At 41.9% G+C, this 72,089-nt stretch overlaps 1 protein-coding gene across 5 annotated transcripts; it reads left to right on the top strand.

Annotated features, from left to right (window-relative positions):
- The first annotated feature begins 29,992 nt into the window (after positions 1 to 29,992).
- On the top strand, positions 29,993 to 60,885 carry LOC121823201 (uncharacterized). 5 transcript variants are annotated; one of them, XR_006064581.2, is made up of 4 exons: positions 29,995 to 30,285; positions 36,017 to 36,154; positions 53,519 to 53,604; positions 56,088 to 57,409. XR_006064581.2 is itself a non-coding variant. In XM_042262239.2 (2 exons), exon 2 carries the CDS (start codon positions 59,039 to 59,041, stop codon positions 59,498 to 59,500), a length of 462 nt encoding a protein of 153 aa, XP_042118173.2. In that variant the 5' UTR covers positions 29,993 to 30,285; positions 58,315 to 59,038; the 3' UTR covers positions 59,501 to 60,885. The 5 variants fall into 5 exon arrangements, 1 of the variants encoding a protein (XP_042118173.2); XR_006064579.2 differs by lacking the exon at positions 53,519 to 53,604 and adding an exon at positions 40,605 to 40,652 and having other exon boundaries at positions 30,000 to 30,285; XR_006064580.2 differs by lacking the exon at positions 53,519 to 53,604 and having other exon boundaries at positions 30,010 to 30,285.
- Positions 60,886 to 72,089: the final 11,204 nt, after the last annotated feature.

Genomic DNA, 72,089 nt, shown 5'->3' with positions numbered 1-72,089 from the left:
CTCACTGCTCTGTCTGTTGACGTGAGTGCAGCAATGGATTCTTTAGCTAAAGTGAGGGGCAATAATGCTTCTGGCGCCTACACTACCGCAAGTGTTGCAGCAGTATTTGCACGGGCTCATTAAAATTATGCAGCAGGAGAGAGCACATTTCAGACCTCCCCCCACCCCCCAATTTTTCAAACGCCTCTCTCTACTTCTGCCTTCCTTTTTCCCAGGCACTGCTTCCTACTAGTAATTTCACATGCAAAATTATGCTTGTGATTCTTACAACTTTTTCAAGAAGAAATGGAGTTGGCAGCAATAGAAATTAATGGAGAACCAAGGCCTGGAGCCTGGGGTTGTCAGGAGCCAGTTAGCTGGAGTTCATCTTACACATTCTTTGAGAAGACAAAGCAGAGGGGCCCATCCATCGGGAGGGCAGCCTGCTAACACAGGGGAGAGAAAACAACATTGAAAACCAAAACACCGCCATTTACAGTTAAAGGACAAGTTGCCTGGGCAACCAGAGACTTAGGACGGGGGAGGGGGGGGGGTGGGGGGGTGGGGGTGGGGGGGTGAAGAAGTGGCCTCACCTGCCATCCTCCCCTTCCTATTCTCCTGCCTCATTAGCCTAACAGAGATAGCAGGTGCCTTTATTGGCTTGGCTATTAACAGGGCAAAGAACTGGCATTAAAGTTAATGTTAAACTCAACCAACTCAATCGATTCCATAATGAGATTTGGTGTGAGCAAAACGAAGTAAGGACGGAAGAGTCCGAATTCAGGAAGTGGTGGGTGTTGACTGAGGCTGACAAATTACTCCTGGCATAATTATTCCAGGCAGATGATCTGGTGTGGTAAGGGAGCTTGATGCAAATGATTGACCCCTGAGAAGTACAGAAATGTGGGCTCCTGCCCCACCAGGAACTTAGGTCCCCCCAGAAGGAAGACCTGGAACTGAGGAAAGGTAAGTGCACTGCTCACGGGTTCCCGGCAGAGGACTCATTTATTTAAAAACAAGCTCCTTTCTTTTCTTTTTTTCTTTTTCTTTTCTTTTTTTTTTTTTTTTTTTTTTTGAGACAGGGTTTCTCTGTGTAGCTTTGCGCCTTTCCTGGAACTCACTCTGTAGCCTAGGCTGGCCTCGAACTCACAGAGATCTGCCTGGCTCTGCCTCCCAAGTGCTGGGATTAAAGGCATGCACCACCACTGCCCAGCCCAACAAGCTCCTTTTAAAACACAAAGAAGACAAGACTGGGGCGGGGTGCAAATGCCCCATTGGGCCAATCAGCTACACCTAGTCTACAGTATTGACAGTGTTGTCTAGGAGGGAATCATGAACTGACATCATCTTTCTTGACCTGAAGCTCCAATCATTTTTTTTTTCCTTTGTAAACAACTTGGGTGCCACCCTCGACACTCTCCCTGGGGGCCAGCTTTACTAGCAGCTGGCTCTATAGGCCTTCCCCCTCCCCACACACAGAAAGCAAAGGGAGATGTCTGAATTAGAGAAAGCTGCCTTCAGGGGGGTGGGAGGAGGGAGGACAGGGGAATCCGTGGCTGATATGTAAAATTAAATTAATTATAAAATAAAAATATTTATTAAAAAAAAGAAAAAAGAAAGCTGCCTTCCAGAGCTAGGCCTGCTCGGTTCTTCCAGATCTCAGTGTAAGATGAGTGATTTCAGCTCTGCCATTCCTGTTAGTCACCACTGGCCAAGGCAAAATGAGGTCCACTTCCAGTACTGCTCAGCTGACATCGCCAGCCGCCGCTCCTCAGAAGGACAGGACTGTCACATGGAGCAGCAGTTCACAGACAACATCAGTGACAGCGGTACATCCCCCTTGAGTTAGAAGACAAGCCAATGACGTTCCTTGTCTCCAGAAGAACCTCTCCCAGGACTCCAGTCTCTCAGGAGCGTGTGGGAGAGAGCCAGTGACTTAGCATTCACTTACTACACCCCACCCCTTCCCTCACAGTTTCTGCAGCCAGCAGTTGCAACCTCCTTAATAGTCTGCATCTCTCTCTTTTCCCGTCTCCCTTTACTTCTCTAGTTTGGGACCCTCCTTTTCTCATTTGAATTATGTACTGCAATAGACAAGTAAAGGTCCCTTTGCCCCTAGATTCATCACCATCTCTGTTACAGCATGCTTTTTAAAAGAATCCAAATCTGATCATGTTATTTGTTTGTTAAAAATATTTGGCTGTTCTCCAAAGCTTCGAGGCTGAAATTCAGAGTCTTTCTTTAGCTTGGCAAAGTGAAAATGTCAGCAGACTTTGTACAAATCTCTTTCTAGAACGGCGTAGAAGGCTCCAGACCACAAGTAACTGCTTTCTTTACTATCCTCTTGTGGAAGTAGAAGACCTTCTTGGACACAAGCTATGTGACTAGACATAAGGATCAGATCCTCTAAGGCTAAAGCTTGGGTTAGAAGCTTCCATCTGGGTCAGGTTGTATGATGAGCTGAAGATTTGTCCTCCAAAATTCATATATGTTCACATTGTGATGCCCGATGTGATGGAATTAAGAGGAGAGGGCTCTTTAAGAAGGAAATAGGTGTTAGATCATGGTGTAGAGACCTTGAGAGTGAGGTCAAGGCTTTTATTAAGGGGTCACAGGGAGCCTTCTAGCTTTCCTCCCATGTGAGATTATACTGAGAAGTGAGAAGAGTGCCTTCCACCCATGTAGACATCCATTCTTGAAACTTCAGCCTCATGGAACTGTGAAAAATAAAGTTGTGGTTCATAATGCAAACAGTGTATTCTGTTCAACAGCCAGGCCACAGTGAAGTTCCTAATAAAATATTGAATTTCCAGTTAACCTTGAGTTTCAGAGTAACAATAACTAACTCCTGAGATTGTGTTTCATGTAGCATTTATGGGTATGAAGTCCAACTTTTACTAGGTATCCTGTATCTTTTTATCTGCCAAATATGACAACCTTATACCAGTGTGGGGTGGAAGGTGAGGCTGAGGACAATGCCCAAGAGTGTCAGGAGGAGAAATCTGAGCTCCAGCACAAGGACTGTTGGTTAAATATGACAGATGACACAGGTCCACTCAGCTCCACCCAGAAAAATCTCCAGAATAAAAGGGAAATAACAACAATGACAAAAATATGACATGAAGAAAAGGGGACTCATGCCTGACAGTAGATAACAGATTTCAAAAGAGTTTGGACCATGGAATGTAACATATAAATGGGAACTGATCGCATAGTGGGAGGGGGTGGGGGTGTTGACCAGAGGAGACACCGATTAAGCAGCAAACCTCTGGAAAGGCAGCCTGGCATGTGGCACTTCCAGGTCAGAGGGCGCGATAAAGGGCTGTCTAAGAGGTGGTGAGCACACAGGGATCTGCTGTGTCTCATGGCACAGATTAACAGTGGATCTTCCCACTGAAAGGATCCAGATTAAAGGTTGATGTTCCCACCTCAAAGATCCAGGTTAGAAGTGGGTCTTCCCACTTCAAAGGATTTAATCAAGAAAAATAAATAAATAAATAAAAAATCCTCATAGGTGTGCTCAGCCATTGGGTTTTAATGAATTCCTTATGTCCTCAAGCTGACAACAAACACACAGGGAAAAACGAGAAATGAAAAATGGAAATGTAAATATGGTACAGAAATAACACGCCCCATAAAACAAGTGGAAGACAAAGTAAAACTTATGAAAGCAGGACAAACGTCCAAAGCGAATGATAGGAGAAAGAACACAGTTTAAAAAGGAAATGCAGATCAGATGGACAGAGTGGAAATCCCCCAGGAGAGGACAGAGAAAGCAGAAAGCAGAAAATCACTGGAGGAATGAATTAAGAATAAGTACCTCCATTTCAAAAGGGCTTATAGAGTATATAAGACTATGAATCAAAAAATAATAACAGGGTGGGGACATGCCTTCAATCACAGCACTTGGGATGCAGAAGCAGTCAGATCTCTCTGAGTTCAAGGCCAGCCTGGTCTACATAGTAAGTTCCAGGACAATGAGAGATACATAGAGAGACCTTGTCTCAACAACTCCTCCCACCAAAAACAAAAACAAAAAACGAAAACAAACAAAAATGGCTCAGCAAGATGGATCAGAAAAGAAGTAAAAGCACTTGCTGCCAAGCCTGATGGTCTGAGTTCAATCCCCAGGACCCACAAGATGGGAAGAGAGAACACACTCTTGAAATTTGTCCTTTGAAATCCACATGTGTACCATAGTGTTACTCATGCCTCCACAACACAATAAATAAATAAATAAATAAATAAATAAATAAATAAATAAATAAATAAATAAATAAATAAACATACAAACAAATAAATAAAATTTAAAAATGAAACAAAGTAACACACACAGCAGTCACACTAAGCTAACAAATGCCACTCAACTATAAACTTCAAATAGTTAAGGTTGTGAACTAGGCAGTAAATATTTTACCACAGCTAACATTGTAACAAAACCAGCTAAAGTAGATCATCATCCAAACCAGAGGCAAGGACAGAACCCTGAAACCTCCTGGGGAGGAAAGAGGGCGCAGATCAAGAATCAGACACAGCTCAGATTCAAGCCATAGGGCAACAGTTGGGAAATCCCTTCACAGTTCTGAGGGAAAACAACTTCCAGCCAAGAACTTTTTCTCACGACAAGCTATCAAGGAAACCACCTGTCAGTGCAGAATGAGAATATAAGGAAGGCAGGGCTAGAGTGTCCCAGGAGGATACCCTGAGGTACTACAAGGCCACACAAAGCTGGTGATTCAGCTTGGCTTTGCTATTGCTGCCTCTACCCTGGAGTCCCCAGTCCCAAATACATTCTCACAGATAAGGACTAGGGAAACCAGGAATGCTAACATGCAGGCCTGTCTTTTTCACAGAAGAGATTTATAACCCATTTTCTCCCAGAAGCCTGAGAATGGAGGTGGCTAATAGCCTAGGTGATCCTTGTGCTATCTGTATGACCAGGGGTTCTTCCAGGCTCCCACAAGTGGGACCAGAGACACTTAATAGTCTAGGCAACCTCTGCACTGTCTGTATGGCCAGGGACTCTCCCAAGCTCCCACAACCAGGACTGGTTGGTGACTTCTATGCTATACTGTATGACCGAGATGACACCAGATCCTCCCCCTGGGCCCTTAAGATAACACATGTAGTCCACCTTTAGAACCCATCTTTATGGAAGAAGCAACATATACTTTGAGAAGAGTTTTGATAATGTGCATAATGATGCCTCCTTGTGCACAGGGGATTATATTACACCAGCAAACTTTTTTCCAAATTGTACTGTACTTCAGTATGCCTAAAATAAACAGCCTGGTGTCAGACTCTAGAAGTTTGAACCAATATGTCAGACTCTAGAAGTTTGAACCAATATCGGCTACTGAGTTGTGTTGAACCAGATTTCCTTCTTGCCTTTCGTGGATTGTTACTCTGCTGGTGGTGGCCTTTTTGGAGGCCCCCACATTCAGGGATCCCTACCACATGACGTCACTGCTCACCAGCTGATGCCTTCCACTCAGCAAACAGAATAAGGCTCATTCATCCATTTCATCTGTCAGCATACCCCCTTTTCCCTGGTGTCTAGTGGGGAATCAAAGTCTCAGGTTTCTGTTGAGCAGAGAAGTGTTAAGGGCTTCAGGAACGAATAATATTACTGAGAATTGTAGCCATAGGAAGGGAAAGGCTTCCACATTGAGACTAGATGTGTGTATATGTGTTTGAAGGGGGGGTGTTCATCTTAAATTTTTCCCAAAAAGTAGGATGTTTTCATTCATTCATTCATTCATTCATTCAGGTAGTTGAAGTGTAATGGGTACTATGTCTACACTCTATTAGGAATTATGTGGAATATTAGGAAATGGTTTCTGCCATCTAATGCTTTTAATTGTACTTTTTAGGGGAAAATGTATGTAATAAATCAATATTAAAATAGTTTTACAATAGAACAAATTGAGCACACTTACAGGGGAAATCCAAAAATCCAAACACATGTTTAAAAGGTAATATATTATTTTAAAATTAAGTTTTAATTAAAAATTTTCATACACTATATTTTAATCATATTCTTTCCCCTCCTCCAGATTCTCTCAGATCCTCCCCACCTCCCTGTCCCCACGCCAAATTTCATGCTTTCTCTTTCTCTCAAAGAGAAAATAAGGCAAACTAAACAATAACAATAATAAAACAAGAAATACTAGAACAAAACAAAAAGCACACAAAAAACCATGAAATCCATTTTGTATTTGTAGCATAAGATGTCTAGTTGGGGCATTGTCTGCTCCATTATATGGTGACCCCATTTAAATTCCTCTTATGTATGTATGATGTAGTGGGTAGCCATTCCAGCTTTGATCTGGAAGTTCCAACCCCCATTGAGACTCTGGCAACTGTCACGCCTACAAGGTGGGGCCAAGGGAGGTGCCTAGGGACCCAAGATCTGGATGGGCCAGCGCTCTCTCTGTTCCTGGACCCTTGACGGTGGAGGTTGACTGAGCAGAGTTCCAGAGAACACCACTGGACTGCAATACACCTTCCCCAGACCCCGCAACCTACCTACCCCTTCATTTGTAAGTTACCCACTAAATAAATCTTCCTTTTAACTATGTGGAGTAGCCTTAATGATTTCACCAATAGTATATATTTTAGGAAGTTTCCCTATGATTTTTCAAATGGCCTTTAGTGTTAGTTGTCCATCCTCATATTCCCTTCTTCACCCCACTCTCCCAAACCACTCCCAATTTAACCCCCCTATTTTAGCTACCTTTTGTCTCTTTATAACATCAGACTCTATTTCCCTTTCCTTGGAAGATCTCTTCCTCCCTCTGGTTCCTCACTAGCCACCTGACCTCTGTGGTTATTTGGATTGAAATGCGTGATTGAAATATACATATCTAAAGCTTAGAAGCTAACATCCACATCTAAGAGGAAACATGCAATACAATACATCCTCACCACCCCGTGATATCACTTACTTTATTGATCTTGGTCATTCTGACTGGGATAAGATGGAATCTCAAAATAGTTTTAATTTGCATTTCCCTGATGGCTAAGGATGTTGGGTATCTTTAAAAGTGTTTCTCAGTTATTTGTGTTTCTTGTTTTGAGAACTCTCAGTTTATTCCTATTCCCATTTTTTTAATTGGGTTATTTGTTTTCTTGATGTTCAGGCTTTTTTATTGAGTTCTTTATATATTACAATTTTAGATACCAACCCTCTATCAGATGTGTAATTGGTAATGATCTTCTCCCATCCTGCAGGCTGCTGCTTTGCCCCCGTGGTGGTGTCCTTTGCTGTCCAGAACCTTTTCAGTTTCATGGGTCAGACTGTTTGCTAATTGTTGTTCTTAGTGCCTGTGCTAGCAGTGTCCTGTTCAGAAAGTCGTTTCTTGTGCCGATAAGTTCAAGACTGTTCCCTTTTTTCAATCAGGTTTCACGAATCTGGTCTTATGTTGAGGTCCTTGGTCTATTTGAAGTTGAGCTTTGTGCCAGGGGATATAGAATGGATCTATTTTCATTTGCCTACCTGCAGCTATTCAGTTGGACCTGCACCATTTGTTGAAGATGCTGCCATTTCTCCAGCAGCAGAGACTTCCTTTTTAAAAACCAGATGTCTTTAGGTATGTGAAGTTATGTCTGGGTTGTCAACTCTATTACACTGATCAAAATGTTTGTTTTTATGCCAATATCATGCTGTTTTTATTACTATAGCTCTGTAATACAACTGGAAATCTGGAATAGTGATACCTCCCGCAGTTCTTTTATTACTCAGGAATGTTTTAGCTATCCTGGTTTTTTTTTTTTTTTTTTTAATGTTAACCCTACAAATCTATGAGTGTGGGAGATTTTTTTCATTATCTGTTGTCTTCAGTTTCTTTCTTCAAATTTTTATTATGTAAGTCTTTCACTTAGTTATTTAGAGTTAGCCCAAGAAATTTTTGAGGCTATTGTAAAAGCAATCATTTCCTGATTTCTTTCTCAATATGTTTGTCATTTCCAAACACTTCTTTATTTATTCTATTGTGTGTGGGAAAAGGGGTGTGTATATATTCTGTAGTACATGTGTGGAATTTGTGGATGTCAGTTCTCTCCTTCCACTATGTGGATCTCAGGGATCAAACTTAGGTGGGCAGCCTGGGCAGCCATTACCTGTCCCAGCTGAGCCATCTCACCAGCACTCACCTTATAGCTACACCATACACCAGCTTCCACATATGACCTCATGTCATGGATCACAGTCAAATAACAGCTGCACTAAAAATACCATGCACAAGTATCTTCAGGCTCTGTGTATGAAATGAACATGAAATGGGGGGGTTTAATGTGGGTGTGAGAGATGTCACACATAGGTGATCTGCTGTAGGATATCTTTCTATGCACTATGAATATGGGCTGCTATGACTGGTAAACAAAAAAGCTGCTCTGGCCTATGGTGAGTCAGGTTATACCCATGCAGGAAATCCAAGAGAGAGACAGGAAGAAGAAAGGCAGAGGTGAGGGAGATGCCAAACGGCCATCCAAGGAACAACATGTAATGGGACGCAGGTAAAGCCACAGAACATGTGGTAATTCATAGATTAATAGTTATAAGTTGAGTTAATCTATAAGAGCTAGCTAGCAAGAAGCCTGCCACAGGCCAAACAGTTTGTAAATAATATTAAATCTCTGAGTGATTATTTTATAAGCAGCTGTGGGACTGTGGGGCTGGGCAGGACCAGAGGAGCATGGGGCAGGGCAGGACCAAAGAAAACTTTCAACTATAGCTATCAAGTGTTAAAAGTGGAATTTCAGACAATGGGCTCAGAAATAGTACTGGAGTAACCAGAAAAGACTTCATGGAGGAGGCATCATTTGATCTATCTACCATCTATCTACAATCTATCATCTATCTATCTACCATCTATCTACAATCTATCATATATCTATCATTTATCATCTTTCTATCATCTATCTGCTATCTATCTGTCTGTCTGTCTGTCTATCTATCTATCTATCTATCTATTTTTGCCCTTCAGTCTGTACTGCTCAGGTCCTGGTCATGGGCACAGTGAGGGAGGAGTCCGGATTTGGTGAGGAAACAGAGTGAAGATGGTGAGGAGGCTGAAGAAGAGAAGGACTGCAGTGTCCTCTGTGACCTCTTTCTGACTCCATCTCCTGTGGCCGCCATCTCTCTCTTCAGCACCCTAGCGATGTTTTGTGCTTCTGCCATTCAGAATCAGTCCAGAATAGAGTTCAGATGAGCCTGTAAGCCTCTGTGCTCTTACAGTGCTTGACTCTTAGACGAACACTCTGCTGTGTCCCATGTTGCTTAACTGCAAAATAGCCCAATCAACCAATCTGGCCCTTACCCATTCATTTCCTTTAGCCCCAAAGAGAAGACCCGTCTCCTAATGCATCTATAGCTCTGTCATCTACCTGTCTATCTATACCTATCATCTATCTATATATCACTATGAGTAATAACACATACACACACACACACACATACACACACACACACACACACACACACACACACACACACACACACATTCAAGATTAGGCTTCCATGGTGAATATGGAGAATTTTGCTATCAATTACACATCTGTCAATTCCCTATCACCATCAAGACCATCAAGTATTGGAAGCTATGTGTTGGCTTTATATTTACAAAAGCCATCTCTTGAGCTTCACTAGGGGCTCTGACTACTCCTGAGGGGTGACAGGAGCCATGTAGAAGTGAGCCAGGTGACAGTGAGCACCATGCTGGGAGGACAGAGCAAAAAACTCCCTATCTCTGTCTCTCATTTCTTTAATTACCATTGGTGGGATGTGGTCTACACTCAGCATTATTCCTAGAAGATATGCCTCAACATAGTTTTTTTTTTTAATTCTTAAAGATTATCGCATTACCTGTTGTTTGTTTGTTTGTTTTTTTTTTTCTGAAGCATTTACTCTCACAGCTCCTAGCAGCCACAGCTTTGTGAGCACCATACTGAAATGGTTCCACAGTCTGGGCTTTGCTTCTTCTCTGCCCCACCCCAGAATCACCCTGCTTCATTTCCTGGGAATAAAGAAACAGCTGGCACATCAGTTTATCCCTCTATTCATTTTATCTCACTCAGGGACAGCCTTACACACATAATCTTTTTTAATCTTTTTTGAATGAATAGTACTCGGGGCTCACCTTTTTTCAGTAATTCACTGAGCAGTTAGAGAAATAAAAAGCTAAAAGAAATTCTTAGAAGGGCACAGAGGGAATGGAAACAGGACATGGTGTCTGCCCTTGAGCTGCCTATGAAAGTCAGCAGGCACAGATGGGGAACCATACCATGCTGTGGAAGCGTTCATGCACTGCCTTGCTTGGGTTTATTTCTCCGTACTTCTTTCCCATTGGCACTGTCGTAAATGGAATATTTCTCCTAGTTCCTTTCTCTGCAAGTTTGTGATTAGCATATTGTGAAGGACCAGTCTCCACCTTTACCTGGGTACTCTTGAGGAGTGAGAGATAAGAGATTTAGATACAAGGATAGCGGGGAGAGAAAATACAGAAACACAGGATAGCTTTTGGGGGGGGGGCAAGATCCTTATCCACCAGCCTAGAACTTTATTCAAAAGGGTTTTTTATAACAATGCCAAAGAGTGAGGCAAAAAAAACCTTCCCCTTGCTAGATACAGCCAAGTGTACACCCTTCCAAACACCTGGTACCCAGGCCCATGGTCCAATCATCCTCTTATGCAGTCCTGCTGGTAAAGCAAGCTCAGATCTCACTAGGCAACCTCTGTGGATCCCTACAGCATATGTGAAAGCTACTGATTTTTGTACCTTAATTTTATATCTTGCAACTTGATGGAAAGTGATACAGAATCATTTGATATTTTTAGTAGTGTCAATTTTAATTGTATGACTTATTAACAATTTCTAAACTATATATAAAGCCAAAAATAGCAGAATGTATACCATATCCATTAGTAGAGCTAACATAAAAGAAAACTAACTGGGTGCATGCCTGTAATCCCAGCACTCAGAGGGCTGAGGACAGCCTGGGCTATATGGCAAGACTCAGTTTGAAACAACAAAAATAAGAACCAGAACCAAACTATCAAACCCAGGACCCTTAGAATATAATGCCTGTGGTATGAAATGAAAACCTTGGGTCTAGAGCTGGAACTCAATAGTAGAGAACTTGTCTAGCATGCCCAGCACCCTGGGGTCAATCACCAGGACTACAAAAACAAGCACGACAACAACATCAACAAAACCTTTCATGAACTATGCATGGACTTCTCATAGGAACACATGATCATGTAGCCACTAAGGAAAACAGTGAGGCAGGTCCTCACCAAAGTAATATGTACAGTAGAACACTATCCAGGTTAACAGAGGAGAGGCCTAATATACACCATAACAGGCACACATCCTAAACTCACTCGCTAAGCAAAACAAGCCAGGCAGAAAAGACAAATATCATTTGAGTCCATTTGTAAAACTCTAGATTAAGTTTAAAGAGACAGAATACAGAATAGAGCCTACTAAAGTCATGGAGGAGAGAATACTGGAGAGTTATTATTTAATGGAGAGTTTAGAATGCCAAGATGAAAGCATTCTAGAGATTGGTTGCACAGCAATAGGAATGTACTTTCTACTAAACACTAAAAAATAATTAAGATGGAAAAGACTGTATTTTGTGTATTTTATTAATATTAGTTTTTTTAAATTTCTAACAGAAAAAAACTATTCACGTATAAAATTCTCAAAGAATTAATAAAAATAGTATTTTTAAAAAGAAACAGAAAACCCTATATTGTAATCTCTTCTGTAATAATTATTGCTACCCCATAAATTGCCCTTAAGTTTAGCTGCTTAAACAGTCAAGACTTATTGTGTCCATTCCAGTTTAGAGTGAAGCTTGGAGTAGGCTGTGTCCTCTGATCTAAGATAGCTCATCTTAAGATTCACTTTGAGAAAATCTGCTTCCAATATTGTTGCAACAGAAATTAGTTCCTTGAAGACTCTTAAACTTGGGGTCTTACTTCCTTTCTTTTTCAGTTCCCTGCTACAGACACCTCTTCATACTTCCCTTTCCCACATGGCTGCTGACTTATGCCAAAATGAGAGCATAAAAGATCAGAAGTATGCAGGAAGGGTTTTCTAGATTAATCTTGGAAATGGTTCATCATTTTTGCTCTATTCCCTTTCTTAGTGCAGGTCACTAGGTCCAATTCAGTTGGGAAAAAAATCACAGTTTGGCATGGGTAACAGGCAATAGGAATTGCTGAATATCAGTAGACGCTTCCAGAAACATTTATAAATAAATGGTAGTGTGAGAAGAAAGAATTGAGGAGGAATGAAGAATAAAGCTTACCCATTTAACACATTTAACACTGGCCCAACAACTGTATGCTGCATTGTTTTTAAACATGCATGGACTATTTGCCAAAGTTAGCATCATCCTGGCCATGAAGCAAATTGTGATACATTTTAATCATTTAAATTATGTATTGTCCTAAGGTAGTGGAAGTAATATAGAAATCAATGCAAAGGATAAGCTGGATGTCTGCCAACATTTTCCAACTAAACAATGTTCTTCTAAATATTCGACAGATCAAAGAAAAGTATAATCAGTAGATGTTAGAAAATATTTTAACTGATTATAATAATAATTTAAATTGGACACATTAAAACTTACAGAGAAAATCTATTTTGACATAATTTCAAGGCAAAACATGTTTAAAACAAACCAGAGATAACGTGCAGTAATGAACCTTAAGATATTAAATATCAACATTACTTAAATCCAGTAAATAAGAAACAAGCAAAGTAACATCTGAATCTGTTTAGGGAATAAGAGTGATCCCAGGAGTCCAGAGCAATCAAAATTCCTGTAAGAAAAACAGCTACTTGGCAGCTCTGGGGTGAAAGTGAGACCGATTTCTCCTCAGAACGCAACTGGCATCTGCACTTCAGATGTGGAGAACTTACAAAACAAACAAACTAAACAATATCCTTTCAGATGAGAGGAAAAGCCATCAGGGCGACACCCAGTGGGAATGTAGGAGCTAAAGACAGAGATGCCTGGAGGGTGGTTAGGAAATCACTGAACCTCAAGTCCAATGTCCCCTTAGTATATAGATCTTCTGTCTAGATGATCTGTCCATTATCACAAGTGGTTATTGAGGTGCCCTACCGCTATGGCACTGGCAGTCTGTCACTCCCTTTGGACCATTTACTGATGGCTTTTGGTATTTAGGTGCTCTGATATTGGGTGTGCATGTTTATATGACTGTTTCCTTGTTGAGTGTTCTTTATCATTATGTAATGGCCTCTTTACCTCTGTTTATTGCTTTGGATTTAAAGCCGATTTTGTCCAATCTGAGAGTAGCTGGCCCTGCTGTCTTGGGTTTTCACTCATTTAGAACATACTTTCTATCCCTGCCCCCAACACACACACATTTTGAGTTGATGTGTGTGCCCTTACACTAAGGAAGCAAGCCTTTTACAGGCAGCATAGTTTGACCTTTTTTTTTTCTTACCTCTTTCATCACTCTTTGTCTTTCAGCTGGAATTAATTCATCTATGTCCACAGTGATCATCGAGAGGTAAGAGCTGTCATTGCTTTGTATCTTGTTTTCTGGTTGTTATAAATAGACCCCTGGCCATTCCTTATGCTGTCTTTGTGATTTGCTGATTATCTGTCACACCATACTTTGAATCATTTCCCTGACTTTATTTTTTGGTTACTGTGAGGCTTATTGTCTTTAGGGTTTCTATTGCTTCAATAAAACACCATGACCAAAAGCAAGTTAGGAGGAAAGGGTTTATTTGGCTTACACTTCCACATTATAGTCATCACTGAAGGAAGCTAGGACAGGAATTCAAACAGGGCAGGAACCTGGAGGCAGGAGCTGATGCAGAGGCCATGAAGAGGAGCTGTTTACCACCTTCCTCACAGGCTTGCTCAGTCTGCTTTCTTTATAGAACCCAGGACCACCAGGCCAGGGACAGTAGTACCACCCACAATGGACTGGGCCCTCCCACATCAACCACTAATTAAGAAAATGCTCTACAGACCTGCTTGCAGCTTGATCTTATGTAGCCATTTTCTCAGTTGAGCTTTGCTCTTCTCTGATGACTCTAGCTTGTGTCAAGTCAACATAAAAGTAGCCAGCACGCTTACATTGAATATTGCATGTGTGATTGGCTATTTCAAACTGATAGCAATTTAATTGTAATTGTATACAAACCCCATTCCTTCTTTCCTTCCCCTTCTAGATTTAAGTAATAGATTTTATATATTAGAAAATTTGTTTCCCTTAACAGTGTGTTGCTGTTACAGTTGTTCTTTATAATTTGTCTTTTGGCCTTTGTAGTTAAAATGATTTATTGTAGGGATAAACTGCTTTACATAACACACTTATGGTGTTAGAGTGTTCTGAATGTGTCGATATCACACTGTTAAGTTTTATGCATTCATATGTTTAATGTTTAATTTCTTATAAGAAAGCCCTCATGATGATTCATAGATGTTGTTTATCTAGGCAACTTTTTATTTTTTCTACATTTCCGGCAGACTCCGCCAGGTTTGGTATTAACTGGGAGCTTTTCCTTGGCACCTAAAATATATTACTTCCCTCTCTTCTAGTTTGTAGGTTTCAGCAGAGAAATCCATGGATGGCCATTTTGAGACAATTTTGAGTGTGAACGTTCTTTGTAAAAAAGCTGCATTACATTTTTATTTATTTGGTGTCTGTGTGTGTGTGAGAGAGAGAGACACAGAGACATGCAGAGACAGAGACAGAGACACAGAGACATGCAGAGAGAGAGAGAACAACTTCCCAGAGTCGTCCTCTCCTTCCACCGTGTGGGTTCAAGGTATTAAACCAGGTTGTCAGATTGGCCTATGAGCACCCTCACCTGTTGAGTGATCTCCCTGGAAATGATGTGTCTTATCTCCTTTGGCTCCCAGAATTCCTTCTCTGTCTTGGGTGTTTAATAATTTGCTAATAATGTGTCCTGGTTCATCTTTGCAGCTGAGTTTGACTGGCAGCCCCATCCATCTGGAATTTTGTGCTCTCTTTCAGTGATTGCCTTCTTCCATATATTCTGGGCATGGTTTTTTCTCTCTGTTCTTACTGAACTGACTGTCAGGTGAAGATTGGCTGCCTTGATGGTATTCAGCCACTCCTGGAAACATTACATTATTCCCCCCCCCACTTTTGTCATAGAAAATCTTCAGAGCTGGGCGTGGTGACTCGGGACTGTAACCCCAGCATGGAAGACAAGGAAGCCTGAAGTCAAGGCCAGAAGTCAGGCATGAATTCAATGACCGGAGTGAATTCGAGGCCAACCTGGGCCACGTACTAAGTACTGAGTGAAATGACCAGAGCAGGCACAGGACACACCAAGACCCAGTTCTCAGCACAAAGGGGATTTATTTGCCCCACAGGGACAAAGGACAGGGACAAAGGACAAGATAAAGATGGGAAAGAGGACAAGGAGAAGGGAAGAGGGAGGGGGGCCGGGTGGGGAGGGGAGGATGGACATTTGCCCTGGAGGGACAAAGGACAGCCTCTGGATAGAGAGGAGACAGACATGACCTATAGGGGGAAACCCCCATGTTAGGATAGAGTGTTTAATTTTGATTAGACAGATTAATTAGGGTAACCATTTGGGGAATTTTGATTGTTGGACTTCAATACTTTGGTTGAAGTTGGACCTTGGTAGTTAGCCAGAGGAGGAGGGAGTGGCCAAATAAGGGACTAGAGCTTGGTGGCTAGCTTTAGGGGTATAATCTAAAAAAAATGGTTAGCAAGAGGGGGAAAGGTAAAAGGTAAAACCTGTCTGCACGGTGTTTGCAATGCTCAGCCCTGCCAGAGCCCTTCTTCGGTGAGTCTCAGCCCACCGTAGGCTACAGAGTGAAACCCTGTTCAGTTTTTTTTCTTTTGTCAATGTTCTTTCTAAGCTCACTAATTCTTCTGCTTGCTTCACCCTGCCGATTAGGCTTTCTGTTGACATTGTCAGTTTGGTTACTCTATTTTCATAATATTTATAATTCTGTTTGGTTCTTTTAGCTTGTGTTTCATTGGTCAAACTTCTAAATTTGTTGATGAAAGTTTTCTGAAATTTTGTTAGTTAGTTTATTATTATTATTATTATTATTATTATTATTATTATTATTATATTGATTTGGGGAGGAATGCATGCCACAGCTCATGCCTGAAGGCCTACAGATGACCCGTAGAGACTCGGCTCTCTCCGGAGGTTGAACTCATGTTCCCAGACTCAGTAGCAAAAATCTCTACCTGCTGAGCCATCCACCGGCTCTGATTTTTATTTTTCATTTTTTCACATGAAGGAAACATTTAATAAGTATTTTCTAGGTGTGTTATATCAAATCCTGATTAGATAGCTTGTTTCACCCCTTTCCCAACTAACATTTTCATCAAAATAGCATAGTTCAAAGAAAGTAATGTGAGCCTCATGTATAATTTTTATCCTTTGAGGAGAAAAATCAACTGAAAATAAATGAAACTTATTCTTTTACTTAAATCATCATAACAAAAGTGTTTTGTTTTCACTATGCTAGAGAGAAGTCTCAGTGGAGTAGAGCACTTGTTGCTCTTACAGATTTGATTCCCAGAATCCATATGGCGGTTCACAAGAATCCTTAACTCCATTTCCAAGCAATCTGTATATACACAGCCAAAACATTCACAAATATTAAATAAATAAATGAAATTAAAAATTAATTAATTAACTAGTGAAATCTTGTGTTTTAAACTGACAATGCATCTTAGACTAGTCACAGTTTAGAGACCCAAAAGCCATACCTACATTTCAACTGTCGTGAAAGGTGTTTGCTCCCAGCTTCCCACTCTTGGGTGTGTCTACCTGCAGATGCTCAACTGCTAATGTGCTTCTGACTCTAAAGGTTAAATCAAGTCACGCCATTGGCAAAGATTAACTCCTGATCGATCTAACATTGAACTGATGCTCACACCATGCCTAACTCTCAGTAAATGACTACAGAAATGACTGACTGACATAAGACCTCACCTCTTCCATTGTCTATTTGCAGACCCTAAGACGTCAGCGGTGCTTGTCTTCATGGTATTCACCACACTAACAAACATTCTTGTATTTCCTTACTGACAGTGTGTGCACGTGGGTGTTTCTCCCACGCTGTTCTATCAAGGAAGGAACTTCTATCTCATTTGACTTTATATCCTTGTGCTTCCATAAAATGCATCACAGATATTAATGATAAATGTATGGCTTTGCATTGTGAGCCTCAGCCAGGTTCTCACCTCGTCATCACCTTCCAGTTAGTCACAGCTTTCCACATTATTTCAATGGGGGCAGTCATGGCTCTTCTTCAAAAACCATTTCTCGTACCCCAAACACTAATCACTAAAGACTCAGTGGAAAGTTTCCACTCACCAGAGCTGTACTTTTTTCTATTTTCAACTTGCTCATGATCCAATACAGAACAAAATGAGGATTTCTCAGACACTGTGTACGAGATAACAGCCCTTCCCAGCACACTCTCAGAACTGGGGAATACATACACACATACATACACTGTCACTGCCAGTGCTGACTGTGTGGTGGGAAATGTTATTCTTTGGCCTTGTTGGAGTTTTTTTGGTTTTTTGTTTGTTGGTTGGTTGGGTTTTTTTGTTTTGTTTTTTGTTTTTGTTTTGTTTTGTTTTGTTTTTTGTCTATTTTCTTCTGGTTCTCCAGTCTCCCTTGAGAGGATTCTCCTGAGACTCTTGTCAGTCACTTCACAGGGCTTCATCTATTTGGGGACCAATCCCAACTTCTTGAAGTGTCGTGTTCCCCTGGTTCTTTGCAAACCTTGTGTCCTTTTGTTGGTGTACATGTTTGATGGAGTTGCCCCTTCTGGCTTCTTCCGACATTCTTCGGTGGTGACAGAACTTCATTATTTAGCCCCAAACTCTGAATGGGTTTCTAGCTGTCAGGAACCCTGGCAGGCAGAACTTTCTGACAGGATCTCTGTTTGAGCTAGATGCCGCCTCTGCATTGAGGTTGAGTGGAACTTGTGGCTGTGCCCTATGGTGAGACCACTGGTTCAACAGTATAACAAGATGGAGCTATCCACTGGGCATAGTAATCATGTCTGCCTAGGTAGCATTAGAGGCTGTTTTCCCTGGCTGCTATTTCCTAAGACTCAGGAAATTTACAGGAGTGGGGAAGCTCAAAAAGACTCATAAGGCCTCTCTCCAAAGTTGTATGAGTGACAAATAATTTCTAGAGAAGACTCTTCAGTGGGACTGTCTGCAGGTTGGGCAGGGAGTGCCAAGAATATAGATGTCATGAGTTGTCATCCATACTGGGGTACAGCTTTTCAATGACACAACTGCCTAAGGGTCACCATCTTCCTCCATAAGGAGCTCCAGTAAACTCAGTGGTTCATCAAGCTAGGTGTGAGTGGAATTGTTTCTTTGATGTGTTGTTGGTGCCCTATCTGGTGTACATCGATCTTTGTTCAAGTCTTCTGGGAAAAGCCATACAACACTGTAGGCTCAAGCTTCTTGGAAGATGCTGAGCACAGCCCTGGTGTTCTGTATAAATTTTCTCCTAATCAGGAGATGAAGAAAGGTCTGAGACTATCTGCAGAAGGAACATCTGACCCTTCCCCTCTGCAGTGACTAAGTAGTGAGCAATGTTCTCAGCTGGCTAGAGTCTCAGCACTGTGTGGGAAGCTTTCCCAAACCAGAAGACTGGTTACTCACTAAGCATAAGCAGTCCAGGTCAGATGCTGCCCCTGATATTTATCAAGGGACAAACCCATAAAGGCCCTTCTGTGACAAGTTCCTGAATGGCAGAGAAACTGAATACTCGCCTCCATTTTTATTGTTCACTATATAAGTTGTGTGCTGAGAGGAATCCTCTGTGGGCAGAACCTTGCTGATCTTAAGAAATAGGTGATGTGGTAAAACCTAAACCATTCTTGCTTTCTTTGCATGTCTCAGGTTTATGGCTTAATAGGAATATTCTAGCCTCTTTCTAGAATTCAGTAATGGATATTCATGGATGTATTGTCCATGGATAGTTTCCATTTGGAACATGAGCCACAGAACGCCCATTCTACCATATTTCTAATGTCTCTGTAAAGCAGACAGGTCTGAATCTAAGCATCCATAGACTCCTACACAAAATGCACAGAGGATAAAGTTTACATTTTCCCAATGCAGGAGCCCACTAGCTAATCCTTTCTAAAGTCAGACTATTCCCCAATGACTTTCCTTTCATAGAAGCCAAGAAGTAATATACCTCATTGGGTTTTGAAGCCCAAATTAAGTCACCAGGAAATATAAAGTATTTTAAAAATCCCATGCTTTTAAAATCAAAAGATCCAAAACTGGTCACACTCACAGGCTCATGGCAAAGGAAGAGAAATGCTGTCCAGAGAATGTATCTTTATCACAATCCTCAAAGAATTCCTAGAAATAACCTACCCATGGACAATAGTCAACAGACAAAGAATTCAAACACTGACGAAGCCCTGATTTGTGATCAAGAAGAGTAGCAACAATAGAAAGCAAAAGACTTAGGACACCAAGTAGAAATAACCATGCTTTCTCTGTTGAAATTGTAAGAGACAGATTTCAAAATACCTAAAATGAACAAGAAACAATAAAGGCCAACAAAGCAGACATTCAAAAGACTCAAGCAGATGAAGCAAGGTCCTGGTTAAAATGGCAGATTAGCAGCTACATCTGTAAGGTCAGATGGAAGGAAGTCAAGATTGAAAACAATCAACAGAGAAAGAAAGAAATTACAGAAAACAAAAATAATATTCGGTGGGATTATCTCCAGGGGGAAGTCAGCTGCTTCTCCCCAATCCCACATTGTACCAGTTGCTCTTACTGAGCTGAGTTCTCTGGAAAGTGAGTTCAAGAGTCCTGAGTGCCAGAGAGCTGGAGAGAAGGCTGCATTCAGAATGCCCAGACAGGGTACCAGAGCCCAGTGAGCAAAGCACCAGAAAAAAGAGGCAGGAGTCTGAAGCTGAGAGATGCACAGTGCAAGGATCACCCTCCCCCAACCCTTGACAATGCCCATGCAAGCTGCACTGTATTGGGAACCTGAAAATTATGAAGCAGAACCTGGTGCGGAATCCTGATAGGAGCAGCAAAGACCTCAAGCCACGTGGATGAGGCAGACAGTCGCAGGAGTGTGGCACAGGACTCTGAAGCCATGACATTCTCGGTGGCCTCATCTTTCCACTCCCACAGGAAGTGTGCAGCATTATGTGGCACAGTGTTCTGGTGGCCCCAATGGCAAATACAGCAAGACTGTCATTGCTTGTTTGAATTACCAAGGCCCCCAGTGCTCCCCACCTGTGCAGACTGATTCTGCAAAGACAAGACAAGAGAACACAGGGACTGAGTGTTGCCAAGCAGCAAAGAATCCGCCGAAGGCAAGATGGTCACCCTTTTTGTTTTATTGCTTTTTTTTTTTCAATAAAATACAAAATTTTGTATTTTTCACTTTTTTGGCACTACACTTTTGAACGGCTGTTGTTTTAACAGGTATTTCACTGGAACAGGTTTTAAAGCTATCCTTTCTTTCTCTAAACCTAATTACAATATATTCCCAGTTCTTCTCCCTTTATTCCTGACTTCTCATTCTTGCTTTATCCACTCTTCCCACTTCCAAATCCCTCCTCACTTCACTACTTAAGGACTTGACAGCCTTAGCTCAGAAACTCACAGACTGCAGTTCCCCTACTAACTACCCTGGTGTCACATAGTCAGCCTTAAGGGGGACACAGATAATGCTCACAGGTGTCTTCTCTGCAGTTACACAGACTGCGGTCAAGCTGCTACAGTCCTGAAGTCAGCTTCCTGCCTGAGAATAACACCAAGTGGAAGGAGCCCATCAGGAGGATTTACATAAAATAAAACAAACAAAAATAATATACAACTCTTAGATACACCTATCCTAAAAAAAGAAAAAAGTAAACACAGAAGAAAACATGAGACAACAATCCACTAACTTTTCAGTATCAGAAATTTAAGATAATGAGATAGCTGATGTGCCAGAAAAAGATTATAAACTCTTACCCTCTAAAAAATACACCAATTAACATAAAAAAGGCTCAAATAAGTAGATGAGTGAAGTAAAGAAAATTAATTCAGGACTTATGTAAGAAAGTTATCAAATCAGATAAGAGTAACATGCATGCAGAGAAAAAATTTAAAACATAGAATGAAAATTTAGCCAGGAAATTGAGATGCTTAAAAAGAGCCAAAGAGAATGAAACAAATAAAAAACAAAATGAGGGCTTCATAAAAAGGCAAAACTAAACAGAAGAAGTAATTTTAGGGATGTTGGACAGAGTTAAGGAAATAATACACCTAATCACAAAAAGAAAAGAAAAATATGCCGGGTGGTGGTGGTGCAGGCCTTTAATCCCAGCATGCTGGCAGGCAGAGAGTATAAATAGAAGGAGAAATCTGGGGGGAGGGAGCTAGGAGCCAGAAAATGAAGAGGACTCCAGGGACCAGCCACCCAGCTACACAGCAAACCATGGAGTAAGAGTAAGATTTACAGAAGTAAGAGAATGGGAAAAGCCCAGAGGCAAAAGGTAGATGGGATAATTTAAGGAAAGCTGACTAGAAACTAAGCCAAGCTAAGGCTGAGCATTTAAAAGTAAGAATTCATCCCTGTGTGATTTATTTGGTAGCTGGGTGGCAGCCCCCGCCCACAAAAGAGAAAAAAAAACAACAACAAAGTGGCCTACTGGCCCACCTATAATTCTAGTACTCAGGAGGTAGATGTAGGAGATCCCTACAACAAGGTGGTTAGCTATACTAATGGGATCAGCAAACCTTGGGTTCAAGTGAGAAACTCAGCTTCCACATATACGATGTAGAGCTACTGAGGAAGACGCCAACACTGATCTTTGGCATCTGTGCTGACTGGTTTTGTTTGACACAAGCTAGAGTCATCGGAGAGGAAGGAGCCTCAGTTGAGGACATGCCTCCATGAGATCCAGCTGTAAGATATTTTCTCAGTTAGTGATCAGTGGGGGAGGGCCCAGTCCATGGTGGGTGGTGCCATGCCTGGGCTGGTGGTCCTGGGTTCTATGAGAAAGGTAGGCTGAGCAAGCCATTGGGAGCAAGCCAGTAAGCACCACTCCTGCCTCCAGGATCCTGATCTGTTTGAGTTCCTGTGCTGACTTCCATTGGCGATGAACAGTAATGTCGAAGTATAAGCTGAATAAACCATTTCCTCTCCAACTTGCTTTTTGGTTGTGATGTTTCATTGAAGCAATAAAAACCCAAAGACAACTTTAATAAGTGTGCACACACGTGCACATCTGTACATATGTACCTGTTACATGTGCATGCGTAAGCATGGATGCATACAACATACACATACACACACAAATAAAAGATACAAGGGGAAATTGTCAACATGTATATAAAGGCAGAAACATCAGAATATCATCGGATCTCTTGTAAATAACCTCAAAAGCCACAAAAGTACAAGGTGATTTTCTTTTATTTTGTCTTGTGTTTCTTTCTTTTTGTTGTTGTTGTTTTGTTTTGTTTTTTGGACATGTTTTCACTGTGTAATAGCTCTGGCTGTCTTGGAACTCACTTTAGAGACCAGGCTGACAGAACTCAACAGAGACCCACTTGCCTCTGCCTCCCAAGTGCTGAAATTAAAGGCATGTGCTATCAACACCCAGCAAATGAGGTGATTTTCAAGCCTTAAAAGTTAATAACTGTGTAGCTGGAGTTTTCTCGCCAAACCCCGGCAGTCCCTTAGCCCACTTATAAAATAAAAATACAGACGCTTATACTATTTAAACTGCTTGGCCATTAGCTCAGGCCTATCATTGTCTAGCTCTTACTCTTATATTTAGCCCATTTCTATTAATCTATACTTTGCCACGTGGCTCGTGGCTTATTGGTACCTTACATCTTCCTTGTTCTGGTGGCTCCAGCAGTCTTGCCCTCTGCCTTCCTGTTCCCTCAATTCTCCTCTCCGTTAGTCCCGCCTATACTTCCTGTCTGGCTACTGGCCAATCAGTGTTTATTTATACAGAGCTATATCCACAACATAACTGTCAACCAATTTTACTATACCCAGCAAAGCTATCAGATGAGCACACCAAGAGGTTATCCAATACCAAATGGTCAGCCCTGAAAATGTGCACATACAAATAACATTACACAGACTACACAGGTTGTATTTATGTATTTAGGGACACACACATACATATTATATTATTATATGTATATAATAACAATGTAAGGATTTGAAATAAAGCAAGGAGAGGTATATGAGAGGATCTGGAGGGAGGAAAGGGAAGGGGACAATGATTTAAAAGAGAAAACAGAGCTTTTCAAGATAAGCACTAATGAAGGCAGTCATGGCAACCAAGCCAGCACTGCAGAAAATACTTAAAGCAGTGCTACACGTCGGGTAAGAAAGACAGCCTCATCCATAAGAAAACAGGGGGAAATGAATGTATTCCATGAGAAAAAAAATGTGTGAGTAAGAAGAAAATTCATCATGTCCAACACAACAAACCTCTATTACTAATAGGGGATGAAGACAATAACTACCAATAATCCAACTAACCAGAATAATTGACAAAATCATGGGAAATAATAAGCCCTATCAATAATGCAAATAGACTCAACCAACCTGTTGAAAGATGCTAGGAATTAAATTGGGAAAATATTTGCTCAACATGACTTCAAAACAAACAAATAAATAGATCACCTAGAAGTAAACCTCAATGAGGAGGTGAAAGGTTTCTACAATAAAATCCTAACAACACTGAAGAAAGAAATTGAAGACATGAGACACTGGCAACACCAGATGCTTAAGAACTGGTAGAATTAATGTGAAAATGGTTGGCTATACTACTGAAGGTAGTTTACAAGTTCAATGGAATCCACATCAATAACATTCTTTAGAGAATTAGAAAAGCAATCCTAAAACTCATATGGAAACACAAAACACCACAAATAGCCAAAGCAATCTGTAGCAGAATCAACATTGCTGGAGGTATCACAGTACCTGACTTCAAATTATACTACAGAGCCATAGTAACAAAAACATAGCATGGTACTAGCACAAAAAAAAAAAAAAGACATGCAAACTATGAAATAGAATAGAGAACCTAGAAACATACCTGCAAGGCCACAGCAACCTGATTTTTGACAAAATAAACACTTGAAAATAAATACTGGAAAAAATATAGCCTCTTAAACAAAGGATGCTGGAATGGCTGGATATTCAAATACAGAAGGATGAATTAGACCCACATTTCTCACCCTGAACAAAAACAAATTAAAAATTGGATCAAAGACTATAGTGCAAAACCTAAAACAACTGAAACTATTAGAAAATATAATTAGGAAAATACTTCAATTTTTTTAAACCAACAAGATATGGGCATAGGCAATAACTTTCTGGAAAAGATTCTAATCACGTAGGAAACAACTTCAAAAATTGACAAGTAGGATTACATGAAATTAAGAAGCTTCTACACAGCAAGGGAAGCCACCAGTAAAGTGCAGAATAGGCAACTGAATGGGAGAGAAATCTTTGCCCATTATAGCTCAGACAAGGGACTAGTATCCATAATAACATAAAAAACTTACAAATTAAAGACCCAAACTTCAAATCTTTCCATCAGTAAGTGGACCAATGAACTGGACCATTCTGAAAAGTAGAAATGCAAATGGCCTGTAAATACTCGAAAATGTTTTCTACATCCCAGCCACCATGGAAATGCAAGTAAAACTGTTTTAATATTTCATCTCATTCCAATCAAAATGGCAATCATCAAAACAACAAATCAGTGAGTGTTGGTGAGGATGTAGAGAAAGGAATCCCAATTTACTGCTGGTGGGAGTGTTCTGCTACAACCACTAAAGAAGTCCATATGGAAAGAGTTAATGAACTCAAAGGTGAGTCTCAAAAGCCTTTTCTCTCACAAGGTACAATAAAACAGGAAGTCTAAGGATTATGAAATTACTAGCAATAAAATAGTTCTTTAATTTTGGTTTTTCTTCTGTCCCATATCAGGTGGCTCTTCTGACATAAGACAGAGATTTTGAATTTTACTTTAATAAGCATGCTTGGGTTTAGAGAAGGAGACAGCCACACCCCAATTCCAAAGCCAGTTTTAATTTTTGATTGGACTGGGACTATGTTTTATGTGTCTGTAGAGTACAGCAGAAACAAACATTTAGGAAGATTTATGAAATGTTTTACTGTTGAAAATGTGATCTATCAATAGGCCAATTTATTCTTTTTCTTGGGAAAATTTTTGCAGGATGATTTGTCCTTTTTTTTTTTTTTTCAGGTGTCTCATTTGTTCAATGGTCTTCAGATTCCTTAGCTGTATGCCTTCATTCTCCTGAAAAGACAAAAACAAAACCTTTCCCCAACCCTAATTTTGGGGAGATTCTCTTATGGCAAGTTATATCTGATTAAATGAAAAGCATTTGTTAGTTGTATAAGTGAGTTTAGATTGAATGGTCACACTGGTTGATGAACTATCATCTCTTCTAATCAAGAGGTCTCTCTTGTTCAAGTCTAATCTTTATCAACTTTTAATTATGGTTTCTCCTGAAATTTTTGTTTTATTTTCTAAAGCTTTGCTATATCTGGAACAGTATAGTTTTTTACACTAGGCATTAGGTCCTTTAATTGCTCTGAGAAGGAGTTTCTTCCAAGATGACAGGAAATGAGCGAACCAAATTTGACATGGGTGCCTGTGAGAGCTTTTCTTAAAGTATAGATGTTAACCCAAAACTTGTAAGATTAATATGTGTGGTGTGTGTGTGTGTGTGTGTGTGTGTGTGTGTGTGTGTGTGTGTGTGTATTTTGTCATGATATTAATGGTCATACAGAAGACTAAATAATTCTTTAAAAAGGCTTCATCTAGCTTCCTGTACATGATTTCAAGTTTGAGTCTCTATCAAGTAACTAGGAATTAAGTTTTTGTACTCTGGATATACATAATAAATATCGATCCTTTTAACCTCTTTGGAAAAAACAGCAAGTCTATAGTAAGACACTTGAACACCTAGGGAGTGTTCTGTAGATTGGAAAATTAAGAAATATCTTTCCCAATAGCCCAAGAGTCAAAATGGGAATCATAATGGAAATCAGAATCATTTTTACCTTAGTTATCACAAAATAGTTTCAGTGCTGGCGTTATGGCCCAGATGGTAGAGTGCTGACCCAGGTTTAGTCCCCACAACTGAATAAAATCAGATGTGCTGGCAAAATACCACCAACAAAAAAAGTTTCAAGACCATACAGGATGCTGTTTCAACAGTACTTACAATTTATAGTCTGGAATGCTTGTGTTAGAATTAAAGATGGGTTAAAAATTAATGAGCAAAGAAGCAATCATAAAACCTCAGAGAAAGAACTAGATAGTAAACCCTCAAGAACAGAAGAAGGGGATCATGAAGATAAGAACAGATTTTAATGAAATAAAACCAAACATAAAAAGAATTAAGAAAACCAAATCTTGTTTATCTGCAGGAAAGCAAACAGAATGGATGAGACTCTTGCATGATTAAGATAAAGCATAAATCTCCAACGTTAAAAAAGTTGTTATGAATAACTTTATGTGAATAATTTAGAAAGGTCTGACAAAATCCATAGAAATGATTTACTAAAACTTTGACCTGAGAAACTCAGACTATGTCTCAGACCATTTTCAAATTTCCCAAAGAAAGAGTTGAATTGGCTAATTGGCTACCCTTTTGTTTAGATATACACCAGATATGATAAATAAAAACTAAGATGTTGCATTTTTGCTTCAAAATAATGTCTGCCAAGGTCAGTACAATGAGGATAAAGGAAAATCTCAGGGGCATGGGTCATATGGGAACAGACACTCCACAGAAAATGCACGACCCTGTTGCAGCCCTCATGTATACATACAATGGGAATGTTTACATATATATATTCTGATCACTGGAGTTGTCTAATGTAAGTCTTAGAGTATCTGAAATATAATGATATTCCATTTATGTCCAGCAAATAAATATCTTAAGAAAAATAGTATCTCTGATAGTTCATATTTCCTTTCTTTTCAGATAGGAAGTAAAGGGCAGGCTGGGTAGGAACAAATAAGAAACACAAATTAATAATCACAATAAATCATTGTGCCACACCTTCAAGTACTTAGTTTTCTAAGCAGAATACAATTCAGATTATTTAGCCTGACATTTGGGGCCTCCCTCACCTAGATTCTGCTAGTTTCATCCTTCTATAGCTCTCAGACCCTGCAAAACTCATAATAATGTCTGTCCACATTCTTCTAAGACATTCATGGCAAAGTGACTGCTTTCAGCATCCCTGTCTGTGCCTTGATCTCCTGGGGGAAATACCTATGTGTCTATCTGTAGAGATTCCTTTCTGTGCCTACAGATAGGTTTTTCACCCCGAGAGGAATACCCAGCATCCTCCAACTGTGATGACTGTGTCCTTCTGTAGCGCCTACAGGCTCTGTAACATTTTAACATACTTCTCCGTACAGATGTCTGTCTTCCTTTACTGTTCCATTAATTCCTTAAGGGCAACAATCATGTTCATTTCTCCATACTAATAGTTAACCCTTGCTTGGTTATAAAAGGTGGCCAATTTAGCAAGCAAAGAATAAGAATAAAAACAAACAAACAGAACCAACATAGTTGACCTCCAAATACTTGACCTCTGAAGTGTTGTCGCCTGGTGGATACGTTTGTCACCAGCATAATCTAGACTCTCCCTGTCTGTGGGGAGCTGGTTCGTTCAACCATGCTGGTGTCAATATTTTCTTTCAGTACATTCTGCCTGAAGAAACTTCATCTAAGCGATTGGAATTCCTATTCATGGGGTTCCAGGGACAATTTTTGAGGGTTTCATCAAAATTCTAAGTCAGAGGTTCCAATTTTATAACCAGGGAGTAGAAGGTGGAAGTCAGTGATGTTTGGGGGGTTGGCAAGCTAGGTTTGAGATTGTCCAAGTTTCAGTGCTCTTGACATACTTACTACTGTTCTTTGGCTCTCCAAAGCGTCTGAATCCACAACCCTTAATCTAAAGCAAGTGCCTCATGAGACAGTCACTCCTGAAGTCTTTCCCACACTCCAGTTAGGAGTCTGCTGGGTAGCTGATCATTTTGCTGTGGTGGGTCTGTCCTGCCAGTGTGCTGAGAAGGCACATGGCTGGAGCAGCAGGGAGAGAGATGACAGGACAAAACACGACAGAAACCAACAGGGAAGGAAGTCTGCCAGCTCTGCTTTTCCCTCTGCCCCATCCTCTGATTCTTCTTAGGAAAGTGGGTATCATGCCAACAGGTAACCTCCTCCAATGGGGACTTGTCCAGGGTCAGGAGAATCATCTCAGCTTCCACTCCAATTAGGTAACTCTTAGCCACATCAGCACATAGTAATATAATAAATACATGCAATTCTGATCAGTCGAATAAGTGATTCTTTCCACTTATGTGGGACCATATCATAGAGCCTCGGAGATAGTATAGGGTGTATCCACAATCTCGAGGGCCATGCTGTTTAAGGAAGACTGGCATGTGGACAGTAAGAGGGAGGTTCTGGGAGGAGAGCAGAGACACTAGGTCGAGAGTAGAGATGGTGTGTGTGTGTGTGTGTGTGTGTGTGTGTGTGTGTGTGTGTGTGTAGATTTTTTTAGAGGAAATACCAGGTGTGAGGAAAAGAAAGGCAATGAAGGCCTGTTGTGGGATGTTGCCTAGGAGACAAGGCTACATACTGGATTATTAAATGATGCAACATGCCAAGAATTTTAACATAAGTCCAAATTCATTGAGGATCCTTAGAAGATTAATTTGGGAAATGAAGTGATTAAGTTTGAATTTTTGAAGTTAGATCCTCTGAATAGATCCCCATGAGGCTATGCCAAGGTATTTTAATAAACGCAGCATCGGATTGTCTTTGTGTGCTTATGTCAGTGCACATGTAAATTGACGCACCTGTGCATCTAGAAAATTCCAGGTGTTCCTTTTCTTCCATTATTGTCTTTGCTTTCTTGTTTTGTCCACTGATATTGACATGGAATAATTCCAACAGTGAAAGCCGGCCAAACAAAGCATAACTCCTAACATATTTCACTTTTAAGTTGACAAGGCAATGCATTCTGTAGGAACTAACTAGATGTTGTTTGCGATCTTTTTTTTTCTACTTTGTTCTTTTTGTACTCTTCATCTTCATGTGAAGTGAATTCTAAATCTTTAAAAGATCTGGGGTCTACAGTTGTGAAATCTGTGGTCTCATCATCACTGTAAAGATTCCTTTGTAGATTTTTAAATGAGTGCTGCCAGTACTCAGATTGATTCTGTGTCTGTGTTCCATTAATGTTTACAGGAATGATTACCAAATAAAATCTCAGTGGGGGAAGAAGTCACAGGATTTGTTTATAAGGGCACCACATTTTAGCTTACCTCCTATTGTGGCTTTCACCCCGGTTGTTCATATTTCTTATTTTCCTGACATTCTGGTTTTCACAGAACCAAGACTTCAAGCAGCTAAATGTTGCCTAAAAGACAGAGCCCCACCAGGGGACCTTCTGTGGATTGGAATGGGACTCACAGTATGAGGATGTAGACTTGCCAGGCAGGAGTGCCCTCTGTGGTGGGGCATGAGTGAGCAGAAAGAATTGTGCTGTCTCTGTCTCCAGCTTCAGGGTGGGGCCAGAAATGCTGTTTGGCATTTCTATACTCATTCCGTAGAGACACTTCGTAAATATATTTAATATTCTGTGGGTCTGGTCTCCTTTTCTTTGTCAGCATTTAGAATGGGATTGTGAGATTAGCTAACTTGACCCTCCATGCTTCCTACCCTGCATGTTGACCTTCCTTTGGCGTCTTTTTGGGTCCCTAGGTGGCATGAAAGGACCCCGTATCTTGTCACAAGTATCTCTTGATCCAAAGCAGTCATTTTCCTTTTCCTCTTCCAGTTCCAATTTGGAAGTCACTTAATTGGGAGGTTGATCTCCACCCACACACTGATTTGCTGAGAGATAAAAATAAGGAGTGGGAAATGAAAGGAAAAAAAGACAGGTTGGCTGTCCTTTGCATTCTGCAGCACTGTGAGGAAAGTTGAAGTTTAATAGAATACCTCTGAAGAGAAACAGACCTTTGACCAGCTGGTGCTGCCAAAAACCAGAGGGAACACACCAGAACCAAACTATGAAGCTGGATGCCGTAGTTCATGCCTGTATCCGGTGTCATATAGTTCGCTTCAGCCGTCAACACAACCCAGGGTCACTCGGGAAGAGGGACCCTCAATGGAGGAATTGCTTGGACCAGATTGGCCTCTAGGTATGTCTGCCAGGCAGTTTTGTAATTGCTAATGGATGTAGGAAGGCCCAGCCCAGTGTGAGGAGGGATAGCATCCCCGGCTGGGATAGCATCCCCGGCTGGGTCTGGCCGGTGGAAGAAAGGGGGCTGAGCAAGCGAGAGAGTGAACCAATAAGCAGCAATCCTCTCTGGTTTCTGCCTCTGCTCGGGACTTCCCTCAATGGCGGACAGCGACCTGGGAGCGTCAGCCAGACAAGCCAGTTTCCCTCCGCTGGTTTGCCTTTGGTTACAGGGGTTGATACAGAAACAGCAGCAATCTAGAGTAGCTGGCATGGCCAAAAGTGGGGAAGTGGGGTAGGACGTCAGAAATTCGAGGTTATCCTCAGCTACAGATTAAAGTCAAGGCCAGTCTGGGTGCTGTGAAAGAAATCCTGTCTCACAGACGGGAAACAATAAAGAAAAACACCAAAACTACAGACAGGTACATAAACAACAACAAAAACCAAAACACACTACACCTAGCGAGTGAGAGTAAAGTTCCACTGAGATCTCTGAAACCCTAACCAAAAGATCTAGGGTTTGGGCTACAAACCAACATATTAAAAATGTCCAGATAATCCATTAAATAATTGGCAATATATTAAAACACTAGCAGTCACAGTAGGAGCAGTATCATATAAAACTAGAAAGCTATCGAAATTACACACACATTGTGAGTCAATAAAGCATGCACACACATAGTAACAGCTCAAGAATGTATCAAAAATTAAAGAAAGTTTTAAAAAAAGATTAAAATAAAAAGAGAATGTATCAAGAATCAACTACCAGTGTTCAACCTTAAGATGTAGAAACATGGATGATTTTCATTTTCTTTTCTATGCTTTATTTTCCCAATTTAAATAACCAAGGCTTATAGCAAAAAAAAAAAATAATGTTTCTTTAAAAATAAACTACCAATCATCTAATATAGCTTACACATTTTAAATGCGTTTTCCATTGCTATAACAAAATATTAGAAGCCGAGTGTTTTACAAAGAAAAGTATATTCACAGTTTTAGAGACTGAAATTCTAAGATCGGGCGGGACTCTTGGTTTGGTCCCTTTCATGGCAGACAGGGTCCTGATGGAAGGAATGCCTCTGAGAGCCTGTACCTGTGGAGAGAGTGAGCCAGAGCGTGGAAGGGGTCTAGCTAGTCTGACTCTTAGAGAGCCTGGCTCTGTCAGGAACGAACTAGGGCCTATAACAACTGCTAATTACTGAGGTCTGTGCCCACGGTGAACCAGCCTTTGTGAGGGTTAGCACTAAGTCCCTCTCTAAAGTTTTCACCCCCTCCTAATAACACCATGCTGAGGATGATGTATGATCCCTTGGGGTAGAGGAGACACTCAATCCAAACTATAGTGCTTGCTCTCTTGCTCTTCTCTCTCTGTGTCTCTTTCTCTGTCTCTCTCTGTGTGTTTCTTTCTCTGTCTGTCTGTCTCTCTCACTCCCTACCCCACCCCACCCCATGTATAAAAGGCACAAAACATTCACTGTTTACTTCTGTTAAAGCAGAGCTCTGGCTTTTAAATGTCAGTGAAAATAAACCAGAGATTCCACTCATAGCCTCTAAGTGTGGTTGGCTTCACATCGCTTTTATCTGATTAAAAGAAGCTAACAAAATACATGCCAACAACAAAGTCAGAGGGGAGAAAAGAAAAGCTAGCCAACATCCTCTTGGGTGGTAGATGGAGCCGGGGATGGGAACACTGGAGTGAAATGGGAAATGTTGCCAGATACTGATTCTGAGATAACAGGATTGAAAAACGACCGTTTTCCCTCCCATAAAACCCAAACAAAAGCCACCTGTAGATGTCTCACAGAAGTAAATCAAGTTGGATTGAGGTTGTGAGGACTCTACCAGAATTTTCCAATGGTATGGTATGTGTCCTCTGTGGTTGAAGAACAGAATTCCTTTCTAGTGAATGCTGGAATGTAGGTAGGAGTAATGCATTTAAGAAAGGGAGATTTTTAGATAATTGTTCATTTTCTTTTGCTCTTGTGTGGATCCTGCTTTTGAATTTTGTTTTTAGCCTCAGCAAATTCTTGTACTGCAACCACAAGGAAGGATCATGTTAGCCGATGAGAATTAAGCCAAACAAAAGTGTGCAAGAAGAAAGACTAGAAGGAAGTGTGCCCACGTCCCCTGTGGTCACCTCTGGGACACAGAGTGAGGGGCCCTCAGGTTTCTATCTCTCTTCCCTGGGTTTTTGCCCAGCTTTCTTAAATGGCTGTGGAAAACAGTGCACCAATGCTTGATTTGACTGTGTAAATGATAAAGCTGTACTGACTCTGGGACAGTGTTTGTGAGAAATGTTCAGAAGGGAGTGTTTTGACCCGGGGCAGTGAGGTCAGCCTGAAGATGGCCTGGGGATGGAGGGTGAAAGCTGTTCTCTAGATAACAATGGTGGGTGACTTCAGTACTTTCAATAAATTAGGGAAAACAGAAGGAAATTCACAAACCTGGCCTGTCTTCTCTAGATTCTGTGCCCCCCCCCCCACACACACAGGCTTTGGGTGTGACATAAGAAAGAACTTCCAGGCCTGTAGAGCACCTGTACCAGCCTGGGCTTCCACTGAGGTTTATAGCCCTTTGAACAAATTCAAATATATTTCCTTTTTTAAAACCTCCTGTATTTTGTGTGTATGTGTGCATGTATGTATGTATGTATGTATGCGTACACACATGCATGTGGAGGTCAGCTAAGCTGTTGATTGCTTTTGGAACCAGTCCGTCAGGCAAATCACACTGTCCTTCTCCTTTAATGCTGTCCCCTTACACCCAGACACAGAGCAGAATCCAAACACACAGAGCTAGTAGATAGTTTTCCAATCCAGGCCCCTACCAAATTCTTCATGGCATTTCCACTTATTATATTGGCGTTTTAGAAGGAGAATATTGACTTTTAAGCGAGCGGGGAAGCGTAGTTCATAGAACCGTTTTGAGGAGAGCCGCGGTGTCCAATTGTGTGGGTCGGACACTAAGGAGAGGCTCAACGTCTGCAGGGTTGCATCTGCCCTGAGAGGACGCTGGCTAGTGCATGTGGAGGCTGGAACGAGGCTCCCAGCAGCAGTGAGGGTGAGAGAGACAGAGACAGAGACAGAGACAGACTTAGACTGCCTGGGGTTCTAGCCTGTAGTATTCCACGTGACCTTATTCCCAGTTAAAGCCTTTCCCATAATGAAGCTATAATGAAGTCTTTTTGTTTTTCTTTTCTTTTCTTCCTTTTGGGTAGGGTTTTTATATATACCCCAAGCTGGTCTTACACGCTTAATCCTCCTAACACAAGCACCTAAGTGTTGGATCCTAAGTTGTACCAGCCCAGCTCATGATGAGGACTTGATTCTGTAGTCTTATCCAGTGTGGCCAAGTGGCCTAATGAAAGGTGGATATGTGAACACAAAGGGAACACACTATGAAGACACAAGCCCAAGGGATGCCTGGTGGGGAGAGGCAGGAAAGATTCCTTCCTCACAGATACCAGAGGGAGCCTGGACCCCTGGCAACACCTCCATTTGGACCTCCAGCTTCTGAACTATGAGACAGTAAAATTCTGTTGCCTCAGCCTTCCCGTTCATGCTACTTTGTTATGGCAGGCTATCTCCAGCTTTCACACTCTCTCTAACTCCAGGCATCTTTCTCCACCTTCTGTATCTTGCCTTTCTCATGACTTCTTTCCTCTGTTCTGGGCTCCATTGTCTAGTCAGTAAGTCAGAGCCAGGAAATCTCCAGAGAAGGGACACTCAAGTTAGTCAGGGTGACTCAGAATTGCTCGTTTCAGGCTTTGCCCAAGCTAATGTGTCTACTCAGTGTCCATAGTTTTAATTCTGGGTAATGAGTTGGCAATGCACACTCAAAGCTGTACCTGCCAAGTGGTTCCCAAGTGAAAACTGGGTACCCACATGTCGAGTATTATTTGGGTCCAAGTGACTAGATTCTGTACTCAGAACCAGTGATCTTCTGTTGGCCATTATCTGTGGCAATCAAGCATCTCCATGCTCTTTGTCTTACCATCTATCCAGCAAAGAGACATTTTTGTGATCATTCAGATTGATTTTTATCTTAATCATAATCATGTATAAAATTGATTTGACATACAACCTGTCAAGATTATAGATGAAATGAACCACAGCAATCCAGAACCAGCACTTTCCAGGAAGTGCTGTGGCCAGACTTAGCAATGTGCCTCTCTGAAGCTGAATTCCCAAGCCAGGACACAGCTGTACTACAGTGCTGTGACTTTCTCCAGAAGATAAACATGACCTTTCTTCTTTAGGGAAGAGATGAAGTTTCATCAGCAGACCACTTTCTCTGAATATTATGTGTGAGGATCTGACATCTTAAGATGGATTCAGTCTTCATTATGAAGGTCATGTATGCCTCAGTTCTCAAAGGTTTTTATGAATACATCAGCCGTCTCAAGCGAAGCTCATCCTGCACACCCACGCTAGCACACACACATTTCCTAGTTGCGACAGAGGAACTATGATGGAGACAGATCAAGCGCTTCCCTTATGATGGTGCAGTCACCCTACCTTTCCTAGGGAGTCAGCAATGGTGAAACAAGACAGTTCCCACCTCTGTTGCTGGCATATGAACTACTATTAAACGCAGTCCTGAGCTACATGTGTGCGTTCTACCCAGCACGGCTGCCTCGGACTGTTTAAGATATGTATGGCCAAAATGGGAGCTCCATTACATGCTTCCCATTTAACTGTGCTTACATAGGGAAGACCCTGCATCTTGTAGACCCAGGCTCTGGATTGCAAGGCCTTTGTTACTGAACCTCTCTGAGTCTCCACTTCCCTCACAAGTAGAGAATGCTGTACAGAATCTGCTGTCTTTTGAAGTGGGTGGGTGAAGGTAAGAGAAAGGTCTTCACTCAAGGTCTCCATAGCTTATAGTTCTGCTGCAGAAATGGTGGTTCTCCTGTTCAGCTAGGCTTTGTGTGTGTGTGTGGGGGGGGGTGTCTTACTGTTGTTGGTGTTATGGATCTGATACCAACAGTGGACTCAGGTCACAGAAGAACTTAGAATAAATGTAAATTCTCAAGCATGCCTAGAGAATCAAAACTTACGAAACTGACGTATAGAGACCCCCACATGACAGATGTACACTCAAGTGTGAAGACTCTAGGTAAAGGAAGGCCTAGAACTGGGTTTAGAAGATGCATGAGCTAATCAATGGTCTCTGAAGATAGTGAGAGGAGTCTGGAGCACTTGTAAGGTCTGGGAGGAGGTTGTAGATAGAATGGCAGAGTTGGGAAAGAATGAGGTATCAAAGGCAGTGAGCAAGCCCCAGGCTAGAGGTGACACAGGACTTGGAGAGCAGGGCTTCTTCCTGAATGACTTGGTTTCTGTTGTTGTTTTGTTTTGGCTGTTGTGCAATTTTTTAACCTATTTATTTCAGACCAAACTATTTGATTACAAAATTCTATGGCTTGCAAAAGGCAAATGTGGTGGTGACTTATTTTAGGGAGAGAAAGATGGACTTTTAGATACATAACCAAGGTAAGACAAAGATGTCCTTGCACAAAGAACAAAGTCAAACTTCATCATCATGGATGGAACTCAGGGATGCTCAACACTAGGCAGGGTCTCTAGGCCCTGACATTACTGGCCATTCAGATTGGATGTTTCTTTGTGGGACTGTGATATTAACTGTAAGAGGGTTGCATACTCTGGATCTCTAACCACTAAATGCTCTATTAGCTCTTATCCAAAGCTGCTGTCACCAGAAATATCTGCTGTCACCGTCAAATAAAGAAGACCAGCCCCTTTGAAAAGCATGGCTTTGGAGTCCTCTGGATCTTCTTAAGAACATGGAATAAGTGGCATAATTGGGGTGTGGTAAGGTTGTTTTTTTTTTTTTTCACTGAGTGATAGGAGGTCAGTTACTCTTAGCTGGCATCTGATGACTAGTACAAGGGAAGATGATTTCTCTTATCGAGTATTGTAACACTTAAAGAGAATGTTTATAAAGTACTTGATAGAGGCAGTGCCTCTTTCTTTTTTATTTTATACAAGTGTCCATTGTAAACACTTGGGTAGATCCTGATCCGCCATGTTCATGGAGGTGTGTTATCTTCCGTTTGACAGAAACTGTGAAGGGTCTAAGGTTTTTGAGCTGAACTTTGTAAGCTGACAAGCCAGCCTGCTCCAGCTTCACGGATATCCACTGATGATATGCAGCATCTGGTCAGGACCAGGGTTGTCTATTAATACAGTCATGGCAGTAGCCATAGGAACAGCATTTTCTGGAGATGGTTTTCCAACCCAGGTCCCATCAGATGTCACCATAAGGACGAAATGATGCATTCATACACAGTGGCTGCCAAGAAGCAGACCAGTTCACATAGGCAGGAACTTCACTACATTGTGATGTGCATGTCCTCTGCTCTGAAGGAAGGAACTTCCTCTGCCACACATGGCTGTTCATCATGCAGATAGACATCATTGTGAAAAAGTCTTGAATAAAACTGCCAGTGCCTCTGTCCACTGGATGTGTAGGACCAAGAGACAGCTAACCCAGCACTACTCTAAGCTTTTAGGGACTGCAGTCATGTAACATTCTTATAACCTGGTACCCAGGAGGTCATTAGTAAGCATCTTTTGGATATGTTATGAAAATGCATTACAAAGTACCCCAGGAAAGTTTTAAAGAGTCATGCTTAGCCTAAGTGGATACAATTGGACAGTTTTATTAGTTTCTAGTTGCTATTATAACAAATTGCCACGCACTTAATCAATTCAAGCAACGCAAACCTGCCTGAGTCCTGTAGGTCAGAAGTTTGGAATGGGTCTTGCTGAGTTTAAGTTAAGGCATTAATTCTGCTGCATTTTTTGAGTAGATTCTGGAGCGATTCTATGTGTTGCTTTCTTCATCATCTATAGAACACCACACTTCTTGGCTCGGGACCCCTTGCTGCATCCTTAAAACCATCAGCATAGCATCATCGATCTTCCCACCTTTCTTCATCTATAAGGACCATCACATTTATATTGAGAAAACACAAGGCATCCTCCCCACTCAACATTCTGATTTTAATTATGGCTGCAAAGCCCATTTTGTCATATAAGGCACCACTGTCAAAATTTGGAGGATTTAGATGTGGGAATCCTGGGTGGCCTTGACAGTGCCTCCCACAGCCACCTGTCCTGTAGACAGGCAGGCTTTATCTTCCAATGAGATGCTCCTAGTTCTAAAGCACAGTCATTCTGATTTTGGAATAAGAAATGAACTTTTCCCTTCACACTCTTTCTTCCTCCTGTAATTTACATTTGGAGAGCCTGTAAAGTATATTTTTACAAGTCCCCCGTTTAGCATTCAAAGTATGCTGAGAACCAGGTGCTTTCCAAGAAATACCAGGCAACACATGTAGGCGATAAACTATGTTTACTCGTGATTTTCCACATTATAGAGGGGAGATTACGTGTATTTTTGCGTCTTCTATAAATTTCTTCCATAGGAGATCACTTCTGCCAACAGTAATGAGAGCTTCCTTAAAGTCTTGGTGAGGGTAACTGCACATGACTCCATGATCAGCTCTTCTCTGTCAGAAAAAAAAAAGAAGAAGAAGAAGAAGAAGAAAAGAAAATACTGAGCTGAAAGCTCTAGCAAGTGCCTAACGCAAACACCTCAGCTAATCCTCAATACAAACATGTTAGGTAGGTGTAGTGTGGCCAGTGTGCAGATGACATTATGTTGCCCAAGGCCCTGTACTTTGCAAATGGGCAAGGTACAAATCCCACTCAGGCATCCTGGCTATGTAACACTGATGCTTAACGCGAGCTAAATTTCTTCCTTGGGTCTCAGTTCTTTTCTTATTGTGAAAAATGGCATGCATACAAAAATACACAATGTATAATGCAAACATATGCAGTTGTTACCTAGAAGAAAGATTGGCGAATGTGACCAGTGGGCTGACAACCCCCCTCCCTTCTAATAAGGTTTTTATTGGAACACAACTGCCAATGCATTCACATATCATCTATATCTGTTTTCAGCTACAGTGGCAGTGTTGGGTAATTGTGATAAAAACCAGATGGCCCTAAAAGGTTAAAATCTCTTCTATCTGTCCCTTCACAGAACCAGTTTGTTTACTGATGGTTAACAGTATATGTCAACTTGGCTGTGCCACGTGGCGCCCAGATTAAACAGAATTTCTGGGCGTGTGTGAGGGTGTTTCCAGACAAGATTGCCATTTGAATCAGTGGACTCAATAAGACAGATTGTCCTTCAGAGTGTGTGTGTGTGGGGGGGGCGGTGGAGTGTGGAGAGTGGGTAAGGTGTGTGTGTGTGTGTGTGTGTGTGTGTGTGTGTGTGTGTGTGTGTGTGTGTGTGTAAGCCATTGAGGCCTGAATGAAGAAGCAGAGGAAACAGGAATTTGATGCCTGTTTTTCTCCTACCTGCCTAGATGAGGCATCAGTCTCCTGACCTTGGATTAAGATTTCTGGCGTACGCTTCCTTAGAGTTCAGGCCCCCTAACTAGGACTAAATCTACATCACCACCTTCCCTTTGCCTCAGCTCACAGAAGTCAGATCATGGGTTGTGCTGCCACCACAGCCTAATGCCGGTCCCTCACTGTGCCCCTCTCCTCCTCCTGGGTATGTTCTGTTCCTCTGCAGAGCTTTGACTCTCACTGCGGTCAAGGAAGAATCTTGCGAACCCCTGCCAAGTCTTCAGTATGGCACGGCCTCTCACAACCTCCTCTCTGCACCCCCCCCACCCCACCCCCCGCCCAGTAACCACTACTCTACCTTTTGTTTTTCTAGAATAGAATAGAAAAATAAAACTATTTTTCAAAATAGTTTTAGAACCTAAATATTGATAGACAATAGAGCCCAGTTTTGTCTTGTCTTTTGACTTTACCAGAAACTACCTTAAGAGCAGATGACTTGTTTGTGAACCTGGTCACATGCACATGTGTGCCACATACACACAGGCTGATGGGTATAGGTGTAGAAATAGGCCTGCAGAATCACAGGACATGGTGGTTTATTGACCATCCTAGGTCACTTCTAAAGAGTTTATACCAGTTGGCATACCACAGGCACTATTCAGTGTGTGGGGATTTTGTTTGCTGAGGGTATCTGGAGGCAAAGTCATCTCAGTGTGGTTTAATGGCCTCTCCATAACATAGATCTTGGGGACTTGTTACACTTGACCCACCAGAATTCCCTCCTTCTCTGAAATGCTCGTTCACGTTCTGCCCCTTTCCATGTCAGGTTCTAGACACCACTTCTCATTGCTTTCCACTTTTTTTATCGATTCCACATGCCCCCTTCAGCTCAGCTGACATAAGAGTTACTGCCTCATTCTCCTAGTCAGAGCTCCTGTTGTCCTCAATGAAAGTAATTCCTTGATTTTTAACTTCAGCTTTCGTGTGTGTTGTTCTATAGTGCATGCTCGTGCTTTAAGATTTCCCAAAGACACTCCCTGTGCCATCCTTCCGTTATTAAAGTTTTCCCCAACAGAATTCTCCCATTCTACCTTCCTGAGACCATACAGCTTTTTCTCTCACAGTTTACTTTTGCATAGGGAATTCATTTCTGTACGGTATCATATAAAACACTCATCTTCTTTTTTAACAGATTGCTACCCAGATAATTTATCATACTCAGCTACACACTGAGTTCATACCATCCTGGGCTATGTGAGGCTCTACCTCAAAACAATGGCAAAGAAAGGCAATTTCCATCCAACTTACCTCAGGGTTTCTCTTTTGTACATGGAATGACAGTGTGCGCATGGGCAAATTTTCCAGGTTACCTATTTGTCTCTCTGACATACTTATGTAGCTGCATATTTTGCTGTCATAATTACTAGGAAATAAATTGTGACAATTCTTAGAACAATATTTCCCACCTTATTTTACCAGGGTGTATATGGCTGTTTTATTATCTACATTTTAGAATTAACTTGTCAATTTCTAGAAGTTATAATATATATCAATTTTATATATATTTTATAGGGGAAATTGACTATTTATAATACTTGACTATCATTCTACAATCATAACTTGTAGATACATTTATTGTCTGTAACATACATTTTTAGAAAAGTTTAATGTCTTACATATTTTTGGTTAGATTTATGCCTAAGAAGTTCATAATTTCAAAATATCTTCTGTTGGGCTCTGACTTGTAGGCTCCAGTTGGCATTCAGTGTGTGCCCGGAAACTTGGTAGACTCCCCGACATAGATGTGAAAATCTCCCTGGGTATCTTTTTATTTTACAAATCAATGTATTATCCGCCGATGGTGAAAGCTGTTTTCATCTGTTACCTTTCCTCCTAGTTTCTGGTGCTGCTTGGACTCGGGTTCTGTGTTGAAACAGCAGCAAGGGTAAGGAGGGGAACTTGCGTGATTCTGGTTTCTATGGAGAAGCACAGGAAATTTCACAGCAAAGCCCCGTATCTGTGATTTCAGCAGTCTTTTGGGGAATCATGTGCTTCTCTTTGTCTCCCTGTTTTCTTTTCGTATTTGTTTGTTTGTTTTTCAAGACAGGATTTCTCTGTGTCCTGACTGTCCTAGAACTTCCTTTGTTTTATTTTTGTTTTTTAATTATTTAAAAAGTTTTTTTTCATTTTATATACTAACTCTAGTTCCCCCTCCCTCCTCTTCTCTTGCCCCCACCACCTTCCGCCATCCCACCCCCCCATCCACTCCTTAGAGGGGATAAGACATCCCTTGGGGAGTCAGCAAAATCTGGCATACCAAGCTGAGGCAAGACCAAGCTCCTCCCGGCTGCATCAAGGCTGAGCGAGGTGTCCCACCATAGGAAACGAGCTCCAGAAAGCTAGTTCATGCAACCAGTATACGTCCTGGTCTCATTGCCAGTGGCCCCACAAACAAATCAAACCACACAACTGTCACCCTCATTCAGAGGGCCTAGTTTGGTCCCATGCAGGTTCCCCAGCTGTCAGTCCAGGGTCCGTGAGCTCCCACTAACTCAAATCAGCTGTCTCTGTGATTTTCCCCATCATGATCTTAACACCTCCACCCCCTCATATTACCCTTCCTCCCTCTCTTCATCATGAAATTTATAGGCAAGTGGATGGAACTAGAAAAAAATCATCCTGAGTGAGGTAATCCAGACCCAGAAAGACAAACACAGTATGTACTCACTCATAGGTGGATATTAGACACAAAGGAAAGGATAACCAGGCTACAATCCACAACCACAGGGAAGCTAGGTAAAAAGGAGGACCATAAGAGGGACACCCATGGAGGGTCCCAGAAAGGGGAAAAAGTTAAGATCTCCTGAGTAAACTGGGAGGAGGGGGTAGAAAGGAGGTGATGGGGGGGTGGGAACATGAGGGATGGAGATGGCCAAGTTGGGGAAGGGATGGAGAGGGAGAGCAATGAAAGAGATATCTTGATAGAGGGAGACATTGTGGGATTAGGGGGAGAACCTGGTGCTAGGGAAAATTCCCAGGAATCCACAAGAATGACGCCAGCTAAGACTCCTAGCATTAGGGGAGAGGGTGCCTGAGCTGGCCTTCTCCAGTAGTCAGATTAGTGACTACCCTAATTGTCATCATAGAACCTACATACAGTAACTGATGAAAGCAGATGCAGAGCCCCACAGCCAAGCACTGGGCTGAGTTCCTGGAGTTCAGTTGAAGAGAGACTGGAACTTGCTTTGTAGATCAGGCTATCCTTGAACCCACAGAAATCTGCCTGTGTCTGCCTCTGGAGTGCTGGGATTAAAAGTGTGTGCCACCATCACCTAGCTTGTATCCCTGACTTTCTACAAATAAATTACATTTGTCATAAACCTTTTCTTTTATATAATAATGTGTTGTTTGATCATTATATATCTGGAAAAAATCACAATAAAAGCCAAGTAAACTTAAAGAAAGAAAAAGGAAATGTTAGATATATCAATATGACTAATTACACAGATTGGATTTCTAAACCAATCTTTGAAGTACCTTGCATTCTCAGAGTAAAACCAGTTGGTCCAGATGTGTTATCTTTTTATATATTACTAGATTGTTTACTAACATTGTATCTAGGATTTTTGTGCCTATCAGGTAGATTGACTTACAGTTTTCTTATTGTCCTTATAAAGTTTAAGTTAGATAGTTGTGCTTGCTCGTTCATCAGTGTGAGTGGCATCTGCTAAAGATGCCATGTTTATACTGAACTCTCTCTACCTCCTCTCCCAATGAGACAGTACTTCCTAGCTCCCCTTGTAGAGCGGGCCACATGTATTCTGGGTCAGACGACAATGGCAGCATCTCGTCTACATTTTCCTGTGTAGGCTGCCGTGTTTAGACAGAGGAATTTACAGGGTGGAGAGAACATGCATGAGTCACCACCCTTGAATATTCGGGCTGTTCAGTCCTTTGTTGTTCTCTTGTAGAAAAGAATCTGTGGAAAATTGAAGTAGTCTTCCTTAGAGCTTAGGGAGAACTCACAATGTTTTCCTTAGATTTATGGCTTCCAGTTGCACTGTGCTCATGGTTTTTAAGCTCTCGGGCCTTTTCTCTTTAAGTCATTTTTTTTTCTCATCTCACCCACATAAAGTTAGTAGCTTACCCACCGATTACATTTTGAAATGTTTGTGACACTTGCCGAGTGTCCATCATGAACTTTGCGACACTCATCCCGTGTCCCTTGCCTCTCGGTAGCTTTGCCTGAAGTTTCCCAGTTTGATTAGCTTTTCTGGCTTTGTGTGTTCTCTTTATTTTTTGTGTCCTTTCTAAAGCTACTCGCTAGTTTTGTTTTTATTTCCCTTTCCTTTCTTTGGGTCTACTTGGCTTTTATTGTGATTTCCCAGGCAAATGCTTACCTCATTATTTTTCAGATGTTGTCTCAAATATAATTATCAACAGTTGTAAATCTCCAAATACTGTGATGTCTTCTCTTGTATGGACATGAAAGAGTAATTTTCATTTTTCAGTTCAGCTTTTTAATTTTTTTCTATCATTTGTTCCCCAACTGATAGCTTATGTTATGGTAGCTTTCTTAATTTCTAAATCAATAAGGGTTTTCTAATTATGTTTTTCTATTGGTTTTTAGATTACTTGCAGTATGCCAGAGAACATCGTATCTATCATTTCTATTCTTTGAAAAATGTATTGAATCTTGCTTTGTTGTTCAGGATTTTTTTTAATGCTCTTGTGTACTTAAATATATTTTTCACTTATTGATTATAATATATCCATGTAAGTTCAGTCAGCCAAATTATTAGTTAATCATTTTGTTTAAATATTCCATAACATGGCTGTGCTGAGTAATTTTATGTCAGCTTGACAAGGGCTAGAGTCATCTGAGAGGAGGTAAGCCCAATAGAGAAAATTCTTCCTAAGATTGGGGTGTAGAACATTTTCTTAATTAGTGATTGATGGGGGAGGGCCCAGTCCATTGGGAGTGGTGCCATCCCTGGGCTGGTGGTCCTGGGTTCCGTAAGAAAACAGGCTGAGTACCATGAGGAGCAAGCTGGTAAGCAGCACTCCTCCATGGCCTCTGCACCAGCTCCTGCCTCCTAGTTCCTGCCCTGTTTGAGTTCCTGTTCTGACTCCCTTCGATGTTGAACAGTGATGTGGAAGTGTAAGCTAAATAAACCCTTTCCTCCCCAACTGGCTCTTGGTCACGGTGTTTCATCGTAGCAATAGTAACCCTAAGTTGAACGATGGCTTTTGTGGTCTGTTTCTTGTAACAATTTTTAAGAGAACTGTATTAATTCCTCTGATTATTAATTTTACATTTCTTTCTATAATTCTGTCAATTTTGATTTATATAGTTTGTAGGTGAGTTATTGTGGTAAGTCTCTGAGGCTTTAAGCTAATTACTCTGGTTGGACTATTACACAACATATATACAATAGAATATTATGTACCACTCTATTCATAAATATGTGCCATTATTATGGACACATTGAATACAAAAAGAAAAGAATATAAAGTAGCTTTCTGATAATGTGAGCCATTTATCCTTATGAATGACTACATCTATAGTGATGCATTTTTGTCTTAAGATTTGTTTAATATTGAAGTAACTATAGTAATTACAATTCTTACATGTTTTAACTTTCAGGTTCTGATATTTTAGGTATATATCTTATAAATGGCATATATTTAAATTATATTGCTACTTTTATTTTTATTTCCCATCCATACTCCAATCTTCACTCACTATCTAGATGAATATTTTTTTCATTTACATTAAGATAATTATTACATCTGTTTTGTAATATCACCCTCATCTGTCCCTCTCTCCCTCCCTCCCTCCCTCCCTCCCTCCCTCCCTCCCTCCCTCCCTCCCTCCTGTATTTGGTTGGTTTTCAAGCTCATACTCACTCTTCTTTTGTTGAATTTGATTTTTTCTCATTCCACATATATTTCCATTTGCTAAAATGTAAGCTGTATGTTTTGCTTCTCCAGGTTTGTGGTTACTACAACAATTGCATGATACATAAATTTGAAGTCAGAGGCTATTCTGTATTGTTATTTGACTCTCAGAAGGGCAGAAGAACTGGAGTACTGAAATCCCTCCTCCCGGTTTACACATCTGCATTTTACTTGCCCTTTGTTTCTTTTAGGGCTCACTAAGTGCTGTTGCATTATTTCATGGTCTTTGTAAGTTTAAGCCTGTCCTTACGATTCCTTTGTTCTCCATATATTTACTTTTCCCCCACTTTGGCCTTGCAAACTTGGATTACTTCCCTTTCACCAGACGTTTCTTAATTTCCATCAGTAGAGTCTTTGATCACTGAGTATCAGGTGCATAGAGCTGTCCACATTGCCTTCATCCATCATCCGGAAGTTTGCGGATGTTGTCCAGTGTTACGGGTTGGAGGTGTTTGCCTTCTGATGGTTGGCAATGGTACCCATTTACCTTTGGCTCTGCTGCTGCCCTCGGGGAGTCCCCCTGCCCACACGGCAGTTGCTCCTTACAGGCGGTTTGTCTTTTGCAGTTTCTCAATGAGTTTTTCTCAACACATAAGCATGGATCTTTTTACTACTGTTCTCAGATTTGGGGGGCTTTTAGAACTGTGGGTTGTCATTCTTCACCACTTGAGGTCTAAACATGAAGTCTACATATGACATTTAACCCTTTATCTCCCTCTTCTCTTTCAAGAGCTGTGAGGAAGCCTGCTGGATTTTCTTCTCTGCATCCCTTGTATTTCTTTATCATTCTCTTCCATAGTTTCCATTCCTCTTCTTGTCTGTGCTGCTTTCCAGATTACTGCTGCAGCATCATTTTCCCCCATCATTTCCTTCTAATTGGCTCTATACTAGCTCTTTTCTTATGCTGACGGCAGCCAGGTAAGGGAAGCAGCAATGAGTTCAATTTGGGGCTGATTCTGAGGGTGTTGTCCATCATGGCAGAGTAGACATGGCAACCAGAGATGCTCCTGCAGTGGTGGGGATGTGAGGTGGCCATGGCTCTTTACACCATGGTAGAAGACAGAAACCAGGGCAGCCAAACCCACAATCCCACCCCTGTGGTCCTGCGACTGACAGCTAGACCCTGTGTCTAAAAGGCTCCCTAGCCTCTCTGAACAGCAGCACCACCAGGGACCAGGGGTTAAAACCTTGACATCTGACCATTCATCTTGACCATAGCAAGCTCCAAACCTATCCATTCAGCTTTTAACTTTCTTTACTATCCTTCATGAATAGAAGGTCTGTTTGCTGTTTATGTTTTACATACGTGGTGAATCACTTTGTATTCATCACCATTTGGGGGTAAAATCTGAAGTGTCTCTTACTTATACATTATAAACAGTACATTGCAGTCAACAAATTCTAATTACAGAAGGTTCTGTAGGCAGTTCATTCATTTGTTCTCTCTGCTCCTTGTTACTCATGGTGTCTTACTTTATAGGCTTGGCTATTTTTGACTGCTTATTATTCTATTTACTCTTATTTTTTTCCTACAGGAATGTTTACAAGCTTAACATGAATTTCTTTCTCTCTATATATGTATGTATACATACATATATATCTTTGGTATTTAGAGTATATAATACATACACACACACATATATATATACACTATATATATATGTGTGTATGTATGTATAGTATTTGGTATTTAGAGACAGGGTTTCTCTGTGTAGTCCTGGCTGTCCTGGAACTAGCTCTGTAGACCAGACTGACCTTGAATTCAGAGATCTGATTGCCTTTGCCTCCTGAGTACTGGGATTATAGGCATGCACCACCACTGCCTGTCCAGAGTGCTATCTTCAACACCTGAGTGAAAAACTAAGAGCAGCAACCCTTAAGGAGGCAGAAGAATTGCTGGGACTTACTGGCCAGTCAGCAAAGCTGAATCTGTGAGCTCCATATTCAGTGAGAGACTCTACTCCAGAAAAAAAAAAAAAACAAAAAACAATATGGGGACCTATTGAGGAAGATGCTTGACATTGATCTCCAACCACTACAAGCACATGCACAGACATGCATTTGCACTGATATGCTTGTGAATACACACAAACATATATACAATAAATAAACATACTTTTTTCAAAAACAGACATGACTTAAAGGTTTGATTATATAGGATGGTTAGGAAGCTCTTGGGATCTACCTGCCTCTGTCCTTAATACGGGCGTTACAAATGTGTGTAGCCACGTTCAGGTTTTTACATAAGTACTGGGGACTCAGACTGAGATGCTCATGATAGCAGAGTGAGTGCTCTTACACACTGAGCCAGCTCCCCGGCTTCTGAACCATTCTTACCAAAAGGTGTGTGTGTGTGTGGAAGTGTTCCATATAATTTAGTTGAATCTTTGAAATGTTACAACCTGGTTTAGCTAAAGGGTGTTATTTTGGGCACCCTGATCAGGCTTGAAATCTAAAGGGCTACTTCTGCCTCCCAAATGCTGTGTTCCTCCCATGCTCTGTCCCTTTCTTGTAGTGGCACTCGCAGGGTGTGCAAAGTCCTCAAGTGCAAGTGCCCTGCAAATGACTCCTCAGTGCCTGGAGGAGACTGGGGTAGATGGCACTCAGCCTGAGCCTCCCCCTCTGCTGGATGTGACAGCTCACACCCTAAGAAACTTCAAAGCGGAGGAAGCATTTCAATCGCTGTCTTCTAATTCAACTCAATATCCTAGCAAGCTGGGCAAGTCAGGGACAGTTAATGCTATTTTCAGAAGACAGAGCTGAGACCCGAGGGCCGCAGCTTTATTCCATTATTTAGTGCCCTTCAGCCACAAGGCTCAGTTTCTGAATGTAGTCTCAAAGTGAAGAATCTGAAAGGTAGACTGCCCAATCAACATCCCAGTTCTCATAACTGGGCTGAGAATAATACTGTGCTTTCTAGGGATTCTCAGTGTTGCTCTTCCCATTATCAGTTTTATCACTGAGGACTGGAATCCTAGGACCTGTCCTTGCACCCCCTCACGCTTGGTCCCTCTTCTTCTCCCTTTCTGTCCTTGCTGCACCCACCACTTACTGGCTTGCTTTTCTTCCTTCCTTTGCTCATGTTTCCTCCGTCAACACCTACCCATGTGAGTTTTACTGAAATTAAGCCGAGGAATTTCAGAAGGGAAAGTCAGAAAATTAAACTCATCTCACTTGAGTTGTGTTTCCAGGCTCAGATGTTGGAACAAAAACAGAAACCTCTGTGACCTCAGTGCAACCCCCAGCATGCTCTGGCTTCAGTATGCTTATCAGTAAATGACACTGTGTTGAAAGTACAAGCTGTCACTTACTCTGAGCTCCAAACCACTGCATCCAGAATCTCCAGCCCCGAGGAAAGAACCTCTGCCTGTACCATGTTACCCATGACATCATTTAGCCTTGCTCTCTAGCCCTTGGATCTGCTGTTTATCTCCCTTCTCTACCTCTGTGAGGTGTGTTTCCCTCTGGAACTCCCTTTGTGGACAGGAGTTAATCCTGGAGTCACTTCTGTGATTCAATGGTGACTCTTGAAATAACAATCAGAAACAGCTCCCCTTTTCAAAGGGTTCTGCAGCCAGGCTGTCTATGTCCAGACATGTAACTTAGTTTAATAATATAGTTACTTGAGTTAACGTGGAAAGACGAGTGTGTCCCTAGAATGGACAAAATACCCAGAGTAGGGGTGATCACAGTGGATCTTAGTGCCAGCCGATACACTTGACTCAGTTCTGATACCTTTATGGTATGTTCCCTATAAAAGGCTCTGCCATTTCAGGGCATGGCTTTTTAGGTCCTCCACACTTACCATTGCCCAGGCTAATGAAAAGCTAGAAGCTATTTGTTGGAAGCTCAGTTTTAGATGAATATGAAATATTCATAGAAGGCTCCTTGTCTCCCATGAGAACTGTGGTAGACGGGTGTCATTTGCAGTCATGGCTCTAGTTAAACCCACCCAGGGCCTCATTAGATCATGCTGGCTCCCCACCATCATTGCCCAGGCCAATGATCATGCTAGGTACTGTGTGTCTGAAGCTCTGTTTTAGAGGAATATCAAGTATCCCCAGAAGGATCCTTGTCTCTTGAGAATACTGTGGTAGACAAGTACCTATTGGAGTCATATCTCCAATTAAGCCCACCTGGGACCTTATTAGATCATGCTGGCTCCTCACCAAAATCTAGTCTCCTCTACTTTTGAAATGGGAATTTATTTAGGATGGCAGGACACTCTCCTTAAAATTCGCATGTCCCAATCTCTCCTGTGGGTGGGTGTGGTCTTGTCATTAAGTTCCAGCCAATGGGCTAGAAGTGAATGCAAGTTGGATGGAGCAAGGCCCAACCCTTAGAGGAGAAACAGCGGGCCAGACATACTTCCCCTTCGCTACCCTTCTGTTTGCCTCTCAGAATGAGGAATAACTACAATTATTTTTCATACACTAAGTGAACTTAGGATCTAAGACTGGTCACCCTGTAAGGAAGGCAGCACATAAGAATAAATCCAATCCCCAGTGATAGGGCATTGCCATGTTAGCTTTGGGCTTGCTTCCAGGAAGCAACTTTTATAACCAGGGAGAGAAAGAAAAAATTGTGAGCTCTCTTTTGCTGTTCTTGGCTTTCTACTAATGAGCCACTCTTCCTAGACTTGAAGATTTGTGATCTTGAGCTAAGGAGGAGGCAGAATCTTCCCAGAGCTCCATCCCAGCCTCCATGGGCTTCTCTCCTCTCCTTGAACAGTCTCCTTTAGCTCCTTGTGCCTGCCTGATTTCTTCATGCAAAAATAGGATCCCTGAGACATCAGCCTCACTTAGAATAGTGTCTGATGCATTGTCATCATTAAGCAAATGTTATTTTGTTGTTGCTGCTGCTGTTTTTATTGTTATCAGTATACACGAAAGGAACAAAGCTATCCTGACACTGATGTTGTCTTAACTTTGGTCTTGCTACATCTGCTCTTCCCTTCAAAAGGGCTTGCATCTCGCTCTGATTGTCTTACAAGTGAGATGGTGCCTGCTGACCTACGGGCAGCCTTTGCCTCTTCTGTGGAGATGTAGGAGATGTGGATTCACACTCGCATACATATCACATTCTTCCCTTGGTTTCTGAACAACCTGGTTTTCATTAAATATATATATACCCAGTGCTTTGTATTCGAGGTCTAAGTCAGCAGCAACTCTGGGGAGCTCATGTCTTCTTCATTCCAGATTAAAGACCTGCCAAGTTCACAGCATATAGATATATTCTCCCATCTGCACTCTGCAGGAAAAAAAAGCCCAGCCTTCTCTATGACACGGGGCCGGATGGGGCAGGTGTTACCGAGCTCTGCAGACACATGTCACCACTCTGCAAACAAAACAGAAGAGGCCCGCTTCAACCCGAGGGTAGAAAAGCCAAGGGCACCAAGTCCAGATGCCTTGATTGGGCTCCCTCGGACGTGAGAATAGGACTGGCTGAAACAGAAAATGACGTGGGAAGCATGAAGTCCAATTTGAGGAAGACACAAAAACACCACGAAGCCCTGAATGCTCTTTGTTCCCCAGCCCCATTGTGCGGCATCTGCTGCTGGCCCGTTGTTATTTGCATCCTATTGTGCTGGGCCACCTCAGAGATTTCTGCGGCAGTACAGAAGTCCAGACCTGCTCTGAATAGGCCATTTGCTGAGCATTTGTGTGTCTAGCAAGGGTGACCACATGGGGCTTGCTGGCAGGAGGATGGTCCCATGCTTGCAGTGGCAATATAATGGATAGCTGGGGTCGGGGTGGGGGGGCTCCCATGAAGATCCCCAGGCAGGTGCATGGGTAGAGGAGTCTGGCTTCTGTTCCTTTCCAGAAAGGGCTGTTCTGATGTTCCTGAATGTACCTCTCCGGGCAAGGGCTGGAGAGAATGCAAATGAGCCAAAGAAGAAACAGTTCACCCATGCACAATCAGGGTGTAAATTTACCACTCGGAGCATCCGGAAGATTGCGGCCACATCAGCGGCCAAAAGCGCTGCACTGCCATGGTTCAAAGAGCAGGCACAAGCAGCCAGGATGTACTCAGTTTTGCAAGTCCAAATGGCCTGGCTGCTCAGCTGGGGTCGAGAAGATTTAAGGAAAAAAAAATCTCCTCTGGGGTTTACAAATCCCAAGGAGTCCCCTCTGCACTCAGGGGCCCTGTGCATCCTGAAAGAGCTGCCCAGGTCTCTGTTGGGTGTTGTAGGTCACTGGCTTAACAAAGGGAAGTGGGAGAAAATTTCCCAACAGCTACGTTTTCCTGCCAGATTCCGAGTGCTCCTCTGAGTCTTCTGCTGCCTGTCTTCTGATGCTTTGGATAATTATTGGATTGCTCTCCCATCGGAACAGATGTTGGGTGACCTGCTTTGCAGGACTAGTAGAGAGCAGCTGATTAGGCAGCTCTTGGATGAGTAAGTACAGGGAATCTTTTCCTTCTAGTGGTCACAGGAGCACAGGAGCTGGGCCTCACTCATAGAGAAGTAAGGTGGACAGTTGCCAGTTTTCTGGAGAGTTTTCAGTGTGCAAATGCTCAGGGTGAGGGTGGGGAGGACTACCAAGGATAAAATGACCAAGCTGCAGTTTTGAAAAAACAATGAAGCCAACTGACTTAAGTGTAGGTAAAACAAAGGGGGACAGCAGAATTGCTTCCCCCCCCTCAAATAGCATATTATAAGAAAAAAGTAGGCCCTCTTTGGTCTAATATTAATTCCACATTGAAACAAGCACCCATCTTTATCCTGGACTGGTGCTTCAACAGTGGGTGTAACTGAAGCTTTTCAGAACTTGAAAGCCTATGATGCCTCTGGTTTGTAAACCAGGCCTCTGTGTTGCTCTCAAAGGAACATTTAAGCACAGCATCCTCAGCACGGTGCCCTTGTAATTGCTTATTTTATTACCAACCACATCAGTAACAATAGCACAGCCCGTTCTGGACCAGAATACACAAATGCCATGGGGAATGTGATTTCCCCTACCCTCCTCTTCGGAGCCCAGCTGAGCCAGGAAATCCAGCTGCTTCCAGGGAAGGGATTATAGCCTTGCCTTGGCATCTTGTTAGGTGCTGGTGTGCTAGTGAGCAGGACTTCTGCTTTATGTCATAGGATTTCCATGTGGCTATCTTTCTGCCAGCTAGAGTAATACCTGTGTTCTTCCTGAAACCTCAGGGTGTTAGGAGGATTAATGAGATAATCCCATCGTAAAGCATTCTGACATCCATCGTAGACCCTGACCTGTGAAGGGGGCAGGCTATACTTGGTCCTAAGTGAACATAAACCTCACCAGCCCCTCCCCTGTGGTTGTGTAACCTTGGAAACCTTCACTCTGCACTCATCAGACTATATTGTCACTGTGTCCTCTGTGTGCCAGGAGATCCTGGAGGTCAAGGTCTGGTTCCTTTTTCTCTTCCCAGAGCTGATTCAGCTCTGGGTGCTGTAGGAGCTCAGCAAACATTTGTTGAGGAATGACAAAGTGCCAGTTTTATTATTATTATTATTTATTATTATTATTATTATTATTATTATTATTATTATTATTATTATCTTCTCCTTCTTCTTCCTCTTCTTCTTCTCCTCCTCCTTCTCCTCCTCCTCCTTCATTATATAGGAAGGGTATACTTGCTCCACAATGCTGGGGACCAGAAGTGTTTCTGATTTTGAAATTTTTCACACTTTTGAAATAATTGCATAGACTTTACCACAGGCTGCTCAGCTCTAGTTTGAAAAAGTTCAAATCCAAAATACCCCCAAATCTGACACTGCTTGAATATGATGCTGACCCTCAAAAGGTTTCAGATTTTAGAGCACTTTGGATTTGGGGTGTCCTGAGAAGGAATGCTTGATCTGGATCATAAAGTACTGCTTCATCTCAGCACAACTTCCTTTTAAGAAATCTGTCTCTGTTTAGTCTGATGGGAGAAGCACAGTAGGGTTGGTTGTGGACAAAGAGAAATGGCCAACTTCCCTTCCCTCTAGGAAGCAACATTACTTTGTTTGGCAGAAAAATAGTCTTAATAAGACATTCCTCTTACAGTCATACTGTCATTTGATTGCTCATAGAATTAAAATCTACAGCTCTCAGAATGCTAGGACTATTTGCTTTGGCCATATGCAAAGTGAAACTATTTATGAAATAATGGAATGAGGCAAAACTATATAGTCCCCATTCCCCATATTTTCTAGCATGGTGTTAGACTGGAGACCTATAGGTCTAACCTGGACTGAAGGTCTTGCTGTTTGGACCATGTCTCTTTAAGGCAGCAGTTCTCAGCCTGTGGGTCATGACCCCTTCAGAGGTCTAGTGACCCTTTCACAGGGGTCACATATCAGATATCCTGTATATCAGATATTTACATTACAACTCATAACAGTAGCAAAGTTACAGTTATGAAGTAGCAATGGCAATAATTTTATAGGTGGGGGTCACCACAACATGAGGAACAGTATTAAAGGGTCACAGCTTTAGGAAGGTTGAGAACCACTGCTTTAAGGGGTTTGATGTTGAAGGCTGTATACCTAGCAGAAAGGATACACCTCATCCCTCCCTGCTCATTGTCTCACGTGATTCGTTGTAAACTAATGCGGTCTACCAGGCCCTGGGGGCAGCTGAATTTACCATCCTAATATGGTTCAACTACCTTGTAAATTTGTTAACTGACTAGTGCTATGATAGGCAGCCTTCTAAACCAGTTTCCATAGGTCTATACCTCCTGCCATCTACCTCTGCCCTTCGATGGGGGTTACATATAATGACTTCCTTCCAATATGTAGAATATAGCAAAAAGGTTAGTAAAGCAGTTCCAAGAACAGAACGTGAAAGACTATGGCTCTCTTACTGGTTCTCTTGCTGAGACTTGGCTTGTCCACAGTGATGAACTTAGCTCCATCGGAATTGATGATGACCTCAGGCCAATATTTATCAAGAAAACCAGGTCTTCAATGCAACAGCCCACAAGTAAGTAACACTTGCCAACACCCTTGCGAGCATTTAGAAGAAGACCCTTCTGCAAGGAAGCCTTGAGATGACTGTGTCTCAGCCAGTGCCTCTGTTACCACTTTATGAAGGACCATGAGCTGGCATCTCAGGGCTGTGTGGATGAACCGTGAAGGAGAAAGCCAGGGAAGGCCTTGCCTAGACTCTAGCTCTGCAAACCTGAGATAATAGCACTGTGTTTTAAGCTGCTGAGTTTGTGGCCATTTGCTCCCCAGCTATAAATAACTGACGTGGAAGTGTCCTACATAGTGATCTTTTGCTGAGTCAGGCATTATGCATTCCCCAGAAGTCCAGGAAGATTCCAATGAATCAATAGCATGGCTCCAACTGACACCCATTGCTGTAGTACGTCACTGCACAACACACACCTCACATTTGTGGCGAGGCTGGGTAAACAGCCCTGCATTACCAGTTAGACAAAAATATTACCTAGGGCTGGCGAGATGGCTCAGCGGACAAAGATGCTTGCTGTCAAGCCCGATGACCCATAGGGTGACAGGAGAGAACAGACTCTCCCAAGTTGTCCTCTGACCTCTGCAAGTACCCCGTGACATGAGAGCCCTCCCACAAAATAAATAAGCGATGTAATAAAAACCAGGATAGCCTATACAATGATGTATAGCGTATATGAAGCAATCGTGATAATGAGCACTTTATGTATTACAGCACTGCTCATTATGCTTTGCTGCATATTCCCTTTGCTTATAAACATGGGTGCCATAAAATTAAGTGGTGTAGTGCTGCAGTGGCCTTAGACAGTTTGTTGACTGCGTCTCTTGATTGCATCGGGAGGCTGAGTGGCTGTCCTTCCCTGTCTGGATTTATGTAAGCACATTCTCTGAAGTTCAAACAGTGATGAAACGGCAGTGCGGTGCAGTTCTCCAAACACATTCCCATGTCAGCAGCTCACGTTCCCATAATGACAGAATTAGAAGTCGATTATGGACTTTTTGCCTTCTGTTCCCAGCTCAGCACACTGCTCTTAATGGCGGCTTTGCGCCCCATGCAATGACCGTCAAAAGTCAATGCTCTCGTACCCAGAGTAAAAAGGGTCCTCATTGGTTGGCTGAACAAAACCTTTCCAAGCATTAGGATGGATCCTATCTATCAAAACTCAAAACAGGACAGTTTTAACAGGAACATACTCACTCCATTGTTAGGTGCAATCCTCTTCTTGTTTACAGAGGAGATTTTAAAGTTCCCTTCACCGGAAGTGTGTCCCTGGTCCCACTGCTCATAGCAGTACAGGGGACTGGGACTGGGGAAGCTGAAGGCAGAGCCACTCAGATAGCCATGCTATGTCTGGGGCCTTCATGGGCGTCAGGCCTGCACAGAAGGGGCAGGGCCGAGTCCCACCTCTGAAGCCCTCAGTGTCCTCCATTGCCATCCACGTGATTCCCCTTCCAGCTTTGGCTTGAAGACAGCCCATCTGTCCTGTCACCTCCTGAGATGGTCTTGAGTAATTTCCTCCCATTGTTTGTATGACTTCTGCCAAGTGTGGTTCATCTTGCTCTCCAGGCTGTCTTCTTTTCTGGATGATAGAAATGTAGCTCTCCAGCCTTTGTTCAGAGCTTGCCCTGCAATCCACCTGCTATAATTTCCCTTCCTATCTTGCACATAGGTACAAATACACATTCTCCCCTGCATAGTGAAGGGTCTTGGGAAGTGGGCTGAACCAACATCATAACAATTTTGTTTGAGAAGAAGAAAATGGGGAATATCTTTGGTCTTCAGTAAGTATGGGAAAACCTGTTGGGAGGTTGATGAAGAGACTGTCATTTGGAAGAGTTTTTGGAGTTGTATTCATTTCTTTCTTAAGACAGAATGTTTTGATTAAAATGGGCCTAGCAGATGTTTTCAACACATGCTTGATCAAGATATCTCTCTCTCTCTCTCTCTCTCTCTCTCTCTCTCTCTCTGTGCTGGGTCAAGATCTCCCTCTGTCTCTCTTTGTTGTCTCTCTAATTTTGTCTCAGTTTCTGTGTCTCTCATCTTTCTATCTCTCTCTCTCTCTCTCTCTCTCTCTCTCTCTCTCTCTCTCTCTCTCTCTCTCTCTCTCTCTTCTCTCCCAACATTTTACTAGCTGTGCTCCACCTAGAGGTGAAGAGAGAGCATGGGTCTGGGCATGGACACTCATTCTCTCCTTGCCTCAGGGTTCCCGCAGGGCTCTTGTGCCACCATTTGTCTTTTTGGAAGTCTCCAGAAGCGTAAGACAACTGTGTTCCCTTCCCCCGAACTTGCAGCCCATAGGACTGCGTCTGGGAGACATTCCTTGGGTTCTGTTTCACCACAAATGCTACCCAAGGCAGAATCAATGAATTCTATGCCTTTCCTTGTTCTCCTAGAGGCACCTTCAAGAGTCAGTTTGTTTTATTTCATGATTTTCAAAGCTTGGTTCCAGTTCTGTCTTCTTTGCCCCTAACTCCTTTATCTTTCTGTTTTAGGAAGCTGGAAATTAAAGCACTCTAGGACACAAGCTTAGCACACATGGCCAGCAGCAGGACTGAGAATGGTCACATTAGTACCGCAGCAGCAAGGCTCTCCACATTGCAGACTGAGACATGATCTTACACAGGATGGAATCTGGGAGACAATAAATGGAATTCATGCGTTGGCATGTGGTTTGGACTTCAAGAGCTTAGAAAGTGTTTCGATTCATGCTTTCATCCAAGCATGGCCATTCCTGTTTATCTCATGGATACCATGAAATTCAAAGAAGTTCTGAGATGTGAGTGTGTGTGTGTGTGTGTGTGTGTGTGTGTGTGTGTGTGTGTGTGTGTGTGCAGATGCAATCCATATGTAAATGCAATGGATATGTGTATGCAGGCAAGTATGTGTAAGTGTGTGTATGTAAACTAGAAGTCAACTCCAGCTGTTACCACTCAAAAGATGTTCACCTTAGGGTATTCGCTTGATGCTGCAGGGGTGGCATGTGTGTGTAAGTATTTGTGGAGGCCAATGTTTGATGCCAGGAATCACTCTCCACTTAATAGATATCTCACTTCATCCAGAGCTCATTGGTTTGGCTAATCTAGGTAGCCAGCTTGCTCCACAGATCCCCTGCCTCTGGCTCTTGAGTGCTAGGATTCCAGGTGGGCCACTGTGCCCATCTGGCATTTCCATGGGTACTGACAATCTGAACTCCAGCCCTAATGCTTGCCACACAAATGTTCTACCCACTGAACTCTCTCTCTACCCCTACCTTGAATTTTGAGTTGGTGTCTCTCAATGGGACCTGGGTTCAATGACTGGGCCAGATTGGCTGGCCAGTGGCCCCCAGCGCACCTCCTGTCTCCAGCTCCCTAGATCTGAAATTACACACACACACATATGCCACCAGGCCCACATGTTTTCATGGGTGTTGTGATGAAGCTCCTATCTTCATGTTTGTACAACAAACATATTATCGATGAACTGTTCCCCCAGCCCCACCCACTTTTCTATGTTTTTAGTGGTAAAATGACACTAACCAAGGATCCTGGGTTCCCTGGACCTGATGTGACTCCTCTTTGGGAGATGAACTGCTGGAACCTGCCTCTACTCTCTCCCTCCTATCTTCTGGCTCTCATGCTTGACTTGTTTTCATTGCCTTTTTTTCTTGCTCTAAGAAACTGATACTTTGCAAGAACAAAAACATTCCTTAGAATGCCAAACCATGTTATTTTAGATCATTGGTTCTCAGCCTTTCTATGCTGTGACCCTTTAATACAGTTCCTTATGCTATGGTGACCCCAGCAATAAAATTCTTTTCATTGCTACTTCATAACTGAACCTTTGCTACTGTAATGAATAGTAATGTAAATATCTGTGTTTTCCTATGCTCTTAGATGACCCCTGTGAAAGGGTTGTTTGATCCCCAAAGGGGCTGTGACCCACAGGTTGAGAACCACCATTTTATAGCTACAAATGGCTTGACCTGGTCTCCTGAGTTTACCTATCTTGGTTTTTTAGCAGAGGATGGTGTTTTACAGCTGGGCTATCTTCATTTCCATCTGGGTACCAGGAAGAAGTAGATGGTAGATGAACAGGCCAGGAATGACATGCACTGAATCTGGTCTGATTTGAAGTGAAGGGAAAGAAGGATGGACAGAGCTTATGCACTGATTACGTTCCTTTAAAATTCACATATTGAAGCCATATAATGTGAATGTATTTGGAGACCACATCTTCAAAGAGGTAAAGCTAAAATCATCCCTAATCCAATCTCACAGATGTCTTATGAGAGATACAAGGGACACACACACACACACACACAGAGAGAGAGAGAGAGAGAGAGAGAGAGAGAGAGAGAGAGAGAGAGAGAGAGAGAGAACCATAGCTATTGGAAGACACAGGAGGAAGTGATGGCCTATAAACTAAGAACAGACTGCATGCCTAGTGAATCTACCGATGCACTAACCCTTGACTTCCATCCTCCAAAACTGACAAAACAGAAATTCTGCGCTTTAAGGCACCCAGTTGTGGTGTGTTTCTAGAGAAGCCATAATATCAAGATCTGATACCAAGGTCCAAGTGAGAATAGAGATCAGAGGCAAGTGAGCACAGAGAAAGAGAGGAACGGAGTAGGACAAAACACAGGTCCAGCCTCTGAAGAGCCATCGGGTGCAGCTTAGAGAGAGCCCTGCAGGAAGCAGGATGCAGACTCAGCTAACCACACTGTCACTCCTTCAGTTACAGAGCAGGCTCTCCCTCAAAAGATTCAACATGCCTGGTCTGACCAGTTAAAGCTCCCATATGGATGGACCATACAGTCTGCCTGTCCTCCATGGAGGACACTGCATCTGTGAGCAGGGCAGGAAGGAGCTTCTCAAGGAAGCAGAAAAAGGACCAGCATGCTACACAGGAGTCCTTCAGTGCAAGAACAAGCCTTTGTGGACAGCCATGGTACATAGAAAAAGAACTGGGTCTCTCCAGAGATGCCTGTATCCCAGTTCCCAGCACCCGCAAAGCTCAGTGGCAAAGGGGCTTAACAGATGCAATTAAGGGCACAGGCATTGAGCTGAGGATGTGATCCTGGTCATTTATGGGGATCCAATGGAATCGCAAGGGTCTCCAGAGAGCTAGGAGCTGTGAGTCATGAAGCATGAACTGGCAGAGGCTGCCCTGAATGAACTGTGTGGTTCTTACCCTCACCATAGCTCTAAAGAGTCGCTCCCTGTCTGGGAGTCCACATGCCAAGCAACCTTGGACATGCTGTTCCACATGTCTTGTCAGCCCAGACAACTTTGAAACACCCAAAGTTTGTGTTACTTCTCTGATCAGTCATTTTCACCACTGTAACAAGGGACCTGAGCAAAGCAATGTAAAAGAGAGAAGCTTGATTTTGGCCAATGGTTCCTGGAGTTCAGGTTGGCTGGCTCCATTGCTAATGGACCTCTGAAAAAAGCAGATCATCATGGCAGTGGGAGTGGTGGCAGGGGAGGCTGTTTATCCTGTTTGTGTGGCGAAGAAGAAGAAGAAGAAGAAGAAGAAGAAGAAGAAGAAGAAGAAGAAGAAGAAGAAGAAGAAGAAGAAGAAGAACAAGAAGAAGAAGAACAAGAAGAAGAAGAACAAGAACAAGAACAAGAACAAGAAGAACAAGAACAAGAAGAACAAGAACAAGAAGAACAAGAACAAGAAGAAGAAGAAGGCGGCTCAGGGGACCAGTTCAATCCTTCAAAGACCCGTGCATCCAATGTCTTGCTTCCTCCAACCAGCTCCCACCTCCTTACAATCGATGCATCAGCTAGGAATTCATCCATGCATTAATGATGAAGCACAAGCCTCCATGGTCCCATTGCCTTCCAACAGTGCCACCAGCTGTGGGCCAAGCCTTCAGCACATTAGCTTTTGGGGTCATTTTATGTCCAAACCATAGCAGCTTGATAATGTCAAATAGAAGTTTCAAGGAAGTTCATATACATTGTTCCAGACGCATTGACTTGGGCTACCATCGTTCTGGACTTGGCCTGTGTGAAATGGACACTGTTTCATTACCATCTCCAAGATGGACACATAGATTCACAGAATGACAAAAGAGCTTCTTTGAGTCTACAGAGACGACAATCTACTTGAATGCCAAAGCCCCAGGGACTCAGCACTGCCGTGTGATAAAGACCCTTGCATGCCTGTCTTGGTCCATGAGGTGAGGCGTGACACAGTCTTGCTCTGAAACCTCTGCTTGTATGATCTGCTTCACTTAGGGTTGTGATTTGAGCACTGCTTTGGCTTAACTAGCTTGAGTCAAAGAGCCCTCATGAGTTGCAGCTCAAGCTCTGAGACTGAACACTATAGCGAGGAGGCTATTAAAATAGAATTATGTAAAACCTTTGACTCAGCATTCCCTTCCCTGAGAATGCAGCTTTTGGAAATAAAAGGACAAATCATATAAAACTATACTTTTATGGACGATTACTGAAAATTTGTTTATAGTTGGGCACATAAAAGGAAAAAGTGGATGTCAGTCATAGGGAAATAGATAAACCAATGAACTATAAGAAAACAATGGAATATTATGCAGCCATTAAAATGATGAGCTAGATGCATATGGCATAGCAGGAATTTTATGCAGTGTAAATACAAGATTCAGATACATGTACATATCACAAGTCATATTTACATGATGATGGACAAAGTCCCTTGTTTTATTCTATAACCACAAAAGGTGCTAAATAATACCAGCAAGGAAAATTCCAAATTTAAAACAAAAATGAAATTCTAAACTTACTTCTTTAAAAAAATTTAAAGTTAAATATTGTTGGATAAGGTCTGTCATCAGTCATCACTCCCAAAATTAGTGGTATTCTTAGTGAGAGACCCTAAATCTTCCACATAAAATCAGAAATGTAACTTGAAATTGAACTACAAGTTCTAACCAAGACATGGTAGAAAAAGAAAGAGAACATAACTCTAAGGATAGAGGGAATGGGATCACTAGTCAGGGATGTGATGACCATATGCCCAGGGAAAAGAACTGACTACCAGGATTCCACAATCAAAAACAGATCTCAGAGCATGAGGGTAAAAATGCAGTGGCAACAGTAGCTTTCATACACACTTCATATGTCCCATCACCTAAGAGACAATCATGTGACTATAGCAACCAACACAGACATTCATAAGAATATGTAGAAGCCATAGGGCTTGTCAAAAATTAATGCAATACTTTAAAAGAGCTAAAAGACTTTAAAAATGGAGACACACACTATGGCAAAGGGGCGGTTCTGTAAGCTAATTTAAATGTAATCTTGATATAAAAAAAAAAAACAAAAACAAAAACAAGGGGCTAGAGAGATGGCTCAGTGGTTAAGAGCACTGGCTGCTCTTCCAAAGGTCCTAAGTTCAATTCCCAGCAACCATACGTGTGGCTCACAACCATCTGTAATAAAATCTGGTGCCCTCTTCTGGCCTGCAGGCATACATACAGGCAGAACACTATATATAATAAATAAATAAATCTTAAGAAAAACAGTAACCTATTTTATAAGAAATTGGATAATGTCAGTCTTAAGTTCCTGTGATAAATAAATCTGATAACCTGGAAATAGCTAAAAAAAAAAAAAAAAAAAAAAAAAAAAAAAAAAGAACAGTGGTGGCCAAGAAAATGATACAGTAAAAATTACGGTACTTGAAACAATTTTCTTGAAATTTCTGTTATGAAAACAGTATGCTAAGAATGTATGAGCAGACTTATGAAATGGAATAGAAAGTCCCTAAAAAATATCTGAAGTCAGCATATGATAATATCCCAGTCAGTGGTGAGATGAGTCCGCATACAGTACTGGCCAAACTGGAACCTCAGCGACATGGACACACGAGCTAATGCAAACGGTAGGACTGCTTCTAAACGACAATTACTTAATAGAGAAACTCAAACTATGAGAGCTCTAGCTAAACACACTGAAGAATCCTAACCTTGGAGTGATGGGGATTTCAATAGCCGTGCTTATTTAGGTATCCCAGAAAAAGGGACTGGTAACCTCAACTCTAAAAACAGAGATCTCAGAAACGTCGAGAGCGCTGCAGAGCGAGAGCGCAGATGAGAAACTGCACCTTGGAGACCCGCAGAAATCAAGAGCAAGAGCTACAGAAAACAGAAGCCGCGGTGAAGTCAGCAGGTGCCCCCAGTGACACCAAATTTCTCAGGGTGAGTTCTTCCTGCCGGGAAGCGTGGGTGTGCACCCCACTCCAGGCATTAGAGCCAGAGAGATGGTCCCTGCTGCTGCCGGAACCTAAATCTGGTGCCTGAATTCAGCTGGGAAAAGCAAGTGGTGCACACACAGCAGGGTGCAGTCAGAGCCCCAGAAAGGTAGTGAAAGTCAGAGCTTTGCAACACCTTACTCATCCCCACCCTTTCCCAGATGAACAAGAGATGAAGCACAGGCTGTGTGGCCGGAACTTGGAACGGACCCCAAGTCACACAGGCTAGGGAGATACAGGGTAAGCGTGGTAACAGAGTCTAAACCTGAAAGACCCCCAATGCCCTACTCTGCCCCACACCCCCAGGCTGTGATGAGCTATATGGTTTGGCAGGAAGCATGTTGCCCACCTTGATTCAGTGTCCCTGATGGACTCAGGAACGGTAAACACAGGTAGGCAAGTCCTCAACACCCACTCACAGCTTCAGTCACAGGACACCCAGCAGAGACCAGCTGACCCCCAACCCTGCAAGGACTGGAGTCAGGCTTGTAATCTGTAACCAGGAGGAATCAGACAGGGAATTCTGGCCGAGGGTAGGCATCAACCACAAAATCCCTCTCTCTGGAAGGCTACCTGACTTAACTGGCACCACCCCACTTTGGGAACTGATTAAAAGAAAAGAAAAAAAAAAAAAGGCCACAAAGGGAGAGAGAAACCAAGTCTTCCTGGTCCAGAAAAATGCTGGGATCACAGGTTTGTTTTTCCTTTTTATTTCATCTTAGTAATTTTCTAGTTTTTAAATTTAAATTTTAATTTAATTATTTACACTTTTGAACTTTGATTGTCCCATTGCTGTGTTTTAACTTGTCTGTGGCTGGAAACGGCTCTTAAGCCTATCCTTTCTCTACACTAATATTGAATATTTTCTGTGTACTCTGGAATTCCTGAGTCATACACTGTCCTTCTTATTCCGACTTTGCCTCTTCTCCCTCCCTTCCCTGAGTTCTACTCATTTTACTTACTGATACCTTTAGCCCTATAAAAACGATATACTGTAATTTCCCCAACCAGTAGTGCCCAGTAGTCAACACTAGTAATGCTGTCAGAGCGTTACATTTGTTCTTGCAGTTGGATCCCCAATAATAAATCTAAGCCGACCCAACTTCCCAGGAGGACTCACATAAAATAAATCAAACAAAAACAGTGGGGATGGCGGGGACAAAACTGGAGGACACATCCATCCCTGCACCTGTGTAGAATACAACAGAGGGACACAAAAACCTCGGACAGCAATCCACTGCGAGACCTTGACAAGCTCATGACTTCTCAGTGCGAGAAAACAGGTAATGGGGTAGCCAAGATGTCAGGAAAAGATGTCCGAGTTCAGCTTTTACCGAAGACCGATGACGGTATAAAGGACTGGAATAAGATACAGGCAAGGAGGACATGGATGCAGGTCCCAGACAAGCACATTAAAAGTGAATCCAGAAGTTTCTCCATCCACAAGGTTGGATGTCTCAGCTGGTCCTTAGTAGAAGCTGGAATTCCAAAGATGTAGGCTCTAATTCCAGCAAAGGAAGGGAATTTGCTATCAAGGCAAGAGCAAGCAGGCAAAGAGCAAAAGTGTCTTTCTTCCATGTCCTTATATACAGGCTTCCAGCAGTAGAAGTGGCCAAGATTAAAGATGTGTCTTGCCACCTCAAAATCAAGATTAGAAGTGGATCTTCAAACTAAGCAGAAGAAGAAGAAGAAGAAGAAGAAGAAGAAGAAGAAGAAGAAGAAGAAGAAGAAGAAGAAGAAGAAGAAGAAGAAGGAAGGGAGAGAGAAGGAAGGAAGGAAGGAAGGAAGGGAGGGAGGGAGGGAGGGAGGGAGGAAGAAAAGGAAGGAAGGAAGGAAGGAAGGAAGGAAGGAAGGAAGGAAGGAAGGAAGGAAGGAAGGAAGGAAGGAAGTTTGTGTTCCTGGAGTTGTATCCATGCGAGTGAATGTCCACATGCTCCAGAAGAGAATTTGACATTGCTGTGCCATTGTTGCTGTTATAGCAGTGGCGGCCACCACTGCTACTGTTTCTGGGACTAACATTTCATAATTGCTTACTATAGCTAGCACAGTGGAGACCCTGGCAGCAAAAGTGGCTACCACAGTTAGTTAATCTTTCATTCTATTGGGCATGATAAATTTAATTCAATAGTTATATACATTTCAATTGGCTTTGAAAATTATAAATTTATAAACTCAAGTTCCATTTGCTTTTAGGATACCATCTTACAAGGACTCCAATTTCCAGTAAGGCTCATTAAGGAAAGGAATGGCTCAGTTGCCTTTAGCCTACTGGCTATGGGTGGGATAGGACCTCTGTTGGTCTTTTCTGTGTCAAACACACAGATTGCAAGCCCAGTGCCACTTTGAGATCTTTGGCAGCAGTTAACTCTGCAGCTCACACACTATTGAGCCTGTATGATAATGAATGGGTAATATCTGGGGGGGGGGCACTCACCAACCTAAGACAGAATGTCTGTGTGGCCTGGGCAGGCATCTCCATGATGGATAAGGTGACCTGCTGACATCCCACGCAACCTAAGTCAGAAGCTCAGTTTTTAGTAAAAGGGGGACCTGTAGGGTCCTGACCCCCATTTTGGGTAACTGTTGCCTTGCTTGCTGACTTTGACCTTGATATCCTCCCTTTGCTAATTCCCTGCCGGGTTCCACCCTCCTAAATGCTTAAGGGAAGTTCCTTGTCTGTGTATCCTGCATAATGGGCATTAGCAGCTTAGATGCAAGATTGTAAAACATTGGTAGCGAACTTCTGCCCTCCAGGGTTCTCCCATTTTGCTGTAACCATGTATTTAAGACCTCTTCCCTCCTTCAATAAACAGCATTCAGCATTAAATAAAAAGAAAGAAAGAAAGAAAGGAAGGAAGGAAGGAAGGAAGGAAGGAAGGAAGGAAGGAAGGAAGGAAGAAAGAAAAAAATCCTTCACTGGTGTGTGATCCATTTTTGATTCCAGATGTAGTTAAATTGACAACCAAGAATACAAGAATCATACATGATCTACCAAAATTAAACCCAAAAGATTTAAATAGACCCATAACAAGCCATGAGATTAAATCAGGAAAAGTCTCCCCACAAACTAAAACCAATTCCTACAAACTCTCTTTTTTTAAACAGGGTCTCACTGTAGCTCTGATTTACATGGAACTTACTGTGTACACCAGGCTAGTCTTGAGGTCACAGAAATATGTCTGCTTCTGACTCTTGAGTGCTAGGATTAAAAGCATGCACCACCACATCCAGCTAATTTCTATAGACGTTTAAAGGTACAATACCAAGACTTCTCAAGCTTACCCACAAACTAAAAAGGAAATGAATACTATTAAATTCATTCTATGAAACCAGTATTACCCTAGTACCAAAAACCAGATGAAGTCCCAACAAAATAAAACTATGGATCAATTTTTCTGATGAACATAGATGTAAAAACTCTCAACAAAATATTTGCAAAATGAGTTCAAGAATCCATTAAGAACATCATAAAGTGTGATAAGTGGGCTTCATCCCAGAGATGCAAGTTTGGTTCAACAGATACAAATCAGTAAATTTATATACCAAACAAATAGATTTAGGATAAATCAGATGATCATCTTGATAGATGCAGAAAAGACATTTGATAAAGTTCAACCTTCCTTATAGTAAAAATTCAGAGAAATTAGGAATAGATTGAATGTGCCTCTATATAATGAAGGCTATATATAACAGACTTATGGCCATATTATACTAAATGGGGAAAATTAGAGCATTTACTCTTAAATTGGAATAAAACAGGCATGCCCTTCTCTCCTCTTACTCAATATAGTGTTTGAAATGTTAACTAGAGTAATAAGACAAATAGAAAGATATAAAAGGGATATTTATAGGAAAGAAGTTTAATTATCTTCATTTGCAGATGACATGATTCTATACTTAATAGTCTCTATGAATGCCATCAGAAAACCTTTAAATATAACAAATACTTTCAATAAAGTTTTGGAATACAAACTCAACATGCAGTAATCAACATCTTTTCTGTATGTCAATAATAAATTTGCTAAGAAAGAAATTAGGAAAAACATGCCATTCACAGTAGTTAAAAAAAAAAAAACTCAGAATAAACCTAACCAAGGAGGTTAAGCCCTCAACAATGAAAACATTAAGATACTGAATAGAGAAATGGAAGGAGATCCTGGACATTAAAAAGACCTACCACACTTGCAGATTCTCACAAATAATAGTGTGAAAATGACTGTATTACTAGAAATAATCTAAAGATTCAATACATTCTCCATCAGAATTCCAATGCAATTCTTCACAAAACTAGAGGAAACAAGCCAGACGAAAAGAAAAAGACACAAACAGATGAAGAGTCTCAAGCAGGAAGAATGCTGCTGAAGATAATACAGTGCTTGACCTCAAAGTATACTACAGAGCCATAGGGACAAAAACAGTGAGGTCCTGGCACACAATGGACATGTAGGTCTACGAAACATAATAGAAGGCATGTAAATAAACCCACATGATTGTGGCCACTAAGTTCTGATGAAAGTGTCAAAAGCACACACAGGAAAAACCTATTCAGTAAATGATGGTGGCAAAATTGGATCGCCACCTGGAGGATGGTGAAAATAAACCCATAGCTCTCGTTTGGCACAAACAGACTTAAAATGGATCACAGATCTCAATTTAAAATGCGAAACATTGAAGCTACTTGAGGAAAACAGAAAAAACACTCCAAGATGTAGGCATAAACAAACTCTCTGAATAGGACCTCAAGAATTGATAAATAAGATCACATGGAATTTAAAGGCTTCTGTACTGCAAAAGAAGCTATCCAAAAAGTGAACACATGACCTAAGAATGGGAGAACAGCAGTGCTTTAGATAAGAGGGTAATAACTAAAATATATAAAGAACTGTAACATTTAATAATAAAACTATCTATTCATATATGGACTAATGAACTGAGCACATAGTTCTCAAATGATGAAACAAAAATGCCAATAAAATATTTTTAAAGTGCTCTAAAAACTGGCTATTGAAATGTAAGCTAATATAACCTTTTAGTAAAAATCTTTTATGACATTTATCAATAATTTTGAAAATATACAGGTGATACTGCCAGTGTTTTACATGTATCAGGACAGTTAAATCTCATTAAGCCATACTAGGTAGGTATTATTATTATTATTATCCTGTTTTGGTGATGAGGTTAACAGTAATAAAATTTGAGTTGATCTTGTTGTCATCTGGACAGCTAGCAATTTTCAGAACTAGAATTTTTGTCATTGAAAACTGACCTCAGGGCTGGCTCACTTTACCACCATATTGTGCTGCCTTTCCATTTATATATGCAGATATACTCTCTAAGATCTATGCACAAAGGTATGTATCACTAGGTATGTATTTATCCTAGGAAATATTTTTATAGTCTGTAAAGGTATAATTTACTTGTAGTAATGTGTACAAATCGCAGGTGATTATCTCAATGAATAGATCAGATAAATATTCCCATGATCAAGTTATGGGATATTTCAGTGCCCCAGTAGACTCGACATGTCTCTTCTTTACCAGTGACAATCCAGAGGCAATGACCATCCAACTTTTTTTTTTAAGATTTATTTATTCATTGTGTATACAGTGGTCTGCCTGCATGTATGTCTGCAGGCCAGAAGAAGGCATCAGATCTCATTATAGATGGTTTTGAGCCACCATGTAGATGCTAGGAATTGAACTCAGGTCCTCTGGAAGAACAGCCAGTGCTCTTAACCTCTGAGCCATCTCTGCAGCCCCAACCATCCAACTTCTATTGACACAGATCAATTTTGCCTGTTAAAGAACTTTATATAGTTTTTTTTTTTTAAACAGGGTTTCTCTATGTAGCCTTGGCTATCCTGGAACTCATTCTGTAGACCAGGATGAATTCGAACTCACAGAGATCTGCCTGCCTCTGCCTCCCGAGTGCTGGGATTAAAGTTGTGCACCACCATCACCTGGCTTATAATTTTAATAAGTATTCTATTATAGCTGATTCTTCCATTAAACTTGGTGTCTGAAAAACAAGTGTTTCACATTGTGAGACATCAGGAAAGGGCAGGGTAAAAGTGCTCTAAGATTCCAGCTAGCCACAGTCAGAATGGCTGCTATCAAGAATACAAATGACAACAAATGGTGGCAGAAAGGTGGGAAAGAGGAACTCCTATTGCTGTTGGTGAGAGTATAGACTTGCACGTCCATTATGAAAATTGGTATAAAAGTTTCTTAATATACTAAAGGCAGAACAATCATATGACCCTGCCACACCACTCTTGGCAGTAGACACAGAGGACTCTGTATTCTACCACAGAGATAGCTGCACATCCATATTTACCACTGCTTTATTCGCTGTAGCTAGGAAATGAATCAGCCTGGGTGTCCATCAACAGAGGACTGGATGAAGAAGAAAACACACACACACAGAGAGAGAGAGGGGGGGGAGAGAGAGAGAGAGAGAGAGAGAGAGAGAGAGAGAGAGAGAGAGAGAGAGAGAGAGAGAGAGAGAGAGAACAGCATGATATATCAAAAGAGAAGAGACAAATCAGCAAAGACTACTGAAGGTCAAACTACAGCCGTCTAACTCCCTGATTCAGGAGGGGCATGAACAAAGGGTGCAAACAGATCTGTACTGAAAAAGGACTGTTCCTTACACATATTAAAAGATGCCCAACCTCCTTCATTTTTTAAAAAAGAGAAGTAGTTCAAACTACCCCAGACTTTCGATGTTTTATTAGATTGGCAAAACTCCAAACATTTGGTAAAATAAAATAAAACCAAATGTATTTGGCAGAGACACAGAGAAACGAGGGTTCACAAACTTTGCCAATGGAAGGAGAAGCTGGCACATGCCCACGGAGATCAAGGGCTGTATGTGCTAAGGGTACAGGTTCTGGCTCAGCAATGCAGCCAACAGATGTGCTGTAGTTGGAGGGAAAGAGTCACAGTCTGCATGAGGAGTTACTCCACCCAGCATGTCTCAAAGAGCTGAAATTTGAAAACAAGTCCAATCTTTAACAAGCTAGAAGCATTTGCTAAGTTCTAGATTTTGATCTTAGAAATTAATGAATAAAATACGATACAGGTATTAAAGTGAATTAAAAGTTCTTTAGGCTCTGATTGCAAAGATTTCCACCATATGGTTAAATGGGTAAAAGCAAGCTTTAGGGGGATGTGTATATGCTGGCATCAATATAAAAAGGGGGAAATAAATCCTCATATGTATAAAAGCCCTTCAGGGGGAGTCACAGTAGATTAATAACCATGGTTACCATTCAAAAGCCAACTTTGCTTTTTGAGGTATGGGAATATATTACCTATTCAAAAATTAAGCAGATAAATACTTGTTTTGCAAAATTTTCTGCACTGGTTTACTTTTTGCCATCAGCATTTTTCATTTCTATCATAAGAGAAAAGTGGTTTATATTTGAGGGGAAAAAAAGGAACATTTGAGTTCAGGTTTTGAAGTTAGACTAAGTGCCCTTAAATTCTGTTTCTACTTTGAGTAGCTCTGTGGCCATGGGGAAGGCATTAAACCCCCGAAGGCTTACTTTTCAAGTGTAAGGCACCTGTACCTCATGGATTGTTGTGAGGATGTAAAGCGCTGGGCCCACACTCAGCCCTCCATGGACATCACTTATTACCTGCCCCTCCCAGAGTTCTAACGGAGAGGAACATACAAGGTACGGTACCGGTACCGAGAGCTACCATTGCAGCCCGGTGTTCATGAATATTCATGTGCTCCTGCTTCTCCAGTCTCTGATTGCCCACCTAATGAGAAGCCTCATTGATGGCCAGTGTTCCCTGTCTTCTCAGCAATGGCTCACTCTCTCTTGACAGTATGTCGTCATAGAAGAAAGAAAACCTGGCCGCTATAAACAATGACAAGTGAGCCGTTTCTCACCCACCTCACACTGCTACGCTCTCCCTAGTGTAAACCTCCAGCTACTGACTGGTAAGCAGTGGAGCTGCCCTCGTGGCTGAATCCTCTTGTGGTCAGAACTTAGTGTGAATTAACAGTTCTACCCAGAAATCTAAAACTTCCAAGTGACTAGAACTTAGAAGGCATATGAAATGCCTATGTCTATGTTTCAGCTTCTCCTCCCCTACGTACAGTGTTACTTGATTTGAACCTAGACGTAATCATTCATGCATCATTTGTCATTAATTAATATAGCCAATAGTTACTCTACTAGGTGCCTGTTTATGTTTGTCTCTGTGCCTGGCATGGAGAAAGATGAATCAAAGTTATGACGACTTTAAAAACTGAATGACGCAAGAGAAATCCAAATGAAAATAATCATTAATTACAGGCCTTTTCATTTAGAATATTCCTATATAAAAGATTATTGTAGTAATAATTTACATAATAAAATGGAGACAGGGAAGGCAAGCCTACTTGTAGAGAGTGAGTTTCAAACATTTTTGAATTGCACATTGCATTATTCATAAATAATGCATGCTGTTGTTAATCACTCTTATCTTCAGTATAGGAGATCTAAGAATGTTTACTATGCAATGCTTCATAAACATAGTTTAATTAACATTTGCAGATATAAATCTCCCTTTCAAATAAGATAATCTATAATTGAAGTCTCATTAGCGCCTGGAGGGAGGGCTTTGGGGAGGCGTGAGGCACGCTGCATACTTGCTACCTCATTCATTCCACAGCCCTTCAATGTCAATGCCAGTCTCCTGCTTTGCAAGCCATGCAGCCAGGGCTGAGGCAGAGATGGAGCACACCCAGGTCTTCCTCCGCTGTAAACAATCACATCCCAGGGCTGCTTGCCTTTTCCCCTTTGCCCTGGTGTCCCATGTCCCCTTGTCCTTTGGGGTAGGCATTAGGGAGGCCAGAGGCCGAGACTGGACATAACCGTGGCTATTGCACAGAGCACCAGTTCCTGGCCGCAGTAGAGCCTACTTTTTGCCATGGCCTCCTCATGTAGAGCGTTGGAAAAGAGTTCAAGTTGGAAAGATGGCTCAGTGGTTAAGAACACTGACTGATCTTCCAGAGGACCTGGATTTGATTCCCAACACCCACATGGTACAACCATCTGTAAGGGATCCAGTACTCTCTTCTGGCCTCTGTAGGCACCAGGCATGCATGTGGTACACAGACATACAGCCAGGCAAAGCAACCCTAAACATAAAAGAAATAATAACAATACTTTTATAGAGGAATGAAGCTCTTCCAAGGAGAGGGTCTACTTGTCAAACCTTCGCAAATGACCACCCCATTTACGGTATCTGATAATAAGAGAGGGTCATTATTTCACACTCCCAGGCTCACCTGACCTAGCCTTCAGAAATCTCTTCTCTCAGCAGCCCCTTAGTTCTCCTGGCAAGATTGTTTCCAGTGAAGTTTGGTTGGCAGTGTCTGTTTTAGACCCTCACTAATTTTTCATGTGGACACCAATTAAGCTGGAAATCCTCCTTTAGTAACTTGAAGGAGTTTCTAGATTGCCTGTGCCAGTCAGTCTATGTATTATTCTGCTAGATTTTTGCACCTTCCTCCATGATAGCTATAATCCTTCTAGCATGAAGGAGCTCCCAGTTGGTCTGGCAGAAACACTAGGGGAAGAACTCAGGAGCGGAGGGTGAGAGCACTTCTAGAGCCTGGTACTGTGTGTAGGTCTTTCTGATTCTGAAAAGTACATGGTAACAGGTAGGTTGATGCAGAGACGTCTTGGGGGATGATGGAGTCTCTCAGAGTTTTGACTTTTCCCTCCAACTATCTGTGAGCTTTGACTGAAGAACAAGTCACATGGAGAAACTTCAGCAGGCATATGCCACAAAAGTCACGGGAAAATTCCAGCTTTCTGTCAGGCAGGCAGGCCTAGCGGGTGAGAGGTGCAGGCCAGTCCTCAGGACTGCCTTCTCTTTTCTCCCTGGACCCGCTTCAAGGTCAATTACAATGGCACTTCTGTGGTGCAATGAACATATAAAACCTTGAGATAACCCCATCTTTCTGAATAGAAGGGTGAGAAAAATCAGCACGTGCTGTACACAGAACAAGGAGGGAATTCTTATCATTTTCCTTTCTCTTTTTGTTCCTTGTTTCTCTGTGAAAGCAGGCACAGAAAGCCCACGTTTGTGGCTAGAAGGGTGGTAAATGATGCTGTGGGAAGCCAACAGGATTAACACAGAGTGGGGAATAAAAAGGAAGAGTCCTCAGATTTTCATCTGATTCAATCCAAGGCTCAGTCTCATCCCAAATGAGCATGCGCAGAGCATACCACGAGCTGCACAGGTTTAGGAAGTGAGCTCTCT

The sequence above is a fragment of the Peromyscus maniculatus genome, chromosome 1 (assembly GCF_049852395.1).
Source record: "Peromyscus maniculatus bairdii isolate BWxNUB_F1_BW_parent chromosome 1, HU_Pman_BW_mat_3.1, whole genome shotgun sequence".
Classification (NCBI taxonomy): domain Eukaryota; kingdom Metazoa; phylum Chordata; class Mammalia; order Rodentia; family Cricetidae; genus Peromyscus; species Peromyscus maniculatus.
The sequence above is the reverse complement of the archived record's forward strand: the minus strand, read 5'-3'. Positions and strand labels throughout refer to the sequence as shown.

Bases quoted from the DNA above. Each gene is read 5' to 3' on its own strand.
- LOC121823201 (XM_042262239.2), top strand. From the start codon at position 59,039: ATGGCAGTGGGAGTGGTGGCAGGGGAGGCTGTTTATCCTGTTTGTGTG.